This window comes from Tachypleus tridentatus, chromosome 10, assembly GCF_004210375.1.
Source record: "Tachypleus tridentatus isolate NWPU-2018 chromosome 10, ASM421037v1, whole genome shotgun sequence".
In the NCBI taxonomy this organism is placed as follows: Eukaryota; Metazoa; Arthropoda; class Merostomata; order Xiphosura; family Limulidae; genus Tachypleus; species Tachypleus tridentatus.
In genome coordinates this window covers 152,989,736-153,061,824 of record NC_134834.1, presented here as the reverse complement: position 1 = coordinate 153,061,824, position 72,089 = coordinate 152,989,736, and the positions used below count along the sequence as shown (strand labels likewise).

The following is a 72,089-nucleotide window of genomic DNA, read 5'->3' as shown; positions in this document are numbered from 1 at the left end:
TGGTCGTGGAATCACATCATGTTAGTTCACACCCTCTTCTCGTTGATATTCTAAACCAAATGGCCCATTTCTCTTAAACATCTATGGATGCCGGGCCACATTGGTATTCTCGGGAATGAGCTCACTGATGCCAACGCTTCAGCTAAATCTGTCTGCTCTGGCACCATCACCTCTATGCTGGTTCCGTAAATGGACTATGGTCCTGTATTCAAGGCTCAGCTGGCAGTCAACATGGAGTGAGCAATGTGAAAACAAGTTTTTCCAAATAAAACTCTGTACTGGACTTTGGCCATCTTGCTTGTGTAAGGATCGGAAAGAGAAAGTTGTTCTAACTAGACTGTACATTGATCACAGTTCCTTAACTCATTATTTTCTTTTATCTGGAACTGATGCACCAATGTGTTGTCTGTGTATCGCTCAGGTCACAATAAACCACATTTTACTGTCTTGCCGTCATTATGATTCTCGATGACAGCACCATTTCAAATGTGTTCTGTCCAAAGATTTGTCCATAACGTTAGACAGTGTCATTGGTGATAGTGACATTGTCCACCTTGGAAATGTTTTTAGTTTTCTTAAGGCCATTAATCTTTTTTATACCATACAAGTTTTTAATTTATTATATATTAGACCTTATTTACTGTGATTCCCTTTTAAGAATCACAGTCCATTTAGTTTCATTTGAAATTAAAAAATGGCTGCAATGTCAAGCAACTCAAAACCAGGATGGAAAAGGCCAACTGCAGGTGATTAATGCTGCTGTTTGAACTACTGTTAGTCATCCTGTCAAGTTATTATTAAAATTTTGCTATAAGTCTTTTGAAATTTTATTACTTTCCTTTTTGAAAATGACCATAACGTCAAATAACTTGGAACCAGGACTGGAAAGACTAACTTCAGGTGACTGAAAGTGGTTTTTATACTTACCTGTTAGTCTTTCTGGTGAGCTATGATAATTACAATTATGCTACAGAAAGTTCTTTATAAATTGTATCACTGTAGTTTTTCTCTTAATGCTGTAGACTAGATGTAAACATTAGTTTTATGCAATTGATGTCTTTTTTGAAATTTGTTTTGTTTTACCCTAATTTTCTTTTATGAATTTTACTAAATTCACATTAACATTTTGCCTGATATTTGGTGCAGATAGCCTTCCTGCTTTGTGCTATAAAACACCAAATCAACCAACCAATGAACCTTTTTATCCAGATGGCCAGTTCTATGAACCTCCATCATTTTGAGGTTTTGGTAGGCAGAAGAGCAGTCTCTTCATATTAGTGTCTTAAAAATGTTGGTTGCTTATCAAGCTTGCCATTGTGTTTATTCTCAATTCATGGGTAAACTGGTGATGATCCATTTGGACAATCTCACTTTCATTTCTTGCATTAAATGTCAGTGTGGCATTGGTTCTTTGAATTTTTCTCTTAAACTCACAGTAATAATGTTCAGGTGTTGGCTTTTTGTATCATAAGAGCTTTGAACGAGGTAACATTGGTTTCTTCTCTCCTTCAGACAAGTTATTTTCCACAAAGTGGTCTTCATTTTTTGGTGTTTCAGTACATTTGGTCCCACTTTGGGAGTACCCTAAAGAATGCCTTTAAGACTCCTCTCAACGCCCAACATCCAATTGGTATCCATTCCCAAACTTGCAGTTCTATCTTTGGATGATCTGAACAAGAACTGGCCAACTCTTTCTTTATGATTATTCTCTTCTTTGCCTTCTCAATGTTTTCTATTTGCAACACCCATTGTCAGAGAATTCTAACTGTTCCTTTTTGCCTCACTAAGTGATAGTTTTCCTTTTTGTACTTTTGTCCTCCAGGGTTCCCTTTACTACTAGAAATAGGCATCCATCTTTCACAGATGTTATTTATCTAGGTTCTCTCAAGAATGTTGACCTTTTCATGCAAAGTAGTGCATTTTCTGTGTTGTTCTTACTATCCTTTCATATTAGCCTTACACACCTTTCAGGTCATATTACTCTACCCCATCTTACTAACATTTTGTCTGACTTTCTGACAGAGGTTTATTTGTTTATCTTTAAGCTAGTTATGGAGTGTATTTTTCCACAAAATATTGTTTCTTTGGTCCTTCCCTAAATTTAAATACTTCTTCAGCACTTACATCACCATTTACCCTTCTCACTCGGCCTGTCTGCATTGATTCCTGGCATGGGAAGTTCTCATTTAGGTCCGGCATGGCCAGGTGTGTTAAGGCATTCGACTCATAATCTGAGGGTTGCGGATTTGAATCCCCATCACACCAAATGTGCTTGCCCTTTCAGCAGTGGGTATGTTATCATGTGATGTTCAATCCCACTATTCATTGGTAAAAGAGTAGTCCAAGAGTTGGCAGTGCGTGGTGATGACTAGCTGCCTTCCCTTTAGTCTTACACTGCTAAATTAGGGAAGGCTAGTGCAGATAGCTCTTGTGTAGCTTTCCACAAAATTAAAAAAACAAACAAACAACCTCTCTGCATTGATTTGCAGGCTCTCTAGTTTCCTCCTCTTGTTTCAGAAGAAGTATTTCTTCTTACTCACTTCAGGAAATTACCATTCTGACATTTAGGCATTGGATTCTTCCACTCTATCACAGAAAACAGTTGATTTTATCTCCAAACTGCCCTTTTATTTCCAGTAGTTTTTTTTCTATCACTCTCTTTTTTTTCTTTATACAGTCATTCTGACCATGATTACTTCTTGCGCTATCTTGCTCAAGCTGCCTTATTTTATGAAAAACCATTATTGTTTTTTTTTTGCTGTGGGATGCCTCATCTCCTAATGACTTGCTATTTTTCAACTTTGACTAGGTGGATTCATCACTTCATTCAGTTGGTACATTCCTTTTGGATGCAAAGTCTATAAACTTCATAACATCACCTTTGATTGTGCCTTCCCTTGGATGAAACTTGCCAAAATATAAATGATGCTTAATACATTTATCCCCATCACATGGCAGCTTTTTGTGCTTCTGGCTTTCACTTCCTTATAGTTGCAATTCTCTGGTATACTTGAAGGCTCTGATTAGGAAAGTATTGTTGTTTTTCTCTTTATAATGCCCTTTGCTGGTACAGCAGTAAGTATATGGATTTAAAACACCAAAATCAGGGGTTCATTTTCCCTCAGTGGACTCAGCAGATAGCCTGATGCGGCTTTGCTGTAAGAAAACACACACTATAATCTGTTCACTTATTGCATCATTTGCTCTCACTGTCCCTAATCTTAAGATAATGGAATCCATTTTATGGTCAATGTTGCATCACAAGGAATACTTACCTAAAATTCACACAGAGAAGGGTGAAGGAAGTGTTAACTAAATCCATTTGTACTTCTTACCTGTTATGTGTGTATATAACAAAATCTAGTCTGTTTAACTCTTGACAGAAAAACTCATTACCAGATTGTCTGTGATCATACCTGGTTTGTGCTTGCTGTCTTTAGTCATGGTAACCTATTGCAGTCAATCAGTGTACATATTTAGTGTTCTCCCCCATTCCTTCTGGAGGAGTATGGGAAAATCCTTGCTTTCAAAGTACCAGACTGCTGGGAAGTTAAGACAGAGTTCCTCATTGGACAGTGTAATTAGTGGTATGAAACAAAGTAAGTGTGCCTCTCATTTGGAAAGTATGCCTTACGTGTGATCTGATAGTGTAAGGAAAGAACACTCCACTATGTTATGAACCAAGCCATTTAAGTTGGATGGATCTTGGGTTTAATTTAACCTGAGGTCGTTTATTTTTGTGATAATGGATGGTTGAGTAGTTACTGTAGGATAAGGACAATTTGTTCTCATTTCTAGCATGACAAGACAACATTTAGTAGTTGAATACTTTTCACTAGATCATTGTTATTATTTGATGTTATTCTTTGGTGCATGGAATCAGTTCAAGCTCATTATTAATTTTACATTATTTTCAAAGTACATTAACTTTTGATTTCTTTGTTTCCAAAACATTTGTAGCAACTCTTATAAATATTGGACCGAAGTAAAAGGTGTTTATCAGAAGAAACATTTTTTGGAGCCTTTGTCAATGTGAGCTCAGTTATTTAGTCAAGTTTTGTTGTTCAACAGAACTACCTGGATGAGATAGATCTGGACTTGTCAGATGATGAAGAGTTGGCTAGAGATCTGGATATGCATTCTTTGATCCTCTCTAGTCTTCAGCAAGAACCTCTCTTCACAGCAGAAGAAGTTCTGGAGGAAATAGACGAAATCATGAAGGTACCTTAATGTAAATTAAATAAATAATGCAGAATATGTTGACAAACTGGATTTAACAATATGTTTTCATGTTGAAGACATAATAAAGAATATACTAATGGATTGGTATGAAGAGTTGTACAAATCAGTTTTGCTAAAAATGTATATATGCTTATATATAGCTTCACTTGCACATGATCATCATCTTAAAAAGCAACAACTCATAAATTTTGTTTTTACAGCAAGAAGAGCCTCTATCTTCAGAGGATGTCAGTCCTGACCTGAGTCCAGATAACCTCCTAGGAGCTGTAGACAAGACAAAAGCTATCTTGTCTTCTCTAGTGAATGGAGAGAGTACGTAATGATTGTATTTTATTATAATACCAAAAGGGGCTAGAAATGGAATTTTTGAAACATGCTAACCTATGAATCCGCATTATTCATAACCTGAAAAAGTTTAAACCTAATCATTTATTAATCCATACAATAGCACACTGAGATTTCATTATGAATAATAATTTGTTTTTATGTATTACAAAAACATAGTAGTAAACTGCATCTGATATTGATGTTGAAGAGCTTTAAATAATTGCAAAGAATTTTCTAACGTTCTTTTTTTGAATATTTTATTGTATAGCATGTGGTTAGTCTCAGGCTTCAATGCAATAAGCACTACTTTGGCTTTTTTACAAGTGGTAATAATAGGTCAGTTTCAAGTTGAATGGAAATAAGATACATTGCAATAGAAGCACTTCATAATGGTTTTATCTTAAGTATAATAGTGTGGTTCAGAAAATAAACTTTAAGTCCAACTTAAATGTTTTTTTTTTCTTTACAAGTTATTCATTTACTGTAAACTTGTCAGAACTGCAAAATATCTGATTTTTAACTTTAGTATGAAAATAAATGTTTGTTTCTTATCTCCAAAGCAAGCAGTTCATTCAAATTATATAACTTTCTAATGTACAATAAATATATTAAAACCCATATTACAGACATATACTATTGGAAACAGTGCTGAAAAATGGGTACACAAAACAAAATTATGGGAATACCAACTCTCTTATCTTGTGAAAATGAACTGCACATCTAGTAACATGTTGATTAAAATGGCACACCAGTATAAAGCCTATAAAAGAACAAGCAGTCATACTATGCTTAGTAGTATCAGTGTATCCATTTGACTATCAAGACATTTTCACAAATATCAACATTTCAGTTGGTTAACGATACTGTGTGGAAAATTGTGACTTTTTTTAAACAGGTACTATAAACAAGACACAAAGGAGATGTTATAAGTATTAAGTGAATTTTTAGAAATTTCAGTTTGGCTTACCAATACTTGACAACACACGAGTGCTTTTGTAAAACAAACATTGATTTTTATACCCAAGAATCTTCCACAAAGTTAGTGAATGGGCAGGAATTTCACAATACACATTTAATTACGAGTTAAATGCATTTCTTAATATATAACAGTAGATTGGTAACAAATACATGAAACTCACATGTTAGTAAACCAGATTTCTTCAATGTTGTTAGGTTTTTCAAGGTACAAATGAGGTAGGCTTGTGAATTGTAGTGGGAAAATAGTAAGATGCATATTACTAATGAGTGGTTTTACTGGAGATGTGGGTGATTCAAATTAGGAGGTTAAAAAAAGGGGAACTGGACCACAAACAGTGACATGAGAAAGTTGGAGAAAAAGTGATCTTTTTTTTTAGTAAATTGAGGATCATAATCAATATGCAACTTTTACAGTGACACACAGTAAAAGATCTCAGCTACTGATAGTACATGCAAATTTTAATCCATCATGCCATTCCCTAAGGAGCATTGCCATTAGATGGGTGTACATCTTGTGTGCTTGAAGTTCCTGTCTTGCTTCATCAAATGTGGTGAAATATTTTCATTAAAGAGGTTAATGAAATATTCACATCCTGTACAATCTTAATATGAACATTCTTGTGACTGTATGGGCTGGTCTGGGGGAGTCGAAAGATAGCCAAAAAAGTTGAACTGTGGTAATTCAGGACACTTACAATATTTCACAGTTATAGGGGCCCAGCATGGCCAAGTGTGTTAAGGCATTCGACTTGTAAACCGAGGGTCGCGGGTTTGAATCCGTGGGAGCGTTATAATGTGACGTTCAATCCCACTATTCGCTGGTAAAATAGTCCAACAGTTGGCAGTGAATGGTGATGACTAGCTGCCTTCCCTCTAGTCTTACACTGCTAAATTAGGGACAGCTAGTGCAGATAGCCCTCGAGTAGCTTTGCACGAAATTCAAAAAAGAAACAAACACAATTATAGATTAATAACTACACAAAAATAAGGTGTAATGCTACGTATAAAGCAAGTGTCTCACGTATAGTATAATAATGCATAGTTCAACTTATTTGATCTTGTGAATTGTGTGTATCCTTTATACCAACTAACTAGTGATTCATATACATTTACATAATTATTGCTAGCAATAAATTTTTGTTTGAATGAAAAACATGAGTAATAACTTAAACAGCTGTTACAAATACCATACAATAATGTTTCAGAGCTGAAAACACTCAGTACGTCAGAATTAAACGAGTTGTTGGTCGAGTTAGAAGCCATTGTTAAGGAGCATTCAGAAACACTGATCCAAGAATTAGCCCTCAGGGATGAGTTGGAGTTTGAGAAGGAACTGAAAAATAGCTTCATATCATTGCTTTTGAGTATTCAGAACAAGAGACGGCAGTATAATATTGACAGGAAGAAAGGCCGAACTGGAATCAGTAGTGGGGCAGAACCAAAAGTAAAGTTCTTTATTCTTGGAATGGATTACAATTTGTATAGTAATTCCTGGCTACTTTTAATTGTGTAAACTGTTCAGTTATCATGGTGTCAAATTTATTAAAAAAGTATGTTAACATTGAAAACTATTAATTTGTTACACATAATCCTTTTCTTACTCTCTCCGACAAAAGACTTCTGGTTTGTCAAAATTGTTGTTTCTGAGGGTAAACAAATCCCCAGAAGTATATAGTGCTTTTAAAGAGATTAATAATTTTTTTTTTTTTTTTTTTAAAGTATTTGACAACAGTCATTCCATATAATGCAGAACATGGTCCACCAAACAACAACACTCTTCAAGTCTTAATTAAAAGTAAGTATTTTACATTTTAAACAAATTTTTTAATCTATATTAATTAAAAAATGAAATGTTGATGGTGTGATTAAAAACTAATACTGTTTCAATTGTAGTCCTTCAAGCTATTAACGAAGACAGTCCCACCGTTCCAACCCTACTGACTGACTATATTCTTAAAGGTAAGTTGTGTATAGTTATCACTGTCTTTAAAAATAGCAAGCTTCCTTAAAAGACATGTCAGTGTTCACCAAAAATGTTTCTGATGCATTTTACTTTACATCTAATTTGCAGTTCTATGTCCAACGTGAAGCTGCTTGTGTCAGCCTGAGTAAAAATCTTCCACCATTGATCCTGCTTAGACTTGCTGGCCTACTCTCTGAGAAAAATGGACACTTTTAGCTTATCAGTACTGAAAATACTCATGTAGTGATAGATATTTTTGTTTAACTCTGTGTTTTTATGAGCTGGGGAATCTGACATACCTAAATTATTTGAAGCCTTTGAACAAAATTGTGTTAATTCTTGTAAATACGCAAAGAAAGTTGACAAGTATTCAGCTAGTTTTCTTGAGGTCACATTTAGATTCACATCACTTTTAATGCTTTGGTAGCTACTGCTTTTCAAATATTGATGAAGTTTTTGTGTACATTCTATTATGAATGGAAAATTAACTATAGCTGTGGACTTTATTAATGTACTTTAAAGCTTAGAACACTGTTGTAAAGTCTCAATTACATTTTAATTTATTGGTATGTATTTACTTTTGTGCTCCAACTAAACATCCTTTGCCTTTTTATACCTACTTAAATAGTAGTTCTAACCATGTGATTTTATTGTATTGGTATTAAAAATTGAGTCAATAAAAGTAATTGTGAAAGTCTTCACTTACGGAAATATTACTTTTTCGCCTGATACAAAGATGATACAGTTGCACATTCAAGAAACCACATACCACAATGTATACTCTATGAAACATGAGTGACACTTGTGAATACTTACCTTCATTTCTGGAAAAAAAACAAAAAACCCCCATAAAAATTGCATTTTTAAATATCAGTATAATGAACTTAGTTTATGGTTTGCATGATCTCGTGAAACAATGATCAGCTTTGTTAATGAATATTACCACACAGAACATTCTTAATATAAAATAGTATGTACATAAACTTGTTATTTTTTATCAGTCTTCCTGTTTTGAGGAAGTGGTTTTGTATTTAGGGGAATCAGAAGAGGATCTGAACTTAGGTTTCTGTCTACTTTCTTCAGATTCCTCATTCTTTTTGGACTTGGAGATTTAGATCTTGAATGTGATTCATTGGAAGCAGGAGATTTGGACCTAGTTTTACTTTGACTTTGAGACCTTGAATAATATCTATAATAATAAACACCAGCATTACTACTGCATAGATATTTTGTATAAACACAATACCACATATATACCCAAGACGTCATTTCGGGATGATGACATGAATGACCTAGTAGTAATTTATGAAAAGGTTTATACCTTTAGTGGTTCACTGGGCTAAAGTTTGCAACAAATAAAAACCATTATCCAACAAAGCTACAGCAGACACAACTTCCGGTATTTTTCTACTTTACAATATAACCCCTCCCCCTAAGACAGGGTTCTTAACCAGGGGTGCACCCCTAGGGTGTGCGAAGATGATTCCCAAGGGGTGCGATGATGCCCATGAATAATTAAAGCAAATCTATATTTTTACATAAGAATATGCTTTATATTTTTAGCTTTTTTTATATTTAAGTTTCCAGGGGGTGCGAGAAATGATTACTGATTTGAAAGGGGTGCAAACACTGAAAAAAGTTAAAACCACTGCCCTAAGACTAAAGACCATTCAACATTTATACTCATTTTGTGTATTTGTACATCTACCTTATTTTATATCAAGAAATACAATCAGATAGATTAACCTAATCTGTTAAAATAATTTTTCAATAAAATATAAGAACAAAGCTTTTCCCATTAATTTTGTATTGGATAGGATTTTTTTATTTTTGTTGAAATTGGGATGGAAAGAGAATTGTTTTGTTTTAAATTGTTAGGTCCAATTATGATGCTTAGTTGATGTTAATGAGGTTTCATTTATATATTTGCATTAGTTTGATAATAGAAATCTACACTTGCTTGAGGTAATTTGCAGGTGTTTCAAGTGCCTGTGTACATTTTCATGACCACAGAATTTTTTTTTCCCCAAATAACATCACTGTACTGGAGGAAAGGTTAAACACTTAAATGCGTAATCTAGATAACTGTTTAAACATAATTATGAAAAGGATTAATGTTTCAGATAGAGAAGAAAGGTTTTAGTTGAGTGAAGTTAAAACAGAACTGAGAATATTCAGCATTAACCTGATTGATCAGTGTAGTGGTAGTTAAGAGTATTAATGGCACGTTTTTGTCTATTGCTTGTTCCTCACATGTAGCTTTAATGTTAAGTGTGTGAAATATGTGTAAATACATTCACACCATTTAAACATGAGGAGATAGACTCTAGGTTACAAGATTATTGTTGCAACATCTATCATATATTAAATTTCTTTTGCAGAAATTACTACATATCAAAAGATAGATGGTTAACGGTTATTTCTTGATACCTCAAATTTCCATCACTAAAATGTAACATGAAAGCGATTGTTGGAAATATTTTAAAATGCTTAGGATATAAAAAGTTTAGGGATTTAATCGTTAACTAACCGATAATGCATGAAGAATTCTAACAGCTCAAGCAGAATTTCATAAAAGCTACTTTACAAACTTAAACATACAACACTTCTGCTATGGAATTACTTTTTGTGTTGAACCATTACTGACTAAATGAACTTAAACCTGACACAGTATTCCTTTGTGTAATTAAAATTACCTCCTCCTTTTGAGTCTGTCCTCCACGCCTGGCATGGCCAAGTGTGAAAGGCGTGCGACTCATAATCTGAGGGTCGCGTGTTCGCGCCTGAGTCGCGCCAAACATGCTCACCCTCTCAGCGTTGGGGCGTTATAATGTGACGGTCAATCCCACTATTAGTTGGTAAAAGAGTAGCCCAAGAGATGGCGGTGGGTGGTGATGACTAGCTCCCTTCCCTCTAGTCTTACACTGCTAAATTAGGGACGGCTAGCACAGATAGCCCTCGAGTAGCTTTGTGCGAAATTCCACAAACAAACAAACTGTCCTCCACGAGCTTGATTTTACGACCATTAATATCAGAGTTATCCAATTTTTTCAAAGCAGTTTTCATGTCCAACCCATTTGCAAATTCCACAACTCTTAAAAATCAAAACAATAACAAGAATGTTTGGTTGTGATTAACTTTAAAAAATCCTTCACTTACTTGTTCTTTATTTCTTTTTAATTTTTAATAATTATTAGTGAAGTAAGTACAATTTTTTTGTAAGTGCCAAAAGCCTTAAATTTCATATTTTCTTTTACAAATTTTTCAACTAAAATAATAAACTTTTTTGACTGAACTACATCTACTGCACCCTTGAGAAGGCTAATTGACCAAAAATTTTGCTTTCTGTTTCTGTTTGATTTAAAATACTTTTTTATGCTGATAACTTAATATCTATAGTTAGCACTACACAATGGAAACATCATATTTTTCATTTTGGTATATTAAGGAACAGAATCTTTTACTTTTGAATCTAATTAATAATCTTAGAGTTTCAATAATTATCTTCTGTTAACATCAATAAAGACTTCCCTGTTGCCCAACACTTCAACAAACCTGGCCATTCTATAATTGATGTGATTCTCAGTAACATTCAAACCAGTTACAAAACTAAAGCTGATAGAAAAAAAAAGAAGCATATTGGGTTCCCACTTTAAAATACTATTCAACTTTGTGCAACAAAATTATAATATGATAATCAGTGTTCTATTAATTATTTTTACCCCTAATCTTCCTCTATGCTTTTTATTATAATCTTCTACACCACCTTTTTTTAAATCAATCTGCAATTCACATCTGGGTCATTCCAGGCCAACTCACCCAGAAAAAAAGAACTTTTCCCAATTCATGTCATAGATTTTCTTGAAAAATTCAAGCAAAATCTTCATTTTCATTTATTCAGCCATGCAAAAATCTTAGTTGTACTGCATGGCTGAATAAATCAAAATGAAGTTTTTGTTTAACTTTTTTCAAGGAAATCTATGACATGGACTAGGAAGTCCTAGGTGAGTTGGCCTGGAATGACTCCTATTTTAGTTTTATACTTTGTAGTTTTTTGGTTTTTTTTTACAACAACAAAAACCTCTAACCTGTTAATATAACTTTCTAGTTTCCTATTGTATCACACTACAGAAATGAGACACAACAATAAATTGAAAGCATTTCAAAACAGTTTGAGGATCCCATTAAGTCATTCCATATTATATTATACTTAGTTTCACTTGGCCATTCCTACTTTGCCTATGATGAAGAAAGGCTCATCTCTTAAAAGTGCGTGGGTTAGAGTTTTGTATTTGTGTGTTTAATTGATTTTTGAACCTATGTTTTCCTGACATAAAAAATTAGTTTCAAGAGAGGTGAAAATAAACACCTGAAAAACCTACCCTTCATTTTGCATTCATTCTCCAATGGTCACTGATAACAATTTCTTACATTTAGAGTAGAAGAAAAAAAGTTAACCAAGTCATTTTGTAAAAAGAAGGAACTGTGCTCTGTTACCTACACTGCATTATTCAAATCGTATCTGACAAAAAAGGCTTAGTAGCTTTCAGGTGTTTGCCTACTTCTTAACACTGACAAAATTCACTTTACTATTTATGAGAACAAAAATGATAAGCTGGTAAATATTTTTTCCCCACAAAGATAGAACATAAACTTTATCTATCTATCAAAAAAATGAAAAAGAAATGGAAACACTTAATCGGAGTTTCTGAAATAGATGTTTATTAGCATTTCTTCTTAAATCCATTTCATACTTTTTTCATTGATTTCAAGCTGACTGTTATTCATACTCTTGGTGTTATATTTGTTTGAAGGTTTTGAAGTGGAAAGCTTCTAAAGATTGGGTCTATAAAGCAACTGAGGTTATAATAACCTTTTCACCAACCCTTGGGAAACAAAATTTGAATTTAAGAAACTCCTATAACGTTGAGAAGTCCCATATCTTCCCTCATGTCATCAAATCTAATTTGAATGTGATGCATTTTCAATGCTAACTGGTGCCATACTGGGATCCAGAGAGCACTAGAAAATCTTTTCAATTTTGGCTCAAAGTACAACACATAAATAATTGCCTTATACTGGTATTCAGTATACATTTGTCTTGAGAATCATTTGACATCATGATGGAGAAGACATTCTTTGTTGAATTCCTAGTAGAACAAATTGGATAGTCATTTCTCATAGATGCAAGTACAACAATGCTTGAAAACATTTCATTACCTTTGGAAAAATTCTACACTGACAACTTTTGAACAACAAAGGGAACTGTTTGTTCTCCCCCTCTTGTATATCTTTCAAACAGATTAGGACAATAATTTCATAAACAAACAGCTATCCAATGCATTCAGTAATGATATATCTAATTCTGTTACACATCATTATTGCCTTATAATGTTCAGATAGTGATAGTCTGTGGAGATAATATTAATATGGTTAGAATATTACCTTGACAGAGCCATAGTACTCCCCTCAGAAAAAAGAGGGACTCAAAGGCAACCCATGTACTGGACTTCATGCCATGCAGACTTGCCCAGCCCCACACTGTGGCATGGCAGGGGTGAATCATGCCATGGATTGTTGTGGTATTGGTAGTTTGTGATACTTTCATTTAACAGTCAGAACCCAATGAAGGTAGCTAAGACACCATCTGAAGGCCTTCACCCAGCTGACATCACATTTTACGAGAACTTGCCCTCAACCACTAGGTAGGGATCTTGCCTACTACTAAATGGAAAGGTGCCAACAGTGGCCTAACCAAAACACCCTCTTATATTCTTTGACATGTACAACATTCTAAGAAGACTGAAGCTACAAGTCATAGCATGAATCATTATGTGTACAATAAAAACATTACAACAGCAAACCTAAACCCTTCTTTACAAACATTACTCTTTGTCATTTCATTTTCTTTCAATTATTGCTTTTCTTTATTTGATACCTTCTAAATGACTGAATTTTCAAAGTGAAACATTAAACAAAAAAATAATGACATAGATACTCATAAAATGTTTGTTATATTTAGTATGTTACACTTAACTCTTAACCAGTGTGATTTGTAGTTGGATAATATTGCAATTCATAAACTGTCAGAAGTATCCCATAAACTAGTGGAAAGTTTATATGAAACTGATATTCCTTTTATATCTACTTGATAAAAATTCATAATTAGTTCTTGATGTGTGCTTCTCACACACCCACACAAAAAAGTTAGATCTGTGAAAACTTTAAATCTTTTAAATGTGAATGTTACAAGACTGCCTTAGCTTTTGTGGTTTACAAGATAAAAGATGTTTTGAAAAGGAGAGAGCAATGACATAATGCTTGATGATGCTTCAACTGGATTGTCCATGGCTAGATGAGGTCTTCCTGATCAAGTATCCTTTTATATTCTCTGACAAACTTTGAAATATAGGGGTATTTATCTTTCCAGTCATGAAAATAGGGAGAACTGAAGGTGCATCACAGCATCTTTCAAAGGAGCTTTGAGAAGTACAACAATCCCAAATGATGATGAAAATGTCTTGTGAATGATTCAATTACAGAACTTCATCATATCAAAATATATTCATAAAATTTATACTGTTTTTGCATTTACTTTGATACAAGTGTATGCAATCTTACTTACTTTACAATAAAGCTTAAATTTTATAACCCATCCTTATTTTACAGTGAATATTTTTGTAGTTAAATGAAGTTCAATAACTACATTGCTTTCAATAACACATACACCTTTATTCACTGTTTGAAGTCACATGTAACAATTTTTTTAAATAATTATTCCCACCTATCCATCTTTTCCTTTTCAATCTTTTTACTTGATTACTCTTTTAAAAGAAAAGATAAGCAACTGAAGCTTATATGTATCATGAAAAGCTACTTCTTAATCAACTTTTACTGCTAATGTTCATGCCAAACCTTTAAGTTTTACTAAAATTCACTCTTGTGAATACACAAGCAATTATTCATCTCTCTATGTTACACTTATCCCTCTTATTATTGAGAAATTAACAATTTTATTTCATGGATCAAATACTTTAGTTTCAATTTTTCTCATACTGAACTTAGAGAAACATCAAATTAACAATTACATCTATTTCTTTGAATAGGGGAGGGGAGTGCATGAAGAAGAGTGTACACTTTGAACCTAAAAAGATAAAAAGTTTAAGAATTTTAGTCTAACATAGTGTGTTTATTTTCAACAGAAAATTTGGTAAGCATTCTCTAAACATCAAAAGGTGTTTTTAATTAAGCATTCTTACTGAGATTTGTCCATGAGTATTTGGAGTCAGAGCTGACTACTCCAAGAGTAAAGCAACTTTCACGTTAAGACAAAAATACACTTTATCAGAAAATTATAAAATTTTACTTGTGTAATATTTAAAACCTCCAAAACAAATATTAAGATTTGTTAGTAAAAAATTTATTTTATCTACCTTAAATCTATATATACTTGATCAATATGACCCAGTAACCACCTTAAAAAAATACAAAATAAAATCACTTTTTTTCCCAGAATGACTGCAGATTGTAAACACAAAAAATACAACAGTTAATTCAAAATAGTTTAAGTTTGTAACAGTGAATATGTGTTTCTACTTAATTTCATTGTTTTACTGCCCTTTGAAATCTGTCTAGCTAATAATGAGACGTAAATCGCTTGACAAATGCATAACTTAAATCACTATATTGAATGATATAATGCACAAGCTATTTGCAAGCACATCTAAGTTTTTAATTTTTACATTTAAAACAATAAATGAAGAAATATAGCATTTACCTTTAACTTTGTTTTGCCAGCAGCAACCAATGAAATTTAAGCCTACTTATGTTGCAGTATGCAATCATGGTATCAATTTTTTTATTTACTTAAACAATGCACCAAAGAACACAGAATAACATGCACCAAGCAAATGATGTCTTATATAAAAAATATTAAAAAAGAAATTATTAAAGCACTTGAAATTATTTTAGACAGGATTAGAGTAAATTAATCTAAGAGACTTTTCCACCCCCTACCTCTTTATTAAGCTATACCTTTGTGCAACACCAATTAAGTGCAGGACACACATGTACCAGATTAAATTTTATTACTTGTGAAGATCTCCAATAAGACTATCCTTAAATTGAAATTATTTTAGGAAGATTTAGAATAAATTAATTTATGAAACCTTGGGCATGATCAGATACATCAATCGAAAGAATTTGACTTCCCGAGTCCAAAATTGTAATTATATTTCAAATCAGTCAATGGATGATGGAGCTGAGCTAAAAGTTTGTACCAAAAAAACAAAAACTTTGCAGCCACTATGCTGCAACTTAAAATACATTAGGAAAATAGTTTCAATATCCTGAAGTTTTTGCTTAATACATAGAGCTTCTGAACAAGAGATATTTGTAGTTGTTTCTTTCAACACTATGCACTCTCTATCTTTGACTTTGAGGTAAGAAGCATGATACTCTGTGTTAGGTATCAGGTTTTACACTGATTTGAAATAGCAACAGAAATGCTTCGGGTATAAAATCACTTATTTTCAGTTCACAGTCAAGATAACAAAACATTGTAAACTGAGATGTATAATGACTTTTTTTTTAAAACCACATTTATTGTATACAAACTATGTGAGTAAATGTGTTTATATTACTTTTTATCTGCAATTCACAGATGCTATTTTCCAATATTGTCATTATTGCAATTTTCACAAAAATCCATGTACAACACAAATTAGCTGTATTAATGTTTCAGTTTTTATAAACTGAATTTCTGAAATACAGATTATTGATTTGTTTCTCAGTTCACAGAAATTTTATTGCACTAAATGCTTTATAAGACATCTCATTATGTAATTATCAATATTCATGCATTTTGAAATCATAGTTGTAAGTAAGTTTGGGATTTTCATGACATTTCATGTAATTGTAATTATTTGTTTTTTTTACCAAGTTTTATTAGTCTTCAAGAAGTTCAGTTCTATAGATGTTCTGGCAACTGATTTGTTTTTTTTCCTTTTAGCTATGATACTATTGGTTTCCAGTGGTATACTACTAACTAGACAATGTAGTTGTAACTTGTCTCAGATTATCTGACCTGAGGATGTGAAGAATAGGACATTTCCAGTTAAAACACAGTTATAAGGGCGACAGTGTTCAGTAACTTGTTAGTCAAAATTGCAGTGAACTCACTATGCAGACAAACCTGGCATTTTTACGTACATAATTATTTATATTAAAAAATTTGTAATTTTTATTTCACAAAAACTCTAAATTACAAGAGTGGCACTCGTGAACTATAAACAAACACTTTATGGTAACAAAACAAACTGTGTTGCATGGTGGCTTATCAGGCAGTAGCTTTCAAACACAATGTGTCTTATGCTAACTTTGTTTACTGACAGCATTTTTAATATATTGGAAGGTTTATCTCAAATATTGGACCACTTGATGACCTAAGCATAAGAATGTAAGTCAATTTTTCATTTTTACTACATATATTTTTAGTATACTCAGATAAAAAAATTTGGAATTAGAATTCACTTCCAAACCCATAGATTTTAGGTTTAGTATATAATACTTAAACTGCAAGTGAGGCATATTTATCATAAAGCAAAACAAAGATAAATCTATGAAACAATCCCAAATTGTACAAGTTCACTGAATTTTAAACTTCATATAATGTTACATATGTTTAAACAATTTTCTGAAGAGTATATAATAAATTTGATGATTAGTAATTTATCTGTTTCTGCTGTTTAATAGCAGTAAGCAGTTTTTAATGCTACTAATTTTATGTTTCCATGCATGCTACAAATGGGTCATATACAATTCATAAATATTAATTTGAACAAGTATTGCTAACTATTTGTAAGGCTTCTAACTGCAAGAATTAGTTGCATGCACGTTACATGAGAACTTATCAATACAAAAAAAAAAGACACCTTTACACTGGATTGTTGATTATTGGCAATATAACATTCATTGAGTGGTGTCATCTACTTGTGTAAATCAGAAAGTTATGTTTGAAGGAAAACCCTTAAGTGTATAAAATTTAAACTGTGTGTCTTAAATAAATTTAACAATAAGCCCATTACAATCTTTTCAATTTATACTGAATTAAATTTATCCTCATGACCCACCTACTACATATTTTTTGTTGCCGTAGTAACTTTGGCAATTAATCAAAGCAATATCTGACAATAAAAATTCAATCATACAGGCATAAACATTTAATATTACTTATGTACTTCAAACTGTGAATAAAGTAATGTCTTTAAAGATGTAATCAATTTTTTTTAGTTTTATGACATTATAAAAAAAAATAAAAGTATTATGTTTAAATTCAATCTTACCTGCCAGCTAACACAAGTACTCAAATTTTCAACAATAAGTCTGTATTCAGTTCGTGTAGGAGGCCCGTACCTGAAAGTATAATTGCATACAAGTAATTAAAATATCTAAATCTGTTTTACAACAGATTCTCTCCTAAAGTGAAAAAATAAAATACACCCACCTATGTGATGACAAAATAATGTGAAACATGTTCACCACCATCATGAGTGGAACAAGACTATACCCAAATGGTGACATTAGTTTTTGAATTCAAAATTCAAAACTTTTGGCTTATGGGAATGGTGTCACTGGCACTGTTTAAAGTATTTAGAACAAGCTCCAAGATACTACATTTTATCACTTTCAATTGTGTTTTAATAATACTTTACAACTTGAAATATCCTCTACATTCAAATTTTCAGCTGCTTTAGTCTCACTTTTGTTATTAGCATTTTCCTTAAATTTGAAAATATTCCAGTTTATTTGGGTTTACTGTCATCTGTTTCAGGGCTGATTTAAGAAAATAATAAGTCTCTAAATGTTGCAATTAAAGGTCAAAACTTATCCAAAGTAAAATTACATTGAAACACTGTTACTTCAGTACTTCTACTTAATATGGGAACATTTAAAATTGGAGACATTTACATAAAGCAGTATTTACATCTTTCAGCTCTGAAAGTTAAAATTTACTGTAGAAAAACCAAAATAATTTGAAATATTTAGAAAGACCGTTAAGAACAAACTATTTTTCAGCAAAGATTACTTTTATTCAGGGCATTTATCGAAAATTTTATAACTTTATATGATTCATTCTAAAAACAGCACAAGATTGTTTATTTAATACAAAGAAAGATCAATTATGATACAGTTAAAAATTGTTTAGGAGAAGCAAACGTGTAATGTACAATTAGTATATTCAGAATGATTTTAATATTGTCATTCTATTCCAATCATGCTCTTGTTTCCATTAACACCCAAGGACATATAGGAATAGTAGTTTTCATGTACCTCATCTGAATTTCCCTCTGAAATCATTTTTAAAATAAAAATTGTATTAAGAGATTTTAAAATTTAGTGTAATATGAACTTCATTATAAATTACTTTTGATTTCAAGACTGTTGATGTTTCAAAAAATCTGAAATTCAGGATTATTTTCCCTTTTTTGCAAAATGAATATTTCAGATTTCTCCCTTTTCCGTATATGGACTGTAAGTTTTGAAACTTTAGTCAGTATATTATACTATTTCTACTTGCATATAAAAAACATCAAACTGTAGCTGTGTAGCACTCAGCTTTTACCTTATTCAGAGATGACTGACTGTGTAACCACTTGTAATAGTTTACATAGTACTAGCTTTTAATACATAAAGTGTATCTTTACAAAATTTTGTAGACTTTTAGAAAATGTTACAACTCTTTTTCACATGAAAAATCAATTGTTTAAAGATGTATTTTTACTAATATTTGTCCATGACAATACTGATTTAAAAAAAGCCTAACAAACTGGTAAGAATGCAAAGTGAATTTCATTTTAAGATTCAAAATACTTGTCACTGTCTCAAAAATCTTAAATTTCAGTTGTGTAATTTCCAAAACTTCTTTTTCAGTAAAACTTTATACTTTTTCTAATGTTTATTACTTAATTCTTCAACCTGTAGAAAACTAAAAATCAAAAGAAAAGAAAAGCTAAAAACAAAAAGAAAATTGAGCAGCTGTGTCCTTTTTACTTCATTATTTATCATGAAGTTTCAAAGTATGTACCCTGAGAGTTTCAACTGCTAAACATGTTTTCTGTGTTTATTTTACTGACACTGAAAACAACTATAAGTAAAGCGTAAATCACTGCCTGTGTTATTAAACTGTTTATGTACAACCATAATATTCTTGAGAGAAACAACATTTAAGCAAAACAGTAAAGTGTCATGCATGCCTCTTGCTCCAAGAACACAATATAAGACTAAGTGGCTTTTCTTTCCTATCACACTCCTAATTAGATACTGGACAAGGCTGTTCCAGTTACATTGGAGGTATTTCAGTGTTACTGGTCATCTATATAACGTGTAGAATTTTGCAGCATAAGTGTACGAAGGTTTTAGTTTGGCACATTCTTATAAAATTTACTAACCTTTTTCACTTACTTGCCAACCAATAGAAACTGAGGTTCCACTACCATATACTACACCCTTTTAGTTTTAGAAAGACTTCTTAGTAGAGTCTTCTCTGACAAGCATTTTGCCTTGTTTCACTTAGCAATTCTTGGGTAGTTACTTCAAAGTAAGTGATCATAATTTTTAGCATTAATACATGTTTCTGTAGTTTAGCATATCATGTACTTCTTCTGAAATATATGATACACCCCAGAATATACTGTAAAGTACATATTTTTTTCTTTTTCACTTAAACTTCCATTCAGGGTTCATCTTTTCTATTCTTGAAAAGCACTTTTTGGTAGTTACTTCAAAGTATGATAATCATTTTTAGTACATGTACAGAATATCTATTTAATAATATCAATACTTATCTCTTGATTTAAAGCAGGACATTTGTTTCTGTATTGTAGCACATCATACATATTTTATATATACACACATTTAAAATAAATATACACATCAGAGAATACACAATATAATGATACATAACAGAGGATACATGTAATGTACATTTAATATTTCTTTCTTTTAGAAGTAGAAAATTAAATACTGAAAACCAAGTATGATAAATGAGAAAAGAAAAAAAACTCAATAGGGAAGAGATACAAGTTTCCTCTGAATGAGTTATTCTTATCTAATAAAAAGGCATTCTGTCAGAGGAATCTGATGTTGAAGAAATTTCAGCTAATGTTTCAATGCCTATGACAAAATCTTTACAAAACCAGATGAAAACAAAATCTAGAGCCAGCTCTTCTTGATTCTGTCTTATGGATAGATCAGAAAGTAGCTAATTAGAGATCACTGGATAAGGACATTGTGGAATCATCCAGACTAGGTACTCCACCACCATAGAAAAGAGGCAGCTCAAAGAAGAGCAGGGGAAGGAGTGCAGCTATAATATCTGCTACAACTGCTCCTTCCCAGCATTTAACAATTTAAATTTAGCAATTAACATTTAGAAACAAAATATTTATTCACTTATCAATCACTCATTGCAATAATACTGTGTACACTTTCCCATACTTGTTATTCCAAATAATTCACTATTGATTTACAATTTACAGTGTGAACACCTTTGGCAAACTGCCAAAGCATCATTGTAAGTTATCATACTTGTCACAAGACATTATGGTTAGGCTTTTATATTTTTAATCATTATATTCTATACCTAGATCCCTAGGGATTTTCAAGAATTAGAAGAGTGCGTAATGTTGGGGTCTCTAGTGTTGTATCTACACATTCATTCAAACAATGTATAACCAGCCAAGGAAAATAAACCATAACTGATCTTATTTAGTAAGGATGTATTTTTTTTAATTCTTCACATAGTCTAAATTTAAACTCAGATATGGAAATTAAAATAACATTAACTAATTTTGTAAAATACAAGTTTTGACAGTAGTAACAAAAAGTTTAAAAATCATTAGAAGATTAATAAAAAATATATTTAGCACATTTAGATAATACCATATTATTTTGTTAACAAGTAACACTACATGTAATACCCCCACATTTGCTGCAGTAATGTTTCATTTTTTCAGTTACAATAATGGTTTATTAATATTTTAAGAGTTAGCTGTGTAACACTATAACCAAACATTTGGTATTTTTAAATGAAAGAAAAAAATACTATTATGAAATAATATTTCAGAACAATCACTGTTGACCATGCAGTACTATAGTAATCTAAATAAGTCAAACAAAGTTAAAATAATGTTAATAAGTTCATTAAATGATTAGCTCAATCAAGTATAATCAAGCAATTCCAAAGCTCATAATCTATTTCTAGTAATTTAATTGATATAAAGACAAAAGTAGTTAGAAACAAACATTTAAAACTTAATACAATCTGAATAGTAATAATTATTTATAATATTTAGAGAAAACATCATAGCATTGGTAAATAGCATGCCTGCTTTAAAAATGTTTTAATATACCTCTCATAAACTAGATAGGAATAGTTATGTGAGAAAAACAACTACTTAAACCAGGTTTTCTTAATTTGAACTAAAATATTTTGGACATTTTTACTGGTTAAAAAAAAAGGCATTTCCTGCATTCTTTTAATGTTGGAATTGCAAAAAGTGATTCGAAGTGGTAAGATGAATGAAAACCATCACATGCTTAACAACTAAGTGCAAGAGTCTCCAAATGACATGCAGAGGTATTCAGGAATCATTTAGAAGCATGTTGAGTACTATATATTATGTCTGTAGCTGCTTTCAAAGTGTTTTTATCTACTCATCTCACTGCTGATATCATGATGCTTCACCCTTCCCTACCAAATTGCTTGAATCTCAATTGAAGCTAAACATAAAAAAGTCAGCAATTACTTAATTAATGTGAATGTGGTTTGATTGATATATATTGAATTCGTTTTGAGCAGGTAGGCCTCAAGTACCAGCTGCTATGGAGATCTGAGGATGTTGAGTTTTATTTTAAACTTTATGTCAATTAACAAACAAACACTTGATTCGAAGTAATCAAATTATTTATCCAAAACCACCCTCTCTGGGAGTTTCCAGATGGAACTTACTTTGAATATTCAATAAAACCTGGTAGGGTGAAGACATTCCTTGACTACTGAGGAACATGGTAAAAAGTGATTTCTTATAAATATAAATTCATACCATTTGCATTTTCACCTGTTTTGGGCATCAACAAGAAAGCTAACAATTAAACAGTGAAAAATCAATTCTGATGTATCTTAAACAATATTAACTTTATATTGTAAACAAATATCTGTTAGTGTTTTGAAAAAGAAGCCATAGCAATGTCTAACCAACATTCATACTGTTGTAGTAATAATAACAATGAGTTACTGGTTGTGGTCTTAAATTTGACTCTCCTGTTTTGCTTTTTAAAAATCACAAAGTATGGTAATTAATAATCCAATGAACTAAAATAACAGCTGGCTGTTTTTCATTAAACACCTTACTAGATCTGCACCTACTTATATTATATAAAGCAATATAATTATTAATTTGTAAGAACATTGGGTAAAGGGGGTTGGCCCCTCCAGATCCATACTTGTTTAAGCATACAATATTAAAGACTACAAAGTTAGAATAACCATAAACATTAAAAATCAGAAACAACATTTTAATCAATATAATCCACCCAACTCTAACTGTGTTCTTAAAATGTATTTTGTTTCAATGTTTAAAGTACTCAGTAAAGATAATTTTTTTTGCTTCTTAATTTGAAATTTTATTTTACAATGAAGTATAGAAAATTTCATAGTTTTTGACACTTACCATAAAACCGAACCCATTTCTTATAAGAACTTCTCGTATCCATCCATATCCTTTAAAGAACTTTTCCAAATTCCTCTCACAGCAATCACAGTTTAAACATCCAATATATACTCTGGTTCCCATGTCAGAATTGTGTGGTAAATCACTACAGAAAATAAAGCAAGAAAATTCAAGCTTTCCAATTATTTCAGTATATACAGATGCATTTATTTTTACAAATCTGTATATTCTCCAAGAACATAAAAATAACCTGCTTTCATCCCATGATGTTTTAGCATGGAAAAGAAGTGAAAACGTTCATTCAGTACTTATTTGTGTACACCAAGTTGTTTCTAAGCTTTTTCTACAAAATGCATCTTTACATAACTACATAAGCTAATGCAAGGAAAATCATTCTCAAATTTAAAATTTTAGATGTTCATATTATACACAAAATAATCCAAGGTTTTATATAATCTAACTTAAAAATAAATAAAAACAGAAAAGATGTATTTAAAACTTTAGATTCTGAGTTTATACAGAAAATCAGGAAGACTGGGAATTTGATTATAAAAAGAAATGAGGAAATCCAACAGGACTTATGAGAAACAAACCACTAGCTTCAACAAATCCATGCTGTTTAGTTTTACCAGCATGGATTTGTTAAAGTATGTTAATTATGAGCATAACGTTAGAGTGGGGAAAAAGACCTTGCAGGATATTATTGAAAAGGTTATTGTTAATGACTATGAAATAGCTGAGCTTTATAATGTTCCTTTCTGTATTTGAAAGATAGGATAACATTAATATTCATGACTTTGAGCATTCTATGTGAAATACTGGAATAGACCAAAATTGTGTAATATTAGCTCTCTGAATAAAGATAGGTAAAAGTATAAAAAGTGCTTATTTCAATAAACTGGGCATCAGAATGTATTTAATAAATGAAATTTTAATATTACAAAAAATAATACATTATTTTGTATCCACTCAATAAATAAATAACATAACACCATATAAGAAAGAATAGTAACCTTAAACGAACTGTTATATCAATAGATAAAAAAAAGTTTATTTAAAAATTTAAATATTTTATTTTTCTGAAATTACCTGTCATGTTTCAAACAATTCTGTCTTCTTGTTTTATTTTTGGGACACAATATGACAAGAGTTATGTTACATCTTCACTATGTGATTACACAACAGCCAAAATGTTAAGGAGAAATGTAAGCTTTTACATGCAGGGGATATAGTGTTAGAGTGATCCAATATCAATAGTGCATACAAGGGTTAATGATATAAGGAAAGGTAAGTCAAAAAGAGTTAAAGCTCTGAATATTTGTAGGAGTAGGTAAAAGTGAAAATGCCATAAACTTTTTTACAGTTACACTCAAAACTACTTTACTAGCAGTATTTGTCAATAAGCTTAACATCAAAACATAGTTTGTAATCTAATTTTTTACTGCTCAAGTTTCAATTTCTTAATTCCAAAAGAAAATATCTAAAGTTCTCATTAGTCACCTTTCTGTAACACGTGGCACTTCTCTGCTATAAATTGCCCATTTTTTAATTTTCTTTCTACCTTAATACAAACATCTGAGTCTGTCAGAAGTTACACACTTATATTACAGAAATAGCTAAGTCATAATGTAAAATACAGCCTCTAAGCTTCTAGTTTTATTGGCTTGCAACTACGAAAGTCAAATGCACATGTCAAACCTCTTATATAACATTTTATATTTCAAAAATGTCAATAACTCTCAAATATATTTGGTGCTGGAATATTTACTAATGGAAAAAATGATTTTAATTTACTGAATTCTTTATTAGGCTAGTTCATTCACATGATTTTTTATTTTATAAAAAATAAACTTATGAAAGCAGCTGCCAAGAGGCAAACTATATTGGGGCCAAGATAAGTGAATATTTTTTCTGATATATTTTTAGAAAAAGGAAAATACAAAAATTAAAAATTTATTAAATCTGTATATCTTAAATAAATAAAAAAATTGAAAAAAACAATTATTTATTGTCATTCCTTGAGAAATACACAAGAAACATGCATAGTGAACATGTCATACCATATTAAACTGTGAACTACCCACACCCCTGCTGAGTGATAAATTGTTGCAGTCGTTAACACATGGTTTAGAGAATAAAATAAAAACAGAAGTAAAATGTTTGAGGCCTAACACTCATTTTAGTGAAATCATCCATATGTAAGCTGAAAAATATGATAATCAAAAATCTTTTTTAATTACTGTATACTGTAACACACAATTACAATAATTTATCCTGATTTCATATTTAAATCAATAAAGAATCAAAAGCCTGTTTGAAACCAAAACCACTAGTGGGTCTCATGCAAATACATGTACAAATGTATGTCACCTAGAAATAAGTGTATGTGACCTCATGGAAAGTTTAGCTGAAAGCAAGCTAACAATTCAATCTGAGTCTTGTATCCAATTGCAAAGTAAGAATAACCTCTACCCCATACCTCTTGAAATCTATAATATACTTGATTCCAGAACCACAAATGATAATAAAACTTTATAACCCTTTTGTAACAGGTCAATGGCATTTATTGACATGCATTAAAAATTTTATTAAACTACTACTTTGTAAGTTTGTGTCAATAACTTTGGAATAAAACTGTAGATTAATTCAAACTTTAATATTATATATGAGTTAATTTTGTAATTTAAAAGTAAATATTAAAATAACATACAAACACAAATTTTAGTGAGTCACATAGTATGTTGAATACAGCACTGTTTAAAATTAGATATTTGTGATATCAAAATATCAAGTCTATAGAAACTCAGATTACTAATATTGATGAGATAGAATATAATATAAGGGCCTTCTGTCTTCTTTTTATTTTGCTGAGATATGGCTTATATATTGAATCATACACAGTAGCACCACTCAACTCTTTCAATTTTTGAAATGATCACTTATATACACACACACACACACACTTACTTCAATATATGACATGAATAACCAATCAACAGCTTAGAATGTCCCCAGAGTGGTTTTCCCTACTATTTTGATCTTTGAAATTGCTACAATGTTCTTTTGATCCAATATTTTAAAATTGTAGGGCGTGTCTTTAGTTTTCTCAAAGTTTCATTTTTTTTAAAAATATAAACAGACCTTTGTTACTAAGGTTAATAAATTATAGTGGAATTCTATGGTATCAGTGTAGTTAATTATGATTCTTTGGTTATCCAACTGCACATATAAAACCTAAAAAAAATCATTTGGTATCCTACACATATGAAATTCTAATAGGCTTAGCAACCTATGTGCAGCAGTAATTGAGTACAATGGTCGTAGCGAGGAGAAGAATTAATTGTTTGTTTTATTTCTTTTTTTAAATTTATAACAAAGTTTAATAATTTGTTTTTAAATAGTAATAATAATAATAATGTATATATGCAAATAATGTATAATAACTGAAATGTGACAGTACAGGGTGGCCCGTAAGTCCCTACCCATCCATATGTTATTATGTTATATTCAATTATGCATGTATTATAAATTTGTTTCTTTTTTCAGAGAAATATGGCCAATGTAAGCCCATTTACACTTGAAAAGCATATTGTGACAAGTACGTGGGTACATGAGCACAGCAAGAATGAGGGACAGCACACAGATACACTGGATACACAAGATGTATGGATGTGTAGGGACTTACAGGCCATCCTGTATATTACAAAATACTAATCCACTAAAACACAGCCAGGACAAAGAAAAGCATGATTTATATTTATTTTCTAATTTTTTTATGATGGTTATGAGGTTGGTCAAGTGACATACCTCACATAGTTAGAGTACAACAAATAGCATATAATATAAAGTCTTACTTAAAACAAATGTTTGAAATCTATTTAGGTTTTAGAGACTACGCAAATACATTTGGGATTTCTGGGACAAAGAATAGTCTTGTTAATCATAACATGAAATCACTTTGCACTCAGACTAATAATAAAACACTATTTTCATAAAGAAATCTTTAGTAAAAATTTTCATTAAAAAATCAGATTTTTGTGATACAAATTACATGTAATATTTACTAAAAGTGTACCACAATTTGTGAAGATAAACATACTGTATTAAAAGTTATAGTTCAAATATTTAATATGTGCAAATGTGAAGATAAACTCATATATTATTCCAAGCCCATTATGAAAGAGTTAACCACATTGATTCAGGTTTTCCTATGGTAAAGGGTATGCCATCCTGTTTATAAACTTACACTCAAAATTCTATTGAAATAATATTCTATACATGTATGCCAATAAGCTTGACATCAAACTGTACAATTTATATACTAGTATTATACATTGATTATTTCTTAATTTAAAAATAAATATTAAAATAAAAACCTCCTACATTTGCTATTTAATGAGATATGACTATATTTAGCAAATCAAACACAGTGGCCATGCCCAACTCTACCCAGTTGTGGAAATGCTTACCTGTACTCACTTCACTTCATCACGTGTTTATAACCAATAAAAAGCTCAGAATTTCCCCACCTGGTTTTCACAGCCTACTCAAGACATATTCATTTCCCAAGTCAAGTTTCTCATTTCTAATCTTGGAAGGAAGGGTTAAAAGAAAATGGATTTGAAAAGGTTTTTTTAAAACCCAAATAGGGGCATAGTCAATAAGCCTGATAAATTACAGTGAATTCTGCTATACAGATACAACAGTTTATAATTTAATATTTCAAAATGCAAATATAAAACTTTTAGAAAATTTTGTTTTACACCATCGATGTGCAAAATTCCACAAAAGTTAGCAAAGTGCAGCAAGCAAGTACAAACTTGGTGACAACTGTTAAAAATTGTTTTCAATATTTCTTTATTTACTACTATATTTTAAAGAATAATAGCAAAAATGTAAGAATTTATTTGTAAATAGTAATAACGTATTATAACTGAGGTTTGATTGTATTTTGTAAAATACCGGTTCATTCGCATAAAGCTAAGACAGTTAAACTTTGTAGTTTTATGCTATTTGATCAGACACATCTGAAGGGTCATATAAAAAATAAACAAATAGAATAAAGAAACATTTACAGTTCCATGTTACAATTTGTAGTCATTCTAAAATGAAAAAGTACAACTTAAATCTTATTTCTAAATTTTTTTATGGTAGTTACAAAGTCGGTCAAATTTGATCAAATGTGTACACAGATAAGGTAGAGAAAATGTCACATTTTCTCTAGGCATCCTTTTTTCTCCACTTGATTCACCATCCCTTCCAGTAAGAATAAAATTTAATGTACTCACAATAGAAGTTCATTGCTCAAACAAACTATACTTTTAACAGCCTTCAATTCTGCCTGATTACAAAGCAATCAAATAGAAAATCAGACTCCTCTTGACCAACCTTGTATAGTTATAATGAAGAAAATAACAGACAAGATATAAGGTACTTAGGAAATTTTATCAGACATTAAACAAACAGAATTTAACATGAAGAAAGACGTTTTCAATCCTAACAAGAAAATCACTTTTCATGCAGACTAGTTAAAAAAAAACACCTTGATATATTTGAAAATAATTTTTTATGGTTTATTTAAAATACTTCATAAGAAAAAAATGACTGTACAAAAAACATTTAAAATGTTTACTGAAAGTCTGCCGAATTTTGTGAACATATAATACTACAGTAAAAGTTATTAGTATCATAAATAAAGACGTTACTTAAGTACAAAGAGATCATGTGGTCAGTTAAATCAACTAAGCCCTTGATGATAGTTAAAAAATCTAATACTTTGTGTACAGAATTTTAAAAATATCAATTTATTTCATAAAATAAAACTTTTGACATTTATCATGTTATCTTGCAAAGTTTGAAAATCATTGTGGAATGAATAAGAATAAAAATAGAAAGTTTACTCAAACAATGTCATATTATTGTTTTAACAAGTAACAGTATTTATCTTTCTCAAGTAAGCTGCATGAATGTTCATTGTTATAGTGATGGTATTATACCAGTTAACTTTTAAAAATTAGTTCTGTAATACCAGAACTAAATATCTGGTATATTTTTTTATATGAAAGGAGATTTTTCACTATATTTTTCATTACTTCAGTGTTGACCATATGGTCCTAAAGCAATCAAAGCTGAAATAACTAATATATCCTGTACATGATTAATTCAGTCAAGTTCTATTAAGCTTCAAGAATGCCCAGAAAGTAGGTTATCATGGTGCCTAGTATTTTGTTTACTCATTTTGTTCATGTTCAGGGTTGTGGTAAATAAAACTTGACTCTAAAAGGGTTCTAGACTTTAGGATCTTAATGGCAGATGCAGCACTTCATGCACGTGCTACAGTTGTGCAACATGTTACTAATTTTGTGCCATTTTGTTTTGTTTTTCTTTCAGTGTACATGTTTAGAATCAGACCAGCCCAAAGACAATTAAGTTCAGCCAATACTATTACATTGATATCACGTGGTGTTTAGCAGGCACTAGTTGCTGTGAAAGTAAATAAATAAATTATAATCTTTTTACTGTCATTTATTCACAATATTATGAAAAATTATAAAAGTAATCATAAAAGCCATGTGTTTGTCAGTCATACTCAATTTATCAAAATTTTGCAAATTACAGAAGTCCAATTCCACTTTTCCTCCTGTTATACTTCCTCTTCTGATTGTCCATTCCCATATTAGTTAAATTTAATTGCTAACATAGGCATAAATAGCCCCTAAATTTCAGTACCTTTTCTGCTATAGACACAGAAGTGCAATCTTTAAGAAATATCAATGTGTACTTTTTGTACACTATATTAATCAAGTCTGAGAGACAATTTCACCACAACATATAAATTATTGTACAGAATTATAAGAGCACAATTATTTAGAGAAAATCTGAGGGAAAAGAAATATACATTGAATAAATTTGGCACTAGTATAGCCTCCACTTTTCAATACATACAGTAGTTGAGTTAGGTTAGACACACCCATGTACATGTGGAAATATTTGACAAGGCCTAGGTTATATGCAGTCCAGCAATTTCAATGCTTACATATATATTTCTAGTAATGTGAGTGATATGAAATTAAAAACAAAAAAATCATTTCAGTCTTTCTAACAGTTACAATAACTCATAATGATAGTAGTGAAATATTATACCATTGGCAAATAGGATGCCTGTTTCCAAAATATTTTAAAACTTCATTACTTATACAGCCTTACTACTTGCATTTCACTTATCTTAGAAAACAAAACAAAAACAAAAATAATTGTTTGACAAGACTAAGAGCAGATAGTGTCCTAAACAGTATTATGATAAAAACAAAGTCAGCTGGCTTGCAAAGCAATCTGCATGTTTTGCTATACAGATTATTTTCTGACATTGCAAGAGACACAGTAACATCATTTCCCAGAGTTCACCATTTACGAATTCCTTTTTTCACTGTCTATTGTGTATGAAACTTGGCCATATTCTTTGCTGTTTGTTCCTTCTTAGATGATTTAATGTGAGAAAATACAGAAGGAATATTTTCATGGGAGAGTAGGTGATCACTCCTGACAGCTTTTCTAAGACCATTAATATTATGATGAAAATAATTATTCATAAACTGAAAATTAAAGTAAAACAATTACTGATCTGTTTGGCTCATCTGTAGACTTTTAGGAAAATACTAACACTAAAATGTTATTGAGATACTGTTGAAAGAAATTAATTTGATGGACTGATAAAGCTTACTGCATGCCAGATGTAAGTATATATGACAGTACCTCAAAATATTACTTAACTTTCATACTAAAATGACAACAGGGCTCCTAATCAATGTTTGAGCCAAGCCACAAGGCAGAGCAAAGCTTCTGCCAAGTTTGTTTGTTCTGTTTTGTGTTTCAATTTTGACAATAATGCAGGCTGATACTGTTATGTTATGAAAACATTTACCTGACTTTCGGGCTGGATGATCATTTATATTTTAATTCCATAGTATGACAAAATATATTTTATATATATTAATGCAAATAGTCAACAATGAAACGTGGCTACAACTCGATATATAAAGCATAAAGATATGGTCAAGAGGTTCAGTTGTTTGACCAAACATTAGAATGCGAAGGTGTGTGATCTAAGCAACTTTGACCATGAAATGATTGTTGGTACCAGACATGGTGGTTCCAGCATCTCAGAAACTGCTGACTTCATGAAATTTTCATGAACTACAGTCTCTAGAGTTCACAGAGAATAGTGCAAAAAACAAAACATATCCAGTGAGTGGCAGTTCTATGGATAAAAACACCTTGTTAATGAGAGAGGTCAGAGGTGAATGGCCAGACTCATTCAAGCTGACAGGAAGGCCACAATTACTCAAATAACCATTCTTTACAACAGTGGTGTGCAGAAGGGCATCTCTAAATGCACAATGCATCAAAACTTGAAGCCTATGCTGGGTTCCTCTCTTATCACCTAAGAACAGGAAGATGAGGCTACAGTGGGCAAGGGATCACCAAAACTGCAAAACTGGATGATTGAAAATTGGAAAACATCGCTTGGTTTGACAAATCTCAATTTCTTCTACGACATACAGATGGTAGGGAAAGAATTTGCAATCATAAACATCATGAATCCATGAATTCATCCTGGCTTATGTCAATGGTACAAGCTGGTGGTGGTGGTGTTGTAATAGTGTGAGGAATGTTTCCTTGGCACATTATACCCCTTAATACCAACTGAGCCTCATTTAAATGCTGCAGCATACCTGAGCATGCATCCCTTTATGGTCGCAGTCTACCCGTTTTCCAATGGCTTCTTCCAGCAGGATAATGCACCATGTCATAAAGCATGTATCATCTGAAGCTGGTCCCATGAACAGGACAGTAACTTCAGTATATTGCAATGGTTTCCACAGTTGCCAAATCTCAATTCACTATACAGCACCTTGGGGATGTGGTGGAATGGGAGGTTCACGACGTGAATGTGTGGCTGACAAATGTGCAGGAACTGCGTGATGCTATCGAGTCAGCATGAACCAAAATTTCTAATTAATGTTTCCAGCACCTTGTTGCATCCATGATGTTCTGGAGGTATAAGAAGGTCCTACCCAGTAGTAAATGTAATTTTGTCACTTGTTAAAGCTTTTAACATTCATTCTTATCTATTTCTAAACAATAAAGCTCCTAAATACTTGTCTTTATAAAAATTAGTATATCAGGTCTCTTCTTTAAACTATTAATCGTGCTGTTTGAAAAGGAATAATTACTTTAGCAATAATAAACAGATAACTGTACTTAAATGTCTCACATATTTATGCTTTTCTTACTTGGGTAAACAGAGCCTGATTCTCAAAAACAAACTCATCAAAGTAAATACTACACAAATCAATGGAGAACTGCCCTTAAATCAATATGTCAAGCTTTTTCTCATGTGAAAGACTTCGTTTATGGATAATTTACTCAAGCACCTGATAGCAGCAAAAATAAACATATTTTGGTGAGTTTGTGGAAAGGGTAACACTTTACAATCAGTAAGCAGTACAAAACCCTGCATTATAACACACATACTATAATGACTAACTGCTTCCCCACTGCCATACAGGATGTGTTTACATTACTTTTTACTTTTAGAAAAACATCTTCAAACATTGCCATCTTATGTTACATAAAAGAGAAATTTACAACCAACTTTGTTCTTCACTGTGAAATACTATGTTGTGTAAATTTTATGTTACACATGTCTGACAGAGAAGTTCTTGTTCTGATCATTTTCAAATGATATGCCACATAGTGTAATATTTTACAGAAGTTTAAGTTCTTTAGACTTCTTGGTTTGTCGAGAAAATATTTTCAACTTAAGTGCATATGTTTATATTTAAATATCCATTCTGTCAAATGAATTTAAGAATTTTTTTGAAATATTGAAGAAAATTGTGGGGCCCGGCATGGCCTAATGCGTAAGGCGTGTGACTCGTAATCCGAGGGTCGCGAGTTCGCGCCCGCGTCGCGCTAAACATGCTCGCCCTCCCAGCCGTGGGGGTGTATAATGTGACGGTCAATCCCACTATTCGTTGGTAAAAGAGTAGCCCAAGAGTTGGCGGTGGGTGGTGATGACTAGCTGCCTTCCCTCTAGTCTTACACTGCTAAATTAGGGACGGCTAGCACAGATAGCCCTCGAGTAGCTTTGTGCGAAATTCCCAAACAAACAGAAGAAAATTGTCTTTGTAACTATCCATTACAGAAATATTAATAGGTCATATGAGGCTAGATACAACTATCAGCCCTACTAGCAAAACCAGGTACAAGCCGTACAAACTTCATCAACATACTATTACTGGAAACTTGGAAATTATAATACATAAACTCTTATGTAAAATACTTAAAAAAGAATCTAAATACAGAATTGTCACAAAATGTAATTAGCAGAATATTCTAAAATCTATTGAAAACAACACTGACAAATGTATTTTGAAACATAACTACAATAGATCTTATCCACCTAGATAGTTTTTGGAATGGAAGTTTTAGGTTTAAAAGTAAGATACAGCAATTAATAATCTTATTAAAACTTATAAAAACTTTATCGTAAACCAAATTCTTTTGTAGATTTACCTTATCTGAATGTTATTCCTAAACTCCATAAATTTAGATATATTTCTAGTTCAATAAAAACAGTTATTAATAATCAGCCATTTTATTTAACAAATTACTTAATATTTTATAAAATTAAAAATAAAAGTGTTAATAATAAGAATTGTAAATTTTGAATAATAAATAAAATCAACAAATCTTAGAATATCTAAGAAACTGTGAACAAGTAAAGAATATACAACCATTTGATTTTATCACACTGTACACTACAATTCCATTAAAAGATTTAATTTTTGTTGTCTATTCATTACAGTTCTGTTATTCTTCCATAATACTGAAAGAAAGAAAATGTAGCTCCAAAAATATAAAAGATAGAAGCTTCTGCATTTATAGTACTTATACATATATATATTTTTTCAATAAACAGGTATTTTAACAAGTAATAGAAATTCCAGTTCTACATGTATTGCAAATTTATGTATTTTTATGAAAGCAGGTTTACTGAAAATTGCATAAACCCAGACATTTTTCTTTTAACTTATATATATACATAATTTAATTAGTATAAATAATGTAATTAATACCATTTGTCCAGTAGAATTAGAAGTTAAAAATATTTCAATTTCTATTGTAGCGGTGCATTATTTAGATTTAGAAATTAAAATAATTGGTAATGACAATTTAAATATTTTTGATAAAAGAAAATATTTTTCTTTACCCTATTTTCATAGTAATTTACCATACTTTTCTGTTATAAGCATTATAACTTCATAATTATTCAGATTTTCTAAAATTTATAATAAATTACAGTACTCTACTATTAATGTTGAAATATTTGATTCAAAAATTAATATTTAATGGATTTAATATAAGACCTCCAAATAAAATTATTAACATATTCTATGATAAATATAAGGATGTATTGAATAAATATAAAAAAGTAAAAATTAAAGAAATCTTAGTGAAAGTTTCTGATAGGTACTTTTAGTTGTTAATAAGGTTATTTAAACTATCTGACACTCATTGCACATAAAGCTTCTTAAGTCTGAAAAGCAGTAGTTACAGTGGATTTTATGGGTGATGGTTGGGAGTTATACTAGTTAGTTTAGATAATTGGTTAAGACCCTCTATGCTAGTATAATTTGTCTAATGGACTACTAACTAGTGCCTTATCACCATAATGGGGGCTGAAATGCCAACTTCAAGAGGTAAGTTTATCTTTCTTACCCCAAGTGATAGTACCATATTATCATTACTTTCTTTTTTCTCTTCTTCTTAACTTTGAAAAGCAATCATGTTCCCACCATTGTCTGCAGGTAGTACAGGATGATACTAATTTCTGTTTCCTTTGATTATTTTATTATTATTCATGAACTTCTTCACGTGCAACTGGTAAACAAAGGGCAGCTGGATTTCAAGATGAATTTAAGTTTTTACATGCAAGGGATACATCATTAATTTAAAGTTTGATTTTAAGGAAAGAGGTGTCCAGGCTGTTTTCTGTTCTCTGAAGAATGATGACATGGTGAAGTCAAGATCTCCCATGTAATCCTAATGGATGGTATCCCCTATACCTACCTCAGTCAAAACAAATGGAATGTCTGATTTTTGACACATCATGAACTGGAATGTTTCATTAAATTGGAAAAATAAGCTCACACCAAGGTTAAAACTTTCCTAAACCAAAAATGTATTTCTTATAATACTTCTGCAAACACCAGTTATTTCTCAATCTCTAGAGTTTGCACTCTTTACCCATCTAAGCACTGAGAATGCTTGCTCCAGTCTTTTTATACCCCATTCAAATGCCTTAGGCATTTCCACAACTTTAATGCACCCTTTTATAAATACTGTATACAAATACTTCATTTTCATAATGTACTCACTTTTTAGAGACAAACTAACCTTTAGCGAAGAAGTGTCAGTAGAAGTTTTATTGGAAAAACATTTAAGTTCAGAAAAATGTTAACTTATAAAACATACTCTAACCATCCTCTGACACAGTAGTTAGAATCCCACACTGAGAAGGTGGAGGGACTGGTGCAGACATGACCTATACAGAAAGCATCTACATAGACCAGGAATATACCAAGAGAAAAATCCATCCTACATCCAAATCAGTTAAGCTCTTAATTTGGAACTTAGTTCCTGTATCAAAAGTGGAATAAAATATGAGTAACTTTCAGTGCAGGCCAGCCCCAACTGGATAGCTGAAGTTTTGCTACTCTGAATTAAGGGGTTGTGGTACCTATACTGTACGTTGGTGGCTCGAGTTAATATATCTTTCATTGGATCCCAACTTGTGATGTGTTTCATGCCACCAGAATCATGAAAAGAAAGTAAGCAACACCTAAGTGGGTAAACCTTTTCTTCCACACCTGAAGAAGTCCAAAAGGCAACATCCCAGGTTTGGAATATATGTTGCACTCAACCAAAAAAACAGAATTTATCCGATCTGGAATTTATAAGCATCCATCCTCACTCACCAAGTGGACAAGGAGTGTTCTGCTTGACCCTGGAATTATGGAGAGGATGTGAAATCTGTGCTCAACCAAGAACCTAGAATGGGACCACTTTACATTTGGAATTATGAGGAATTAGTGCATTACCTTTTGTGAACAATATACTAAACTGGCATTGGTCAAAGAGAAGAGCCATGCACTCCCCAATTGGATAGCTTTATGTCAAATCTGAAATGTATTATGAGTAGAATACTGAGTAGGATGGGTACCACTCTTACTGACATCTAGGAAATATATCCAGGTACCTTAGTAAGAGAACCTCCAACTTTGTCCACTTCTTTAAGAGTGGATGAACACACTCAAACACTGGAGAAGAAGACTTTGTTCATCATTTCAGAGAATGGAAATTAGGGGTGATAAGGACTCCCGAGCACTACTAGTAGATAATAATAATTATTATAATAATACACCCTTATAATAATACAGGGTGGAAAATAGATATTTTTTTTTTCTCTATATACTTCATGTGTTCTTCTGCTTGCAGTAACAGTGATTACAATATTGATTCTATGACATTTATTTGTATAAACTACAAAATGAAATGGAAGTGACACTTGTCTTTAAACAAATTTATTCAGAGATTTTTGGTGAGAACTGAATCTTTGCTGATAATAAAATGAATGATTTGTAATGTTACTTTTATAAACCATCTTTGCAAACTTGCTAGTTAGACTGGTAACTTGCTAATTTCCCTTATATTCAATGGAAATGCTTCTACTTAGTCATAAAGGCATCAAATGAGAGCAAATCAACTGAAAAATCACAACAGAAAAATCTTTTATTAAATTCATCACTCCTAGAACATGAGATTTTAAAAGACTGATACAATGGGAATGTGCCTAATAGAAAAAAACCTAAGTATGAAAACAAAGGTCTTAAGAGTGTGTGCCTCCATGAGAAAAATGTGGAAATGTCAGAATATATCATGACTATTTTTCCTCTCAAAAGAAATAGACCTTGAACCATTAATTGATGTTATTACAAGAAGTTTAAGAACACTGATATGGAGGGTGGATTTGCCTTCTGTCCAACTACCTAGAACTCTTGACATTGAAGATAAGCTCCCCACCCCTGAAGAGGTGTGCCTGTGAATAGATTGATCTTGGGAAGAAGTGGCAGAATGGTACCCAAAACAGCAGTGTTGTTTCAATCCATCCACCATTTGTAATTGATGATGTTGCTTCTAAGTAATGAGACAGGATGATCCAAAGGATCAAAATATATGATAAATTAGTTGTACAGTGATTACTGAAGGAACCTCATATGCATTAGTCCTAAAGGAATGAGACTCAAGGGATGCCCATATCCCCAAAAAAGAGAGAACCACCTGCACAGTTGGAAAAGCAGACAGAAGTAAAATCCTGACAGCTTTTTCTATGACTTGAAGCCTGATAAGGGTTAGTTGAGTGTGACTTAAGCATATACTAAAAGCACACCCTTATGGACAAAATATTCATTCATAACAAAAAACATTTTATCAGTTAGGTTAGGAAGCCTGTTTTTGTGACTTCTGAAAGGAGAATTTGAGAATGTTGCTCACTTGATTGATGAATCCAGGAAGATTCTGCTATGAAAATATGGATACAAGTGTTAGTAACATTGAACTTGGTTGTCCAGAAACCTAATGCATTGTAGGGTGACAAAAGATTTCATTGTGAAGCAAGGAGGATCTAAAAATTGACTGAGTTGAGATAAATCAATGATTGACTGCAAATCGCCTGTCTTCTTGAGTACCATGAATAAATGGGAGTAAAATTCCTAAAGAAAGGGATCATCCTTGTCCACTGCCTTTTTGACTAACCTTGCAGCCTAAGAATAGAGCTCCATTTGTCATGGATCTCTTGAAAATGAAAAGTCAACAGTCTGAGCAGACAATGGTGAAGGTGATGTAGATTGAACAATTAACCCTATAAGTGTGTGATTAGTTTTGGTGAAAAGAACTCAAATTTCCAGGAAGTGATGTAATCATGCTCTCACTACTCCCTCTGCCCCTGGTAGCATCATCAATGCTACTGTCATCAGTCTGCCTGAGCAGAAGATGTTTGAGAATATGGACAGATCTTATTATGGGAACCAAAAGACCTGAGAACTGAAGGAGGGGGTTGGGAAATACTTTGAGCTGATACACTCAAATTAAAGCCAGAAAGATAAGAAGCCAGGGATAATGAATACAAAGTGCCTCTATCTAATAGATCTTAACAACAAACTGCCAGAAAACCAAAGAAAGAATGGAAGACAATCTGAATAGGTAAATGTCAGCAAAATTTTTAACTCATTCTTAAATTGCTGAGGGAATGCTGATAAGTTTCAAACAAAAGTTGTGTTGAACGTAAATACCTTATGAAAGTTGTGAGAGTAAAATGAATATTAGAAAACTGTTGTTTGTTTAAAGGTTCCAACCTAGATCCCCATAGGTCCAAAAGAGAATCCACCTGTTGAAAATATAAGTAAGCCTCCTCTTGGCATTGATAAGTCAAAGTATACTGATTTGGTAAACATGGGTGACAAGGCATAACTATCCAGTCATGTAACTGAATGGTAAATTTCCCAGCATAAACAGCAATATCAGGAGGAGGAGGAAAACCAAGTAGCCACTTGCCATCCTTTATGCTAACAAGAAAGGAGTAAAGCCCTCCAAAACTTCAAAAACCCAAGTAACCAACTAAAGAAATTGAGCTGGATGTGGCTGCTCCAAATGATCCCCTGTTAAGGCTGACTTAGTAAAAGAAGAAGCCAGAAAAGCGAGTCTAAATTCTCACCAGCTGTTTCCAGGTATTTTATTAAAACTGCCTCAGAACTCCACTGGAAAGATACTTTTGGTCTGCATGTGTCTCCATCATTTAAAGAATTATATCACAGACAACTTAACTGAGAGTGACTCCTCCAATGGTTGTTGATAGCAGAAGTGGAAAAGACGTAGTTGGCTTCTGTAGTAGAAGCATTAACTCTGGAATTCATATCTGTCAGTAAGTTTTTATTTGGTTAAGTGATGTACAATTATAAATGAAAAGATAATTGTATAAATGCTGACTGCATTGAAATTCACAATGTTAAGTAGTGAATAATAATTGCACTACATTTGATAGAAACATGTCAAATGGTCTGTTGAGAAAGTGATTACATCACTGGGATGAGGTGTTTACATATAGGATTTTGATATCACATTGAAGATGGTGAAGAAATTGGAAAAGTAAAATTTGTGTAAGGCATGTTATAGTACTAAAGTCTGTAGTAAGTGTTCTCAATACTTAAATGGGCAAAGAGGGGAAACTCTGGATGGTTGGTTGATTGTTTAACATTTATTAGCACAGAGAAACTGGGCTATCTGCACCAAACAACTGGTAAAAAGTAAAAACCATTAAAATATGTAAAAAGGAATTATGCTAAAACAAACATAGCCCAATTTTCAAATTAAAATCTTAAATAGAGTTAAAAAGACCAATGTCACTTAAAAATTTAAAAACACAACTGAGGTGGACAGTGTCACCATCCCCAATAACAATCCAACATAAAAAAATGGTAAAAAATATATTTTAAATGGTGCCATCACTCTCCACAGTAGATAAAAAAATGTGACCAATGCATAGCCCAGCCAGTACAACTTCCTCCTTCCAATCCTTATGGAAACAAGATTCCAAAGAGCAAAAACAGGTTTGATCTGGAAATGCTTGTTATCATGTTGCTCACACCAGCCAAGTCAACTGCCAACTGGTGTGGAGTTGAGCCTTGAATACAGAACCTTAATCCATGTATAGGGCAGGCATGGCAGTGACAGTACCAGAGCAGACAGATTTAGTAACAACTGACCATGGCAGAGCCCACAGAGTCACCTGATTTCAAACCATCTGTACAAATAGAAATGGAAGAATGATTTGAAATATGTTCAGCAAACAGAAGGCAGGAGTATCTGCTTTCTCCAGATGACTCAAAGAAAGGTCATATTTGAGGATGGTAATCAGCCATGATGAGACAGGCTGATCAGTGGATACACCTATGTTATCCAAAAACATACCAAATTTATCCAACTGCACCTGGATACAAAGGTCAAAAGGAACAATGACAGGCCATCTATTCTAAAAAAGAATGACTCACTGAGGAAGGTAAACACAACCTCAGGTGGGATGTTGTGATAAGGATAGATGTTTTGAAGCATACAATAAAGACAGTTGCAAATAATGGAGGTATAGAGAAGGTTCATGAGACTCAGTGTACAAACTCTGGACTGGAGAAGAGAGGATGGCCACTGTGCAGAGCCAAAGCCCCTGGTGATGAACAAGGTCCAACACCTTCAAGGCTGAGGCCTTGACAGAATTTTTAGCATTTCAGCATAGAACATTTATTTGCTCCCCAGCAGGTGGAAGAGAGGACATGGAGGATGTTCAGTACTTTTGTACACTCGACAAGCTGCTTGATGTGTGGAATAAAGGTCAGCTTATGGTCAAAGATAAGCCCCAAGAACTTTGCCTCATGGACTGTGGGAAGCATAATTTCTCCAAGATGGAGCCTGGGATCTGGGTGAAAACACCATTGACAGCAGAAGTGTATGTAAACTGTTTTGGAGAAAGAAAAGGTAAAATCGTTTGCTCCGGTCCACTTCAGTAAGTGACTGAAGGTAGCTATAGCTGTTATTCAATAAACTTCATGCTCAACGACTGACACAAAATGTTGAAGTCATTGACAGAAACCGTTTGCAACTGTAAAGTGGAGTTGTCAACTGATGGCATTAATCTTTATAATGAAATGTGTAACACTCAAGACACAGTCTTGAAAGACTCCAAAGTCATGTAGGAAGGAACAGGAAAGTGTTACACCCACATGGACTTGAATCACCAATTCATTAAAGAAAGTTCAATGAAAATGGGTAAATGGCCATGCAACCCATACAAGTGGAGGTTTGGCAAGATGCCATAACTCCATGTTGTATTGAAATCTTTTTCCAGGTCAAAAATACAGAAACAAAATGCTTTCGCTTGAGAAGGATTTCCCTGATTGACGTTTCAAGTCGAATGCTGTCGTCAGAACCCAAACTGAGTGGGTGCGAGGAGGTTGTTTGATTTGAGGAACCAAAAAGATGAGCTTCAACCAATTGCCAAAGCAATTGGATAATAGTTCAAAGGAATCTTGTGATCCTTCCCAGGCTTAGGAAAAAGAAGTACAACAGCATGGCACCAAGCATCAGGAAAAACATTCTCCCGCCAGATCCAGTTAAAAACAACCTGAAGAATAGTAAGAGAGGCAGGAGAGAGATGGTGCAGCATCTCGTACCGAATACCATTAGGTCCTATTGATGCACTGCCAGACCGATGAAGAGCAAGGTTGAGTTCCACCAGTATAAAGGGACGATTATATTCACAGAGACGATCAGCCCAAAAGGATAGAAGCAGTTGCTCTGCCCATGTCTTGATGGTTAAGAAGGTGGCGGATAAAGCAGAAGTGCTAGAAACATGAGGAAAACTTTAGCTGAGAGTATTGGCAATGTTCTGGGTATCAGCAACTTCCTGGCCATCAGAAAGCAAGCCTGAAAAGGGGGTGGGAGAAGTATACTGTCCACTAACCTTTTGTATCTTGTCCCACATGAATATTGAACTGGTGGTAGAAGAGATGCTAGAGGTGTATTTAATCCAAGACTTCTTTTGGCTTTAACGTCTGACTTACTGAGCATGCACATGGGCCTGATGAAATGTAACGCAGTTTAAAAGTGTGGGATATCTGTAAAAGGTATCCCAAGCCCGTTTTTGAGTTTTCCTTGCCATGGGGCAGACAGGATTCCACCAAGGACAAGAATACTATGGGAAACGTGTCGAGGTTTTAGGAAAACACCGCGCAGCTGCCTTGACAATACAGTCAGTCACTATTGCCATGCAGTTGTCTATCGATAACAGGATCAAGTTCTAAGAGATCAGTGAAATAGGGCCAATTGACTTGATGCAACTTCCATCGAGGTATATGGGTCAGGGGCATCGACCATGGCAAGTCTCTCAAAATGATCACTGCCCTGTGATTTACTGTCAACCCTCCAGAAAAGTAAAAGAAAATTGAAGGGTAGCAGGTAGAAAGATCAAAAGCAGGTAAATATTGACTAGGTGCATGAAAATAAGTATAAGAACCAGTACTGAATAGAGATAGGTTGTGGTCTAAGAGTATATGCTCTATGGAACTACACCTCCCACCAATATCAGCACCACCCCAGAGAAGATGATATCCATTAAAATCCCCCAGAATTAAAAAGAATTAATGAGGGCATCAAGGTCTGACTGATCATAGATCTCTTCAGGAATCATGGATGGCTACAACCTACAAGGGTGTATCAAGTGGCAAAAACAGGGTGGGCACATACTAATCAACCAGCAATACCACTCCATCATGCACTCATCCATAATGCAACCTGTCATTTCTCCACAATGAAAACTGCCGAGGGGTGATCGTATTGCAAGGTTTCATAAACGTTTTCTGTGAGGGGACACACACGGGATGGTAAGATTCAATCAAATCGTTAATGTCATCTGCATATGAATGAAAACATCGACAGTTCAACTGGATCAGAGTGGCCATTTTTATTTATGTGAAGGAAAACATGGCAGGGAGCCCTTCTGTGTTTGATCACGTTTTTAGGACAAAGGTCTGTAGACCTTTATAGATCCTTCCCCGAGTTGAGTATGCAATTCTCTCTCTGCTGATGAAGATTCCAGAGACTGAGGGCGTGAACAAATGGTAATTTTACTTGCAGAAGAGGATGGACCCGAGGAAACACCAGAATCCAAAGTCAAAGGAAGTGGAACTTGGCAGTCACCGGAAGGAGAGGCAGGAACAGAGATGGAAGTAGATGTAGATTTGCTAGGTCTTTGAATCATGGAGGGTAAAAGATTCTTCAAATGTTTTCCAAACAATTCTTTTGGAGGCATTTAGAGATCTGTCTGCATCCCCACCGTGGTAGTGAAATGGAGTACAGCAGCATATGTCCAAGATGGAGTTAGGGACAATAATTTTCAAGTCTCTGAGTAAGAGTCCAGTTAACACAGCATGATTGTGTTTGCACTTGTAAGTGACATGGTCTTTCTCACAACAATGAGCATATGTTAAAGAACCACGACATGACGTTTTTGAGTTACCGAACCGTTGACAATGGAAACATCTTGGAATGGTTTGAAATGCAAGGTCATACCTTACAGTTCTGATATCCTGCTCTGACCATGGCAGGAGGACGTCGTGATGTAAATGTCGATATCATAACATTAGTAGGCATCATAATTCCGTTTTTTCGAGTGAAGATTCGGTGCACTGCAAAAGCGCCTTGGTTGGAGAAACCAGTGAGGATCTCCATCTCAGGAATGTTTTTTTCAATTCATTCAATTATAGCTCCTCTAAAAGAATTTAAAGTTGTATGAGGAGTAACCTTGATGGGTATATTCCTACAGACCTTCGATTTCAAAGAGAGTTTGGTATGCTATGGTGAAGATGTTTCCATCAAAATATCTTCAGAGGGGAGCCAGCAAGCTTCTCTAAACCTTTTTAAATAAAAAGGGAACATCAGCACTAAGGATTTCTCGGATAAGGAATGGATAATTAGAAATCAAAGTACAGAATCTAACTGTGACGTTAACTGTACAACAGAGTTGTCTATGCATGGCCGTTTTTGATCATCTGTTTTTCTAATTTTTTCATTTTTACTTATTTTTTCATAATAAAAACACTATATTTCATTGCCCACTGACCCCACCATGGAGTCCTGCAAGAGGATGCATTACAATGCTAAACAAGGACACTGCAGCAATGTCAGGATTTCCTGAGCACTACACCCGAACACCAGTGTCAGACACAATGTCCATACCACCCACTGGGAATGTCCAACACTGGTACTCAGTTGACCCTAGCCCAAGTAGACTAGCCAACTAACCCTAGAGGGGCCACCACAAGGTTGCTCGTCTGCAGGAATTCAAGGCCAAAGTGGTGTGTTGGAATTGGGTCCTCTTAACCACCTGAAGAAGGTCAGGAATATAAGCCCATATCCTACAGTTCAGGTAACCTGCTTTGAGAAAGGCAGGTAGACATGAGGATGAAAATTCAAAATATTTGCATTGGTAGGTAGCATAATTCTGACTTACATCCACAGTGCACAGCAGAAATGCCTTGGCTGGAGAAACCAAAGAGAATCTCAGATTCAGAGATGTTCTTCAAATTCCTTGTAACAAGCACTCCTCAAGAGAATTCAAAGTAGCATGGAGATTATATTCAATATGTATATCACTAATGGGCTTTGAATTCAGAAGTTAACTGTGTTGGTGTAGATTTTTTAACCATAATGTTTCCAGAATTTAGCTTCTTTACTGACTGTGAAGAGCCAGCAAGCTCATGTAATCCCTTATAAATTAAAAATGTAGACACTTGCCCTAAAGCTACGGTAATTTAACAGACCAATTCATTGATAAAATTATTTAATTTTGCGATCCATCTCTTTTCTTGCTTTGGAAGGTTGCTTACTCATCTCATCCAATAACGTCAACTCTTTGTCATCACTATTGCTTTCTACCTCTATTTTTCATTAATTTTATCATTTTTCTTAGTAATTAATATTTTGTGAAACACTGTATTAAAGGTTTTCCATAAAGTAAACCTATTTTTAAAAACCACTGTGTGAATCATTGATTTTCTGTAGGACCTCTAACAACAAGTTCAAACTAACAAACTATGCTTATCAGCTCCTTCCTAGTCCCAATTTTTTTTTAATTCTAATAAAAGATTGAATTATCAACGAAGCGACATGGGTTATGAATGGTGTTTAGACACTTTTTTCCCATTAAGTTTATCATTGCCCACTAACAATTAAAACCAATAACGTATCCAGGAAACATGTTTATTTTACTTGTGGGGCCCGGCATGGCCAGGTGTGTTAAGGCGTGCGACTCGTAATCTGAGGGTCGTGGGTTCACATCCCCGTCGCATCAAACATGCTCGCCTTTTCAGCCGTGGGGGCGTTATAATGTTACGGCCAATCCCACTATTCGTTGGTAAAAGAGTTGCCCAAGACTTGGCAGTGGGTGATGATGACTAGCTGCCTTCCCTCTAGTCTTACACTGCTAAATTAGGGATGGCTAACGCAGATAGCCCTCGTATAGCTTTTCGCGAAATTAAAAAAAAAATTACTTATGAAATAGCTCGATGAATAGTGATAATTTTGATTCACATTTGGAAATATAAAGAACATTGCTATATCTAAATATTCTCCCTTTTTTTAAGAAATAAGTTTAAGGAGCTTTATACCAAATGTTACAGGGATTCTGAATAGTCTCGAACCATAGACACTTTAATTAATTTCATGGACTATGTTCCACATACTGTCCACGTAATTCAAAATGCGTTTGGATTAAGAGCATGATATTAAGTCACAAAATATTTTGAGATGCAATTAATATCTTACAACAACCCAAAACTAAAAGCCAAAAAAAAAAAAAGACAGTTTAGAAACAACATAAATCATCAAAGCAAACAACAATCTCTCTAAAACTGTGATAATGGCTTTGTAACATCAGCTGTATTGGTCAAAGTATATCTATCATTCATATCATTGATTAAACTTGACATTTATCTATATCCTGTCGCCTGATGACACCATTTACACCAAATTTAATCCCTGTACCTTTGTAACTACTATGAACTTTTTATTACTTAGTACTGATTAGTGATCATACCCGAAGACGAGAGACTAATGTTGAAACATGTAAGTATATTTTTAAGTTTACATTTGTATTTAAGCATAAAGCTAAACAATGGGTTATCTGAGCTCTGCTTACAATAACTATCGAAATCTAGTGGGGTGTGTTTGCAGACATCTTGCTGTGCCACTGGACTGGAGCTACCATTAATAAACTTTTTCCTTGTGCTTATAAATTGTTCTTTGTCTACCTGTTATTATATTAGGTTGATGTACTTTCCTACTCAAGTAAGTAATCATCTAGTTCTCCGATCAGAAAGCAATGCTATGGTGCGGCCTGAAGATTAGGGCGTTTGAATTACGATTTGCAGATCGCGCAATCAAAGCTCGGTGAAGTGACAGACAAGAGGAAACTTCACCGCCCGCCAATACTTTGGATACTCTATAATAAACACCTTTTTCTTAACACTCCTAAATTTGGAATGCCAAACGCAGCTAGCCTTCGAGTTGCTTTGGCCAAAAAAAATAATTAATGAACAAGGATTACATCAATTTATAGTAGTGTTTATTCGTTTCAAAATTACTATATGAATATTTTCACTTTTATTGTCTTAAAACACTACTAGCTTATTAAGGTTTTAAAATCTAACCACATAGTCTGAGATTGAAAAATTATCAATGTTTGGTTTGTTAGATACTTGAAAGAAGCAAAAAATAGGTGTATCTTATAGAGTCATGCGACAAAATTAGGACACCCTATGAAAGCCTGTGTATTTGTGTAACATTTTTAGATATATAGATATTTAATCTCAATTTCAACGATACTGAGAGATTATAGGAATATAACTGAACAATGTAAACTGAAGAAAAGACTTTTCAAGATTTTCTGTAAATGTAATTCTACAAAAATGCATATTGTAACTGAGGAAAAAGTTAAGACACTCTACCCCCTAATAGCTAGTGTTACCCCCTTTGGTTGAAATAACTGCAGTGAGACGCTTCTTGCAGTCATCTACCAGTCTTTGACATCGGTCTGAAGAAAGTTTGTCCCACTCCTCAATGCAGAATTCTGTCAGCTGTGAGATGTTTGAGGGGTTTCTTGCATGTACAGCCTGTTTCAAGTCACCCCACAGCATCTCAATGGGATTAAGATCTGGGCTTTGACTCGGCTATTCCAGGACTCTCCATTTCTTAGTTGTCAGCCAGTCCTTGGTGGATTTACTGGTATGTTTTGGGTCATTGTCGTGTTGTAGGGTCCAGTTCTGCTTCAGCTTTAATTTTCTTACAGGTGGTCTCACATGTTCCTCAAGCACCCTCTGATACACAGTAGAATTCATGGTGGATTCTATGATTGTGAGCTGTCCAGGTCCTACTGCAGCAAAGCAGCCTCAGGCCATGACACTTCCACCTCCATGCTTCACAGTTGATATGAGGTTCTTTCCCTGGAATGCTGTATTTGGTTTATGCCAAACATTTCCTCTGTTCTGGTGTCCAAATAATTCAATTTTGGACTCATCTGTCCAAAGAACATTATTCCAGAAGTCCTGGTCTTTGTCTACATTCTCTCTGGCAAACTTCAGTCTGGCCTTGATGTTTCTCTTAGAGAGCAGAGGTTTCCTTCTTGCACACCTCCCATGCAAGTTGCACTTGTGCAGTCGCTTTCTGATTGTAGAGGCATGTACTTTCACATCAACAGTAGCCAGAGCCTTCTATATGTCCCGACACCCCACCAATGCACAAAGGGGCGAGACGTCGGGCCGCCAGAGATGGTAAAAGAACCCAGGAGCTGATAGTCCGCCTCTAGGCAGAATAACAGCCAATATCTAGCCCTACCCAGTATCGAAAAGTACGACATTGGCGCCTGCTCGAAGACCAGGTCGTTTCGAGCAGACCAGATGACGTACTTGAAGATAATAATAGTGTACTGAAAGGTGAAGGCCAGGTGGCTGGGAAGAGGGACAGGTACATGGTACCAGATGATCTTTGCCAAGAGCAGCGGGACCCGGAAAAGACTCGCAACCATTTCCCAGACCTCTGCCGACGTCGGACAGAAGACCAACCTATGCAAGACAGACTCCACCTGGGTGTGACACACGGGACACAACTCAGTTGTACATGAGAACAACTTGTCCCAAGAAGGGACAACTGCACCACACGCTAGTTGAAAGCCTGGAGGTAGTGATCAACATGGTGCAGTGTAAAACGGCCCCAAACTACGTCCCATAGCAGAGCAGGATGGCATCACTCGATCCCATGGGTGATGCAGGGACCAGCAGGCGGTAGAGGGAACGGGAGTCTGTCAGTACATCAGCAGACACGGTACGACACCGCCGAATCGCAGCAGCAACGCCGACGTACCAGGAAAGAGGATCAAAACAATAGGTGTCTGCAGGCTCATAGGAACACCAAAGAGCCTGTGTCCCGTGCCGACCAAGAATCTCACTAGGTGGCAAAAGGGGTGAGCCTTCAAAGACAGACAGCAAAAGGTTAAAGACAGAAGAAGAGAAAGACACTAGATCCTGACACATGGGATGCCCAGACAGCCCCTGCGAGGCAGCAGTGTCAAGGAAAGCCGAGATACCACCTCTGGCTTGCTGCTCCACAGGAAGGCAAAGACATGGCTTTCGATGGCTCGTGCAATGCAGTCATCCCGAGGTAGGACAATGCCCAGGTACCAGACCAAGGGGAGGATTCTCCTCCGCACCACCTCTGTTCTGTCAAACAGGTTGTAATTGCAGTAGCGGTAATCGTGCACCACCAAACCAACACGCTGAACCACCCCTTCCTAAGCAGCCCCAGGGTCTGCGAGAAAACAAACCCTGAAGCAGGTGATTGGGGAGGGGGTACAATCCAGACCAAACGGGAGTTGGCAGACAAGGCCCATTTGCCAAAGCCCCACGCACGAGACTAGTGAATATTCAGCTGGGCGGCACTGGCCCAAGAGTAACGATGGACGATGGCCAGTGCTGAACCTCAGGATGTGAAGTTCTTAAGTTACAGGTTCACATTATCTGCATGCGCGACATACGTCACGCACGAACCCCCGGCATCTGGAGGCCATGCACCGAGACCGAGTGGTACAGGTGAGAGAGCAGGCACTCGATAACCAACACATAAAGTGTTGGGGACAACGGGCAACCGTGAAGAAACCTTGTAAAATGGGAAAGGACGTCATGTACCCGTTAACCAAGAGCCTGCTCAAAGCAGTCATGTACAAGGCTTGCACGTTGTATACAAAAACTGGAGGAAGGCCACAGCTCCCCAGAATGAACCACAGAAATCCATGGTGGACTCAATCAAAAGATTTACTCTGACTGAGGGAGCCAAAGACAGCAGGGATATCCCAATTTGTAATGTAGTGGAACAGGTCCCTGACAAGCACCATATTTTATTGGATACTTCTGCCATGCACGTCGCACGTCTGAGTGCAGTGAACCAAAGAAGTCATAACATCACCCAAACGGGCACACAGGACCTTAGAAACAATCTTTGCATCCACGTTCAGGAGAAAAATGGGATGCCACGAGGAAAGATCTTCCAACTGGCTGGGATCCTTACAGATAAGTGTAATTAGCCCATCCATCGTTCTCGGTGGCAGAGATTCCACAGCCAGACAGGCGTTAAAAAGTCTGACGAAAGAGGGTCCAATGACATGCCACACTTAGCTGTAAAATTCCACTGGCAGCCCATCCAGCCCAGGACACTTACCAACTGCCATGAACCAAATAGGCGATCAACACTCACCCAAGAAGACTGGTTTCACCAGCTGTTTGTGAAATGAAGGGTCGAGGGAGGGCAAAAACCGAGTAATGTCGTCCCACAACCCTTCGTCCACGGGTGAAGCCGAAAATAAACGGCGATAGTAGCCAAGGCACGCATCCAGAATGTAGGAGATGTCAGATGACGATTGACCATTCTCCAACACCAGACTGGAGATGTGTCAGGTCTTAGCCATCTCCCGTGCCTTTCACAGTGGAACCCTGGTGGCAGTTCTGGGATCGAGCGACACGATCAGAATAGAGAAGCTCGCTGCATGGAACAGTTTGCAATAATCCAAATCTATATCCCCATGTAGTGTCTCAATATTCGATTGGACCCAGCGATCCATCAGTCTGCCACGAAGCAAGTCATCTGAGATGTCCTGCTTGTCCCGCGAGGCCAGGCGGCGGGCCCGCGAAAGCTGCATGCCAGCTTGTTTCAGCAAGGAGGCACAGGCCTCCTCGAGATCTGCCCACCAAGACCCAGTGAGAGACTCAACAGAACAGAGCCCCTGAACAAGGGTAAGCAAAGCATCTCCAACCCCATCCTCAGCAAAGAGGGAGACGTTAAGCCTCCACACACCGGGGCCCTGAAAAACGGGAACAGAATCCCAGAAAGTGGCGAGAAACGCCCGATAGTCAGACACGTAGAACAAGACATCCCCAACCCGATGAACAGCAGCCCTGCTGAGGCTCTGCCGAAGCCTGGTGTCATATAGAACCTTTCAAGGCGATAAAAATCATCCCGACTGGTCCAAGTAGCCACAAAAGTAGATCCATGTAGTGAATGCCAGACATTGGAAAAGTCGAAATCTCACAGCACTGCACGCAGAGACCATGTATACTGATCACCAGAAAGAGGATCACCCCAATTTTGTCGAGGTGAGGATCCAAAATGCAGTTGAAGTCGCCACCAAGGATGATATCAGCCTGTGTAACTATGAACCTGTCCAAGCCCGAGAAGAAGGCCTCCCGCTCCACAGACTGGACAGGTGCATAGACATTAACAAGCCAAATACTACGGCCCTCAGCAACAACATCAATGTACACCACCCGCCCCTTAGCATCACTATGTGATGTGAGGATGGCCCTATTAAAATGCAGGTGGAAGAGGATCCCCACACCACGAGAACGTGTAGTGCCAAACGATCAGAAGGCACAGACAGGGTAACGGGATGTAAAAGAAAAATGGTCCCTCTGAGAGGCAACATGGGTCTTCTGTGAAAAGATGGTATCAACCTCAAAGTAGTTGAACAGGGAGAACACGTAGAATTGTTTAGCAATGCTACGCATCCCCTGGATGTTAAGAGTAATGCAAGAAAAAACCCATCAACTCTTGAGACCACCTGCCCCTGACCCCACATCTGACCTCTGCCGCTGCACAATGGGAACATCCAGACTGAGGTCCAACAACAAAATGGGGCTTCAAGGCCCCTGCACCTCCCCACTGTTCTCACTCAAACCAGAAAAACTGTGGAAGTCCAAAAAACTGATAAACGAGATAGGTGATGGCAGATCGTCCAGCATTGGGGTCTGCACCTTTGGGGTGGGGCTGGAACAACCACCATCCCTAGAGCCAGTGCTGAGGGTTCCTCAGAACTCCCAGACACAGTATCAACAACAGGAGAAGCCTGATGTTCCACGAAGTCCCCGACCACCCCCACTGAACCATTCCAAAGAGTGGACAGGACCCTCCACAGAGGAACCCTGCCCAACACTTATAGGGGTGGTTGGATCGTGGATGTCCGCACAGTCCCCAACCCCCACACCATCCAACAAGAAGGCCAGAGGCTCCACAGAGATGGAGGACGACTCAGGGCCACCTGGGCCATCCTGAACCCCACAGGGACCCCATCCAAACCCAGGCCTGAAGGATGGGTCTAAGCTTCCTCAGAGGCCCCTCCACCTGAACAACACTCACAGCACCACCCACCACCCCAGAAGACGCAGCTTCCACGATTTGGGTGGACAAGACGTAATCCTCCTCAGGGAACCATAACACACCCTCCCCAGATGTCGCAGCTGCAGGACAGGCGCTCCCTTGGGGACCCCACCCACAGCCACCGTGGACGACGCAGGTGAACGAACTGCCGCCCCCACCTTCTTCGCTCGTATTTTCTTGGGCCGCAAAACCGTCAGCAACCCTGCAGCCACTGAGACATATGTCGCCACATGCCTCTGGCAACGCGAGGGTGTGGCCACCACTTCAAATACTACAAGTTATAGGGCAAGAATTATAGACATGTCTGTAGTCCAGACATATCCCACACTGCAGGGTCTGGCACTCAGCCAATATGTGGCCCTTGAGGCCACAGCCATTCCATTTCCGGGTATTGACACATTACCTGGAAACCGTTCACAGATAAGAAGGTCGGAACTGGCGTTTTCATGTTCACACATACACGTCGGTTCTCGGTACACACATTAAGGCACAACTGGTGCACCTCATGTTCAGTCTCCCTGATCCAGCAGGCGACGGGCGAGAGCAGTCGACGCCAGCATCGACACATAACGCCTGCCGCCAAAATGTTGGAGACATTCGACATGGCTACCCCCAACAGCAGCATTCAAAGTGTCAATGACTTAGGAGGATGAACCACGGCCGAGCAGAGTAAGGCCCGATGGCCGTAACCATATACCGACCTACACACATTCACACACAAAAACCCAGACAGCAACACAGCACAGAGGCGACACTCGAATAAGGGCCACGAAAAATACAGAACACAGTACTGGACATGATACATGCGATATACCAGAACAAACGATCAGTTTCAACGCCACAGACAGTAGGGACCACTGCACACTAGATGGCCCAAACACAGAGAATGACACAAAAGGTGCAACAGCCAGAGAAAGAGTGAGAAATTTGAAATTTATTTATAACAATATTCTGTGCAAAAGAGCATGACATGACGCGAAATATAGACAAAACAATAAACATATACAATGAAAAAAACAGGAAATATATAGAAGGAAAATTACAATAAATATATACAACATAAAATACATACAATGAAACAAACAAGAAAGATATACAACAGTAAATATATACAATGAAGAAAACAAGAATTATATACACGAAAATATATACAAAAGAATAGATGAAATATATAGAAAGAAAAAAAAGAAATAGGTACAAGTGAAAAAAAAAATAAATACAGGAAGGGAGAGAGGAGGCAGGGAAGCTCAGAAGCCGACCTCCACCTGACCCCCACCAATGCATAAAAGGGCGAGACGTCCGACTGCCAAAGATGGTAAAACGTCCTGGAACCCAGGCGCTGGTGGTCCCCCTCAAGGTGGAGTAACAGCCAGTACCTGGCTGTTCCCAGTATCGAAAAGTACAACACCAGAGCCTGCTTGAAGATCAATTTGTTTCGAGCAAGCCAGATGACGTACTTGAAGATGGTAAGTGTATACTGAAAGGAGAAGGCCAGGTGGCTGGGAACAGGGACTGGCACGCGATACAGGATGTTCTCCACCGAAAGCAATGGGACCCAGAATAGGCCCGCAACCCTTTCCCAGGTCTCTGCCAACATTGGACAGAGGACCAACCTGTGCAAGATAGAGTCCACCTGGGTGTGACACATGAGACACAACTCAGTTGTACATGAGTTCCACAGGTAGACATGCTTCATCATTTGTAAGATGTTATGCACCACACGTCAGTTGAAAGCCTGGGGGTAGCGATCAACATGGTGCAGTGCAATGTGGCCCCAAACCACGTTCCAGGGCAGAGCAGGATGGCATCGCTCGATCCTGTGGGTGATGCAGGGACCAGCAGGCGGTAGAGAGAACGGGAGTCTGTCAGTACATCAGCAGACACAGTACGACACCGCCGAATAGCAGTAGCAGTAACGACGTACCAGGAAGGAGGGTCATAATACATTGGCGTCTGCAGGCTCATAAGAACATCAATGAGCCTGTGCCCCGTGCTGACCAAGAATCTCACTAGGTGGCAACAGGGCTGAGCCTCCAAAGACAGACAGCATAAGGTAACAGACAGAAGAAGGGAAAGACACAGGGTGGGTCTGGACACATGGGATCCCCAGACAGTCCCTGCGAGGTGGCAGTGTCAAGGAGAGCCAGACACCGCCTCTGGCTTGCCGCCTCACAGGAAGGCAAAGACATGGCGTTCTATGGCTCGTGCAATGCAGTCATCTAGATGAAGAACAGCTCCTAGATACCAGATCAAGGGGAGGAACCTCCTCTGCACCAGCTTCACCCTGTCAACCTATTTGACTGCCGAACCAACATACTCGGGCAACTCGAGGGCGTGTGGCCACCACTACAAATACTGCAACTGATAGTGCAAGAGTCTTCTACATGTCCATAAGCCAGACATATCCTGCACCATGGGGTCTGGCATTCAGCCAATATGTGGCCCTCGAGACCACAGCGGCGACAGAGCCGACGTATTCCCGAGTAATGACACATTACCTGGAATTGGTTCACCGATATAAAGTTCAGAACAAGTGTCTTCATGTTCAAATACACACGTCGGTTCCCGGTGCACACATTAGGGCGCATCTGGTGCACCTCACGTTCTAGTTTACGCACTGTCCCATACGCCTACAATACGTCCTTGACGACGTTATGGGACAACTCGAAGGGAACCGACTGGAGGGTGACCCACTTCGCGTTCAGTCCGGACGGCTCCACAGGCACACGCTCGTTCCTCAAGGGAAAGTCTCCCTGGTCAAGCTGACGACGGGCGAGAGCGGCCAACGCCAGCGTCGCCACATAACGCCCGTTGCCAAAATGTTGTAAACACTCCACATGACTACCCTCGACAGCAACGTTCAAAGCGTCAATGACTGAGGAGGGTTGCGTGGCCGCAGGCAGCACAAGGAGGATGGACCGCGGCCAAGCAAAGTAAGGTCGGATGACCGTAACCATACCGACCTACACACACTCACACACAAAAACCCAGACAGCAATACAGCACAGAGGCGACACTCGAATAAGGGCCACGAAAGATACGGAACACAGTACTGGACACGATACACACGAAATACGGGAACAAGCGTTCACAGTCCCAACGCTACAGAATGTAGGGACCTCTCCACACTTGACGGCCCAAACACTAAGAACGACACGAAAGGCGCAACAGCCGGAGAGAGTAACGTGGTACTCACTCTCACTTCAACAGTCAGGAGCAAACTAAATGTCCGAGGTTTAAATAGAGCAAGCCTCATTCACAATGCTGAGTAACGATCTTCTAATGATGTGCATCTGGTGTGATACGCCTGTGTGTGAGTTGAGCCATTTTAAGTGGGTAAAAATGTGGGAGTGCCCTAACTCTTTCCTCAGTTACAATATGCATTTTTGTAAAATTACATTTTACAGAAGATATTGAAAAGTCTTTTCTTCAGTTTTAATTGTTTAGGTATATTACTTTAATCTCTCAGTATTGTTACAATTGAGAATAAATATCCATGTATCCAAAATTGTTACAAAAATACAAGGCTTTCATAGGGTGTCCTAATTTTTTCACATGACTGTATATGAAATCTTTATACTGTTAAACTTAATCATTATAATTTTGTTTTGTAGTTGACATATATTTAAGCAGAAGTTTATCTTTATTTTGATGTAACATACTGAAGAATACATACAATGTTCTGTCGAAACATTTAATTTATTCTACCTTAAACACATTAACAAACCGTTGTATAGTGAACACTATAAATAAGTGAACACCTATATCTTTATAATAGGATCATCAAAAGTTACACAACCATTCATTATGACATCATTAAAACACACACACACACACAAATTCGAACTTCAAAACGTTTTCATAGTATTATTTGTGGACATTTCTTTTATACAAAGACGAAAAGCCGTCTGTCTGTCTGTCTGTCACACAAATATCTCGGCCGTTGTGGTACCTATCAATATAAAACTTGTACGAAACGAAAACACTTTCTGAAGTAGCAAGTAAATATTTCCTTTTAAAATACTTTCAGCCATATATATATACGTATATATACACACATAAAACGGATGATACGCTACTTTTGGTATGCAGTTAAATTTGAAGGTAGATTCATATAGCTCGTAGTGAGTAATAACATCGAATCGAGTATATGCACGCTCTAAACTTGATTTTGCAGGCTGAAAAAAAAAAAATCATTGGCTGAAATTTCCCATTACGTTTTCATGGTTATCAGGGAGAACCACTGACGCAATATCAGCAAATGTTTTACATGCAACACAAACTTTATCAAACAAGTAACATCATAAAGTATAATAACACAGGGAGACACACTGACGCAACATCACCAAATATTTTACATGCAGCACAATCTTTATCAAACAAATCACATCATAAAATATAATAACACATCAGTAATTACCGATGAAGACAAAGCAAAGCTATTCAGAGGATTATTTCAATAGTCTTCACCATTCCAAACACGAACTCTTCTAATCAGTGTCACTGCATTAAAGTAAAGAATTATGTGCAGGAAATTAAAAACGTTCACTCTCACTTTCCCAGTAAAACACAAGCCAGACAACTCACCTGCCGATTACAGTGTCACAAAAACCCTTCAATAAAACCAACTCAAAATTCACATTTAAGAATTTAAAAACTCTATCTCGTGCGAGGGAAGCATCAGAAATAACTTAAAAAGTACATCATACTCACTCATTACACAGCTTATGGCCTTGTTCAATATATTTTTAAAATCAGTATAAAAAATCGCTATCATTAGTATTATCCTTAAGAAAAGTGACGATCATAGTAAACTAGGTAAAATATAAACTAATAAACTTATTAAATTGCATAGGTAAATTAATGAAAAAACAATTACCATAAAACTAGTTTTTCGCCTAGAATCCAACAAGCTTCTTTCTGACATACAAAACGCGCCACGAAAATAACAACAGAATCCATTCTCAAAGATTTTAACTGTAATCAAGAAGCAAACGAAGTATTTCTAGATGTCAAAAAAGCTTTTGCTGTTGTCTGTCATAAAGACATCAGGTACGTATTATGTAATTACAATATATCTACTCTATTTATTAGACATATTTCAAGCTTCCTAATTTATAGAACCGACAAAGTCAAGATAAACAACATTTTACCCTCATTCCCACTTGAAGCTGACGTTCCACAGGGTTTAGTTTTAAACAATTTACTGTACATTTTGTTTGTCAATGAAATAAATTTCTCGAAGATCAAGGAAACGAAAATATCGCATCACACACATGATGTCGACATATTACGCACTTCACGTGACTCACTTCTGGAGCTAATAAAATTTAATATATATGCAAAAACGGCTCGTTTGGGTTGAGAAAATATTTTACATAGAAGAGCGAACACCGTTTTTGCATATATATTTCTCAACAAGTGGGTTTCTCGACATCACTGATTAATAAAATTTAAGCTATTTTCGACGACGTAATCACTTGGCGCAGCACCTGGTGTGTCCTGCTAAACTCGTTGAAAATACACACCATTATCTTTTACCGTAAGCAAAAGCAAAATGATAAAAATGTTAAGTTCTAGTTTTACAACACTCATATTAAATTCACGAACGAAATAAAATTTCTTGGATTAACCTTTAGCTTAAAGCTAAATTGGAACACAGATTTCGCAGAAATAATAATCAAAGCACAACAGCGGGTTAACTATCTTGGAAAAAATCAACGGTTTCGCCAAAGGCTGCAACGCCAACACTACAATAGCAATGTATAATAACCTTTTCATAAGACCATTTCTCGAATACGGTTGCCCTGTCACATGTAACATACCGGAATGCTTGTATAGAAAGTTACAATCAACCTAATTTAAAGCTGTATCTCACAACAATCGTACTTTCTTGAGATAAGCAAATCAGCGACAATTCAAACACGCTTTACAATTCTTGCTAATAAGTATTACGACAAAACCAAAAAGAGAAATTTTCTACCAAATTCACTAAAATAGCAAAAATATCAGCTTCTTGGAACAAATGTATTTCTTCCTTCATTCCATCACTTCAGTAAGCAGACAACACTCACTTCTACAACCACCTTATGCTTTTTATCTTGTCCTTGTCTTTTCAGGTTACCGACTAAAACGAGCGATGGACTGTTTACCTTTTTCGTTATTGTATGTGTATGTTGCATAAAAGTGTAAAACCGTTGTTTATAATATATTTAAACTGTTAAAATTTGTCAATCATACGTATTCTGTTGAACAATGTCTACAGTTATATGAGTTTTACATGCTAATTGTTCTTGCTATCTGTTCTGTGCAATATTTATACAAGCAATAAACTGTGGTTCTGGTCTTGTGTCGATTTTGGACAGGATGCGACGGCCTTCTGGGGCGGTCGTTAACTGTTGGGTGCAAGTGTTAGAAATATGTTGAACGTATATGTTAGGGCTGAGGCTTAACTTCCGTTTCAACCACTTATATCTAGAAAGCAAATGCGGTTTTCCTGTTTTCTTCATATTCTCTTGTCTTGCTTGACCACGGAAAACCATCTAAACGCCATCAAAACTTCAAGAAAACAACATATTTTATCACCGCTAAATTATTAACAAACCACAGAAGGGGCAAAGAGAACAGATATGATTTTACATTTTAACAATCCTTGGGTTATTAAACCTGAATATCTTTAAAGATTGGATCAGATCAGACTCGCATCACATTTCAGTTTAGAAACTGCCCAAATTAAAAACTTCTTCACTTTAGTAGCCGAAACCGGAAGCCAGTTCAAAGATAAGACCTCGAAGTTTATAAATTACACTTCCTTTACCATTACAGTTAATAATCCAGTTACAACATAGAAATATATATTTGATAATCAGTTTTTTCGCATGCTTCAATCTGTAAGTATTTTCGAGAAGTAAATTTTAACAAAACTTACAAAATATACGGAAGTCAAAATGCTTATCACGCAATACTTAAAGAAGATAACCAAACATACATAAAAAATGTTGTTTTCGTTAAATACTAGAAATAGGTATGTGAGTTTTATTATAGCAAAGCCGCATTAGGCTATCTGATGTGTCCACCGAGGGGAATCGAATCGCTGATTTTAGCGTTGTAAGTCCAAAGACTTACCACTGCCCTATGGGGGGCCCTGGAAATATGACAGTTATTCTCCGTACATATGGCCTAGCGTGTTAAGGCGTGCGCTTCGTAATCTGAGGGTCGCGGGTTCGCGCCCGAGTCGCGCCAAACATGCTCGCCCTCCCAGCCGTGAGGGCGTTATAATGTGACGGTCAATCCCACTATTCGTTGGTAAAAGAGTAGCCCAAGAGTTGGCGGTGGGTGGTGATGACTAGCTGCCTTCCCTCTAGTCTTACACTGCTAAATTAGGGACGGCTTGCACAGATAGCCCTCGAGTAGCTTTGCGCGAAATTCCAAAAAAAAACCCAAAAAAAACCGTACATATATTGTTAGTAGATTAAAATTAAGTTTTAGAAAACATGTTCATAAACATTTATTTATATATAATTTTGAAAAGAAAAATTCGGTGATTATTTCATATGACGAGCAATCAGTTTGTGTTTAGAAGCTCATCAAATTTTATGCTGTGATGCGTGATGGTGGATTTATCTCTTGGGTAAGTGAAATATATGTTATTTATTATCTTTTTTTAAATTGGCGTACAAATCGTCCCACTACTTAAGTTGGAGCACCATTTCGCATTAAGTGCTGGACATCTTTAATAGACATATTATCAAAAAATAATATTATTGAATGATTTTTCAATACATCATAATTTCATAAGTTAAAAATTAGTATGTTTTTTTAGTCTGTAATGTCATAATTTTCACTGCAAAAGTAAGGTGAATTCAATTATAGTGTTAGGTGCATTTTCGTAAAATCAGGGCGCTCGAAACGTCTGAAACCTTAGATGATTCGTAGCTGTTTTTTATTTCATTTCAGGGGTACATTGAACCCATACTACCCTTCTTAGCTGCTGTTTAATAAGTTGCTTGGTTCTGTGCGGTGAAACCTGCACATTTCTCCACTAAACCGGTAACTAGAAAAATATTTTATTACGACTAGCAGTTACCGCATTCGCGCTATATCTGTTGCGTACGCAAATGGCGCTTTTCAGGCCATATATATTGATTGAAAACGTTGATTTTTCTTATTTCTACTAGCAAATATTTCGTTTTTTTATTGTTCATTGTGAAGATCCAGTCTTGTTCTCTCAAATTGTTCCACAATAAACTATAAAATATCAGTACTAATTTCATTTGAACATAAATACCTCTTTAAAATAAAACTAGGCCTATATCTAATTACTGGTTTGCCAAGTAGTAGGTGACTCTAGGTATAACAAGTTTACTAGATTTTGTGAGAAGTACTTGAGTCGTATGTCCGTGACGTATAATAAAGTTTTTCAGTGTGGTTAGTGAAATATTTTTAATTTAATTTTTTCTTGAAATAAATCAATTGATCTATTAAGAGGTCTGTCTAACAGACAGAAATTTCGGATTTGTCGTTTGGGGAACTCCGTACGCTTTAGCGATTATTGAGTTTTTTCCATATTCTGCAGTATATTTATTTGTATTTTAGTAACATTTAACCTATCAGGAAAGATACACTTTGCCACTGAAGTTTCATATAAGTTTTCAATTGATACACCCCCTGCTATTATCAATGGAACGTTGTGCATAATTATCTCTTTACCGTATTTTACTTGTGATTTCATTTTGTGTTTGATTCAAATTAGTTTTGAGTGATAGATAGACCCAGGAATTTGACTTACGTGTATACCTCGAGATGTGTACCGTTAAGGTATACTTTTGAAGGCTTTTTATTTATATTGTAAATAATATAATTTTTGTTTTTTGGGTATGGTTTGTTTGTTTTGAATTTCGCGCAAAGCTACTCGAGGGCTATCTGCGCTAGCCGTCCCTAATTTAACAGTGTAAGACTAGAGGGAAGGCAGCTAGTCATCACCACCCATCGCCAAGTCTTGGACTACTCTTTTACCAACAAACAGTGAAAATGACCGTAACATTATAGCGCCCCCGCGGCTGAAAGAATGAGCATGTTTGGTGTGACAGGGATTCGAACCCACGATTCTCAGATGACGCAGTAGCAGTTCCGGCCAAAACAAGTAAATCGTATGAGAAGCGTCACAAAAAATTTAAGAAAATTGAAAAACATAGTAATATAAATAAAATAAAAAGTTTACTCTTGCGTAAATATTTTCGAATATACTTATCATTTATTGGCATATTAGCAAAGTTATTATTAAAATGAAATATATAAATTTTTAACCAATGAACTGTTGGTTATGAATGTTATTGCAAATAATTAGAACATAATTTATTATTAATTAAGTTACGAATTAATTAGATCTAAGTAATTGTGCAATGGAATACTTTGTTTAGTCAGTTTATCGTCCGAATTCTTACTGGTTACATTTATACAGATTCAGTGGTTATTGTTTATGTTATCTGCACTAGACTAGACGAGACAGGAACCACACGTGAGTGGCTTCCAGCCAAGGCCGCAGGATGTGAGGTAGTGTAGTAGCACAGGTTTTCATGTCAATATTCCAAAAATTGATCACTGGCGAATAGTTGCACACAATACATAGCTAAACCATTGCTTTCCTTGTTCATTGACTCCGTCTGGTTTCGTTAGCATGTAGCCATATAGTGGAATGACGAGATAAGGTATGAAAAGTTAACTTTGTTTGTTACATATTTTTTAATCTAGTAATTCACCGACGACTACTTCCTGTCGTTCAGAACATGCTCCGTCAAGTAGACGTAATACATGAAGTTGAATACAAACAGTACAACTCAAACCATCGACTTGTGAGTCGACAAAGGTTCAAACATGTACAGTTGTTAGTTTGTTTTGTTTTTTAAATTTCGCGCAAAGCTACACGAGGGCTATCTGCGCTAGCCGTCCTTAATTTAGCAGTGTAAGACTAGAAAGAAGGCAGCTAGTCATCACCACCCACCATCAACTCTTGGACTACGTTTTTTACCAACGAATAGTGGGATTACCCACACAGCTGAAAGGGCGAGCGTGTTTGGTGCGACGGAGATTCGAATCCGCGACTCTCGGATTATGAGTCGAACGCCTTAACCCACCTGGCCATTCCGGGCCATGTACAGTTGAATGAGATAATTGTACTGTGGGTGTTACCATTAATCTATTACGCAGTTCAGCAGCTTAGGTTTGCATTCAGTTCTTCATTATAGGTTACGAAACTCCTTCTGTTACTATACGACCACCGCACTGTGGCTCAATGGTAAAACCAGGTTTTGATATCAGCGGTGGGCAGAACGGATAACTCATTATTCAGTTTTGTGATTAACTATAGATCACTGTGACAAACTTTAAGTTGTTTTTTTTTTTTACCAATAAGATGTTTGTTTGTTTAGAATTTCGCGCAAATCTATCTGCGCTAGCAGTCCCAAATTTAACAGTGTAAAATTAGAGGGAAGGCAGCTAGTCGTCACCACCCACCACCAATTCTTGAGCTACCCTTCTACCATCGAATAGTAAGATTGACCGTAACATTTTAACGCCCCCACGGCTGAAAGTGTAAGTATTTTTGGTGTGACGGGGATTTGAACCTGTGACCCTCAGATTACCAAATCACCGTATTTCAATAAAATAATACTGCAAATGAGAGTATTAGTGCTGCATTTCGTTTTTTGTTTATAACTAAACAAAAAGCTAAGTATTAAGCTATTTGTTCTCTGCTCACCACGAGTATCGAAACCCAGTTTTTAGCGTTACAGTCCTTTACAATCACCGCCGAACCACTGGGGAAGGGGAAAGGTGTGTTTCATTTTTAGCAAACCTTCTAGAAATTAATTCTAATGAGGCAAAATAAGGCATCAGTAAAAGTATACTCTTCAAAAAAAGAAACGCAAAAGTGATATTTTTGTTATTTTAAAGAGAAATATATGTAATAACGTTACAAGCTCAGAGCATATGATGTTACACGTGTTAAGGCACTGATTGTCAGAACAAAATGACAATAAAAGTTGTGCACTTTGAAAACGGAGGAAAACATCGGATTTTTCGCCAAAACGCATTCGTGTCCAATAAATTTGTTTGAGAGATCTGCATGTTCTGCAAGTGCAACATGTGCAAAATCCCTATAAAAGTGACGGGTTCTCGGTTTCCATAGCTCATTGTTAAGCCACCGACACGCAATACAGTTACGCCAAGACTGACTGAAGCACAACGCCACAACGCCATTGGTCGCTTGGAAGCAGACGAATCTCGATCAGATGTTGCCAGAGCTGTGAATGTCCACCCAAGCACCATCACAAGGCTATGGAATCGTCACCAACAACATGGATCAACTTGTGACCGTCCACGATCTGGCAGACCTCGTGTGACCACGTCCGCACAAGATCGCTACATCCGGTTACGTCACCTTAGGGATAGAACCACCACTGCGACGTCTACTGCCTCAACCATACCAGGGCTGCGTAGGGTTTCCGATCAGACCATACGCAATCACTGAGATTCTTAGGCCCCATGTGCAACCCATCATGGTGAACGTCAACGACGTTTTTTAACATGACAACGCCCGTCCTCACACAGCCCGACTCACCACTGTCTTCTTGAGACACCACAACATCAACGTTCTTCCCTGGCCCTCCATATCACCAGATTTAAACCCCATCGAACATCTTTGGGACGAGTGGGACCGACTTCTGCGACGGCAACAACCTCAACCGCAGACTCTACCTCAGCTTGCAGCAGCTTTGCAGAGTGAGTGGACAGCCATTCCACAGGATGTGATTCGTCATCTCATCGCTTTCATGGGCAGGAGATGCCAAGCAGTTATTGATGCTCACGGGAGGCATACTCGTTATTGACGTTGAGTGACGTTAAACTTCAACTAGTGAGCGTGGACTTCGCCTTTGCAGACTTTGGATGTTCAGCAGTAAATGTGCAAAGTTTCACACATGTCATGCAGAACTACCCGGAATAAACTTGTTAACAATATGTCTCAAATTTTGCCTTTTGCGTTTCTTTTTTTTGAAGAGTATACTTTAGAATATTGGTGGATGAGACTATGAGCGAAAGCGGATAGATTTTTGTCAGAGAACAAAATAATTAAATGTTGAAAATAGCAGGAGATCTATAACTAATTTAGATCGTGAGACTAATGTCCAGACAAACAACACTTCTTATCTGTTATATTGTGAGGAGTAATTAGAAAATAAAGTGTTCTACTGAATAACATTCATTCTTTAAGATACAAATAAAGTAATAAGAAAAACTCTGATTTATCAGCCTATATCTGCCCCAAGAATTCTGAGCTTGAGAAATTGGTAAGCCTGTATAGAATAGAAAGGGTGTGTGTGTCTTTTCTTATAGCAAAGCTACATCTGGCTATTTGCTGAGCCCACCGATGGGAATCGAGCCCCTGATTTAAGCATTGTAAATCCTTAGACTTACCTCTGTAGTAGCGGGGGTCGTGAATAGAAAGGAAATATATTAACTTTTAAAACTTGATTTGTGTGGGTGTGTATGTGCTTTTCTTATAGCAAAGCCACATTGAACTATCCGCTGTGTCCACCGAGGGGAATTAAACCCCTGATTTTAGCGTTACGAATTCGTAGACTTACCGCAGTCCCTGAGGGGGGAAAACTTAATTGTTTTAATGATATCAAAAGTGTAAATAATTGTACTTTGTTGTAGTTTTGAAATATAACAAAAACTAACAGTAATATTTAAGAAAATTTTCCATCACTTAGTGTGTGAAATATCTTATAGAAATCATTTATTTAAATCAATAAACATGCTTCTGTAATTTATACAGAATTTAAACAATAATATAATAAACTCTATATATCATTCCAGAACAACAAAATTCCAATATCTCCTTGTAACTATTATGTTCTGAAAACAAAAGATTTTTTATGTTTAGAGAATATTAATTACTATTAATGAACAAAATGTTTTAATATCGTTCACACATACAAAAAGTTTCTTAGCCTTATCAGTTACTACCAATGAGAAAACTAGTATTATCTGTTTTATAAACAAAAGTTTTCATAGTTTTTTGTAGTGTTTCGGTAATCCGTTCGGTACATACAGTTTCTCTTCGAAATTTCGCACAAAAGCTGCATAAGGGTTATCTTTGCATAGTCGTCACTAAGTCTGAACTGATAGACAAGAGGAAAAACAGCTATTGAACATCACCCACCACCGACTCTTCGGCTACTCTTGTATGATCGCATACGAAGATTTATTGTCATTCTTATAGCGCATTCACAACTCCAAAGTACGAAATGCGTTTTAATAGATTTAATAATAAATCTTCGGGCACATTAAGCTAAAGCATCTGCTACTTTACATTGGATAGTAATATTATAATCGTCCATGGGATATTTCTTCGTATTTGTGTGTTTTCTGATAAAGGCACATAATAAATTAACACACAGAACACGTAAGTAACTGATTATAATTTTTATTTGGTTTTGGCGATGTTACTGGCTTTTCAGTATTTTAGGTTAGTTTACATATGTGTTATTTTTATGAAAACGTTACAAAACGAATTATGAAATGGGTATATACTTTTTAAGTATTTGATGTTAAGTCGTTTAATAATTCATTAACAGTTTAAAAAATTTTAACACAAAACTTATCTTGCAGTATAGAAGGTATCATATTTTAACAAAACTAGTTGTAAAGTTCAAAATTGATCAGAATTTTCTATCATTAACTGCAAATATAGCAACTTGTCCAAATTTAAACTTCTGATCACAGAAAGATACAAAATTAAAAACTATGTTTCAAATACACGCTTTTCACTGAGTGATTGGAGAGAGAAAAATGTAGGTGGTAAAACTGTATTATCTTTGATAGGGGCGGTGTGCATATATGCTATTTTTCAGCTGCAACTAGTTTATGAACGGTCTTTTGGAAGATGAATGTAAACTGTGTTTATACAACTTTAGATTTTTATATAAACGTTATGTTTCTTTGTGGTTGGTTTCAAATAAAATGTTAATTGTTAGTTGGCTTGCCAATTGGAAACTCTTCGAACCATGTTAAGACTAACTTGCACAAAATTAAACCTTAAGAAGATATTTAAATGTTTTAAACTCAAACATAAGAGGCTATTTTCCATATTTTGGAACACAGAGAGATATTTATTGTGAAAAGATTTAAAGCAGATTGTACTAGATTAAAATATTACATAGACAAACACTGCCTACAGTAGAGGGCAGTTTGATCTTCTGACTAGACCTTCATTAGTGGAATAGAGGTTATACAGATTAAAACTGTCTTAGGTAGCGATTCTTTGATGTCTTTACTGAGGTCTTCATTATTGGGCAAGAACGTTACATGGACTACAATTGTCTGAAGTGGCAACACTTTGATGTTTGGGCAGAGGACCTCATCACTGGATTAGAAGGTTGTACGGGCTGCAATTGCCTGAAAAACAAAGCAGAGAAACTGTAGAAAAATCAAGTAAACTAAAAAATGGATAAGAAAAATAAGTTTATGTAGTTAATATTATGTATTTCAAAAAATCAGAACGTCTGATAAGAATTATATCTGAAAAAACAAGAAATGATTAGACTATATATATGACTTGGTGCATGAAAGGCAGTACAACTTGAAAGATTGAGTATCAAAGAACTCGTAATTTGATCTTCCGTGACAGCTCACCAGTTTGATATTTGCAGTTGGATCACACCTCATAGATAGAATATCCCAACGATTTTAGGTGTTATTATCTCAGGTATTTTCCATTGTGAAGTAGTATATAATGACAAGGTCTTCAATCAACATTTATTTTAGACTCGAATCTCATAAGATATATCTCGGATTTGGTTTCATATGTATATGTATATATAAATACACTCAAACACACACTAATATGTAAATGACACCTCGCATCATGTGTTAAATAAGTACATATATATGTAATTACATATGTAAATGTTAGCTAGTTCTACATAGTAAAATCCAAGCATAGTTTATATACAGAAAAAGTAGGGAAATAAGTATAGATGCCAGGGACAAACTGAACTCTTAATTAAAATTTTACCAGGAGAAACATTAGAGGGACTCCACAGATTTGTCATAAAATAACGAAAGTATATACATAATTCATATATCTAAGTTAATGTTAAAGCACTAGATTACATAGTTTTCTAAACTATAGTGGTTAAATGTTTGATGTTGCTTTGGCAGAATAGTATTTCAAATGTTCTTATACTAGGAATGTGAGAACATTTTGCTGAGGTCAGCAATAACTGTGTTTGTTGTTAACCGCAAAACTATACAATGTGCTATATGTATTGCGCCCATCACAGGTGCTGAAACCTGGTTAGTACTGAACAACGGAGCGGATAAGGAACCTGTAACAACAAGACTGTTGTTATAAAGATACCGAATCGACAGTGGTTTTGTAAAAGTTCTGCATGTTATTTTACCAACGTATTATTATCTCTTTTCTGTTACATCACTAAGTTTATCATTTCGTTCGTCTAACACAGCGGTGAGCCTGCGGACATGTAACGCTAAAAACCAAGGTTTGATGTCTGTGGCGAGTACAGCACAGATAGCCGATTGTGTAGCGTTGTGTCCACAGTCCAGGTTTTCTCCACCAGATTTTTAAAAGAAGGACCTTGTAAGGTATGGAGACAAACCACTGAAAAATAATATGGACTAAAATAACATTATAGTTTCGTTTGTTCATACTTAGTCTATTAGATATCTTTAGTTTCTACACTTTGCTGTTTTCTACTCAGATATGGACGGCTAAGTCATCCTTAGTTCATTTGTCGCTATCACTGCTTTCCTTTTATGTCTAAAATCCTATATCGACTTAATATATTCATAATCGATGTTATCTCTCAGTTTAAACTTATAGAACATTAAATTTTAGCGTTTATTATAGTTGATTTTTTCTTCAGGAAAAGAATATAGTTCATACATTTTTATCAGGGTGTTGTTTGTTCATATCTAGATTGTTAAAAATATTATAGTCTGCAGATTTTTATTATCATTTCTTTTGCCTGTTCAGTGAAGACTACTATACTAGATTATTTCAGTGCTAAATATTTTAATTCTGTGTGTCAACAAACTACTATAACAACCAGAGATGCGAAAAGTTCTATATGTACAAGAAAATTAGCATAAAATCGTTTAGCATTATTTGTGAAGTTAGGCCTATCGTTAATTACGTAAAACAGTATAAGTTATACAGCTAGTAGTCGAAATAACACAATGCTTTCATTATCAGTGAGTGTACTGGATTTTGCATTCTATTTTACAGAATATATATAGCTGCTCGAACCTACAGTAGAAGTCTTTTCAACACTGTTATCAGAACTGGAACTATTTTGGAAAAATAAAGACTGAACTTGAAGATGAATACATGTCGTTGAAGTGAGATTATAACTTGAATAGAAATTATAAAACAATGGAAAGAATATCAAGAAGAAAGAGCACGAGATGTTAGATTTACGGAAGAACTGTAAATCTATATTATTACTCTGATGGAAAACGATATTAACAATGTACGTAATAGAGTTAAAAATGCCATACGCAATGTGAAGAAGAATTATAACAACAAAATTGAAAAAGTAAAATAATGAAGTACAGAAGAATTATAAGACATATATAAAAAAGCCATAGAATTTGTGTTCAAATTCGTAACCTGAATATATCTAAGTTTGCAGGCAGTCGGTTTGGATATACTCGTCTCCACTTTTTGTTTTTTGCATAGTCCTAATGTAAAGTATAGGACATAGTATATTTTTGAAATAATGAAATTTCAACCTTATCCTACAGTCCCACCCAAGTTTCTCTGATCAATCAGAGTTTGTTTGATCTTGTGTTTTTAATCTTGACTTTGCCTATTCAAGATTAAGTTAAAACCTACTGGCTATCTTCATGTTTTAAACTATTCAGTAGTGGTTATTTAGTATTTGTTCTTTGTTGCAGAAACTTCCCCAGAGTTTCTGAGATGGAAGGAACTAATAATGAGTCTTTATTTTTGATTTATGCAATACAATACTGTGAAGATTCAAGTGTTGTCTTTTTTTGCCATGGGTTGGATTGAATTTCACGCCTTTCGAACCAGTGGATGAAGATGCACTGCTCAATGATGTATTAAACATGGGAGATATGGAGACTGCAACTATGAGTTTGATCATCCAGACCTTGGAGTGTCCTAAATCATTATCAATTATCTCACAACTGGTGATTCCAGTAATGCTATGTTAAATAGTCAGGAAAGGTGAGTTCAGATGTGCCCTTTACGTTCATTGTGTCAGCTGTCCATCCATCTACCACTTCATCAAGAACAACCCACATCCCCATGAAGGTACTCACCAAAATGGAGAAACTCTTTTGGCCACCTCCAGAAGCCACTACCACAAAAGTGGAGACCATCTCTAAAGTTGCAAACACTATTGTATATTGATGAGGGTGAAGCCAACTGTTGCAACAGTTTAAATAACGACTGGAACCAGGACATGCATCTCTACATTCCATCAATGACGTTATTTACAATGGATATTGAATTAAGAGATATTACTAGTATGTGTTGTTTTCTTTGTTAAAAGGCTATCTTCACATTAATTTAAAGTGAATGCATAACATAATTTATTTTGATGTGTTGTAAACAAGTTTAGGGTTAAGGTTTTTATTTAATGCAGTGTATGTATATATTAGAGTTGGAGCTTAGCTTTGGGTAATTATTTGCTTGGGTTTTGATCAGTTCCGTATTCTTTGTTGACAAAAATATTTTATGTTTTTTTTATCCATACTTTTTTGTTGTCAACCCCTCGGAAAGGAAGGAGGATTACCAATGTCCCAAGATTAATAGTTCTTAGTCGTAAATGTCTACTGTCTCACCTGCTGGGAAAATGGTTCAAACTGACAATGGCACTTCCAGTTCTTCTTAGGTGGTTGACCATAGTTTTAACTGCAGTACTCTGGTTGACACTGCCTGAAAAGATCTTTGTAAGTGGTCTTTTACTTGCTATATACTATTCTGCTTCATCTGCTACCCTAAGTCGTTCTCATTTCACTTCTGCTGAGATCACTTTAGAAAACAGAATTTTGATCTACTGGTCTGGGTGCACCGGACATTGACCAATTATCCTGAGTCTCTGGTTGTAGGCTGATTAATGTTAGGGACCTTTTGCAGCATTAGTAAAAGTCCTATATCCAGAACAATACTTCTTATGGACCATAAACCTCTTTCCAGTGGCAAACATTCCTTCTTGGTCGAGAGTTCTTGTACTTTGAAAATATGCTATTCCTTCAGTAAAAGTGTTTTCTTTAGCCTATTTAACCTTAAAAGATCAAGTAAGGGTAAAATGCTATTTAGTAAAAACAGAAAACCCCACAATAAATCTTCTCTCAATAAAAATTTCTCTTTCTTACCTATTTTGTAGTATTCTTAGTTGAAACTAGTCTCCAAGTGAGTATTTGTCTTATAATGAACTCATTAATTAGAATAATCAAAGACTAAATCTGAATTTGGTTGAAGAGCAATATTAAGCTAATAAGGATAGACATAACAGACACTTGATGTAACTTGCAAATTGATCTTTACTTATATGTTGAAAGCATATGACTCATTATGCATACTTGTGTAAGACTCTGGGCTGTTAATGTTTACTGGGTTTGTAAATGAATCACTAGTGCTTCCATCTCTCAGGATTTTATTTCCACTGAATGACTTATCTCATAAATTGACTAGAACTCTATCATTACAATTCATCTTACTTATAAGAAAACATTACGCTAACACATAATGACAAGTATTAACCATGTGATTGGACATTCTTATACAATATAGCAAAGGATGTAACCTATAGAGATCCTCAACTCAGTGAAGAGCACTGCTGTTATTGACTTGCTTGCACTAATTGCAAGTTTGCCGCAAAGTTTCTGTGGATATAAATCCTTTCCAATAAAAAAAGAAAAACAGCAATCTTTTACCTTTGTGCACACACACACGACCATCTTGTTCTGATTTAGTGATATTTCTTTACCTTTTCCTTTCTATTCAAAATCAGAGGCATCAAAATTATAATTTTAAATACATATTTTGTCTCAAAAATCGTTGCTAAAGAGGCGTTTCATTTAACACCAGAACTTATCATTTGGGCAGAATAATGAGAGACAAGAGATTCTTTGAAATACCTCTTGTATAAGTTGGGTAGTGTTCTAAAGATTGTGGTTTATACACCAAAAATGGGTGAGGCACTGAAGGTGTGTGTGTTTTGTTATTACAAAGCCACATTCGACTATCCTCTGTGTCCATGTAGGGAATCAAACACTTGATTTTAGCACTGTCAATCTGAAGACTTACCACTGTCCCTCTGGAGGACGAAGCACTTAAAACCAATATTTATCAGTTTTGTAATAAATCTCACTCTCTATCAAAGGGAGGAAAAGCAGCTGGAAGAGCCCACCACTAACTCTTGGGCTACTCTGAGCCAAATAGAGTAATTGACAATCATGTTATAATACTTCCAGCAAGTATTAACCAAACTGGATAATACTAAATATTATAACAGTTGAAATCATGTTACAATACTCTCAGGGCTGAAAGGGCAAACATGCTTGGTTTTGGGTATGTTCACTACTATAAATAATGTCATCGTTAAGTTAATAATTAAATTTGTGAAAGAAAGTACAATTAAAATTTGGTCAAAAAACTAAAAATCTTTCTTTACTCATTTACTGTCCAGAATCTGTCATTTCCGCAAACTCGATATTTGGTTGTTCTTTTCCACGACTTATGGTACAAAGATGAGTTGTACTTTTTATTTTTTACTAGATGGGAGAGGGAATTTGCTGGTTGAAGGTATCTCATTGACACCTAATGTTATGCAAAGATGCAAAATGAACTGCCAAAAGGTTGCGCTACTGCTGTAGACCAGGGAATGACTGAGTCTCATGGATCCCAAATGCATCTACCACCTCTAACTTACAACATCAGGCATTGGTTATATATTAATAAGAGAGAGGCTTTGACCAGCAACATATGTTCCTGTATCCAAGGCAAGGTCGATTTTATCCATGATCTTCAGTGTTTTTAAGAAAAGATCTAAACTGTTTTTGAAGTGTTTCAAGTAGGTAAATATCTCAAATGGCTTGACTTAGAAATAGAAAGTCCAACCTGGATTAGATGCAACAACAGGACTGGTTTCCAGTGAATGGGCAAGACCACAGCAACTACTGATGATGCCACTTCCTGAAAACTCATCCAAGATAAGTGAAGCAAAGCCACTACTCCATTTATGGTTTGATGGGGTATTAGTAAATGGAATTCTTTGATTTTACTAAGCAGAAAAGGTGGAAAAGCTATTGGTTTCTAATGATGGCTCAATAAATACCAACCACTCAGAAGTGCCTTTACTGCA

The 72,089-nt window shown here is 35.3% G+C and overlaps 2 protein-coding genes across 5 annotated transcripts in view; one reads left to right on the top strand and one right to left on the bottom strand.

The window, feature by feature from the left end:
* Nucleotides 1–8,211, top strand: part of LOC143230656 (fasciculation and elongation protein zeta-2-like) — a 60,385-nt gene extending 52,174 nt beyond the window's left edge. For all 4 annotated transcript variants that reach the window (XM_076464550.1, XM_076464551.1, XM_076464554.1 and 1 more), the window contains 6 exons: nucleotides 4,072–4,221; nucleotides 4,443–4,554; nucleotides 6,753–6,991; nucleotides 7,267–7,342; nucleotides 7,441–7,506; nucleotides 7,619–8,211. In XM_076464550.1, the coding sequence (XP_076320665.1) occupies nucleotides 4,072–4,221; nucleotides 4,443–4,554; nucleotides 6,753–6,991; nucleotides 7,267–7,342; nucleotides 7,441–7,506; nucleotides 7,619–7,635 (660 nt within the window). In that variant the 3' untranslated portion in view covers nucleotides 7,636–8,211. The remainder of the gene's footprint in view (nucleotides 1–4,071; nucleotides 4,222–4,442; nucleotides 4,555–6,752; nucleotides 6,992–7,266; nucleotides 7,343–7,440; nucleotides 7,507–7,618) is intronic.
* Nucleotides 8,212–14,256: 6,045 nt separating this feature from the next.
* LOC143228243 (serine-arginine protein 55-like) lies at nucleotides 14,257–56,959 on the bottom strand. The gene is made up of 4 exons (XM_076459533.1): nucleotides 56,549–56,959; nucleotides 23,242–23,386; nucleotides 17,854–17,923; nucleotides 14,257–14,654 (listed from the first exon to the last, which is right to left on the bottom strand). Exons 1-3 carry the CDS (start codon nucleotides 56,629–56,631, stop codon nucleotides 17,900–17,902), a joined length of 252 nt encoding a protein of 83 aa, XP_076315648.1. The 5' UTR covers nucleotides 56,632–56,959; the 3' UTR covers nucleotides 14,257–14,654; nucleotides 17,854–17,899.
* Nucleotides 56,960–72,089: the final 15,130 nt, after the last annotated feature.

Coding starts and splice junctions, on each gene's coding strand:
- LOC143228243 (XM_076459533.1), bottom strand. CDS start 56,631: ATGGATTCTGTTGTTATTTTCGTGGCGCGTTTTGTATGTCAGAAAGAA. Junction 23,387..56,548: donor GGCGAAAAACTAGTTTTATG/GTAATTGTTTTT, acceptor TATTTTCTGTAG/TGATTTACCACACAATTCTG. Junction 17,924..23,241: donor GAAATGGGTTCGGTTTTATG/GTAAGTGTCAAA, acceptor TTATACTTTCAG/GTACGGGCCTCCTACACGAA.